Source organism: Pongo abelii, chromosome 23 (genome assembly GCF_028885655.2).
Source record: "Pongo abelii isolate AG06213 chromosome 23, NHGRI_mPonAbe1-v2.0_pri, whole genome shotgun sequence".
In the NCBI taxonomy this organism is placed as follows: Eukaryota; Metazoa; Chordata; class Mammalia; order Primates; family Hominidae; genus Pongo; species Pongo abelii.
In genome coordinates this window covers 33,240,661-33,312,749 of record NC_085929.1, presented here as the reverse complement: position 1 = coordinate 33,312,749, position 72,089 = coordinate 33,240,661, and the positions used below count along the sequence as shown (strand labels likewise).

The window sequence follows — 72,089 nt, the reverse complement described above, 5'->3', positions numbered from 1 at the left end:
AGAAGTATATTCTTGATCTAATGAGGTTATTCAGCAGAATAAGCAGAAAGAGAAATGTTAATATTACAACCACTCCAAGAATTCAAGTTCAAGTCTGTGCCAAATCCTGTGGCAGCCCCCTGCTAGCTGAGTGACATTAGGTACTTTACTTCACTTCTTTGAATCTCAGTTTTCTTTTCTTTAAAATGGATATATTAACTCAAAAGATGATTGTGAGGTCGGCAGAAAAATCAATCAACAAACTATGATGTTTCCATACAATGAAATACTACGCCGCAATGAAATCAATTATTGATATGTTCAGCAATATACAAGAATCACAAAATCACTGTGCAAAATGAAAGAAGGCAAATATAAAAGACTGCAAACTGTGTGATTCCATTATATGACATTCTGGGAGAGGCAAAATTATAAGGACAGAAATCGAATTAAGCCTTGTCCGACATGAGATTGGGAGTAGAACAATGAATTCAATGTGGTATGAGGGAATTTTTGGAGGAGGTGAAAATGTTCTATATTTTCATAGTGTTGGTGTTTATACTGTAGTACACATTCGTCAAAGCTCATCAAACTGTACACTTGAAAAAGGGTAAATGTTATATAAATCATACCTCAATAAACTTGACTCTTTTTTTAAAAAAAAATGTGAGGATTCTATAAGTATTCAATGCATGACAATTAACTTACTTAGCACATTGTAGCCACTCAATAAGTGTTTATTTCTTCCACCTCTCAAAGGTGATAAAATAGATAGAGCTGGGTTGCTATAACCAGTTTAACCAATAGTTGTCGCTAACAGACTCCTGGCCATCTTTGTTTGACAGTCCCATTTATTCATATCTTAAGCATTGGATAAAACAAGTCTTGGCTAAAATTGTAATTTTAAAACATCCTGTTGAAAGCAAAGGCTATTTTATGTGTCTAAAAAACTGACTAGGTGGTAAGTTTGGCCCTCTCCACCATCCAGATGAATGATATAATGGACTTGGCCCCACTCCACACACCAAGCAGTGGAGGTGTGACCCACTACATCACTGGGTTGCGTGTGACATCTAAAGTCCTTTTGTAGCTACCTGCACTAGGCATGGCTGGGACATTTCTTGAAATCTTCCTGCCCATGGAAGAACGCATGATATGCTGAGGTCTTACCAGGGCCAGGCCCATGGGCAGCAGCAAACTTTGAGCTTAGGTGGACACACTCCTCCCTAAACCCTCACAGCTGTGCCTATTCCAATAACAATATTTTCTCTGCTCCCTCTGAAGAGAAAGTCATGTGTTAAATGGAAGATTTGCTTGAGTGAGTCACTGGGAACCTAAGCGAAATCATATTAAGGAAGTAATATTTATTATATCCATAAAGCAACCCACACAGGTGAAGTGCAGGGGCCAGATGGGAGGCCCAGATGTGCAGGGAGCCAAATCAAGCCTGTCAAAAGGGGGACCTGGGCCTGTGAATTAAAGTCCTTTAGCCAGGGAGGAATTGGAGATGGATTTGGGCAGTGGCAGGGTTCTTTGGCAGCCTCAGAGGTGCAGGCTCTCAGGGCAAGAAAAACAAAGGGCAAGGGTTGCCTGCAGTAACAGAGGCTGCTGAAATGGTCCTGGGTAATGCAGGGTACAGGTTAGCTGGATGGCCAAAGATGAAAGGGGACATATTTTTAGGACATGCATAATAACTGGGAGGAATGGAGGAGGATGAGGGGAGGAAAAAACGAAAGGAAAAGGGATAAGGAAGGAAGAGGACTGCAGGGTACAGTTGTCTGACTCATTGCTTGTTCAAGATGTCCAGTCAATAGGGCAGGTAGGGGCTGAAAACCAATTCATGCTGTACTTTGAAGCTATATATCCTGGACAAGATTGGGTTCTTTCCAGAAGAGGAGCCTACCACCAATTTTCACACAGGTGCCAAATGGGCTAGCCACAGTCCTAGATAAAAGGATGAAAAGAAGATAGAGAAAGGGAATGGAGGGGAAGAAAATAACCAGCATCTTTGATCCTTCTTCTCCACACATTGCTAGACTGCCCACTTTATCCCATAGTTAATATATTCTTCCTTTCAAATGCATTCCCCGTGGTCCATGCCAATCTCACCTATACTTCCAAGCCCAGATCAATCATCACCAACTCCAGGAAGCCTTCCCAATTGCCCACATCCCCCAAGGGAGCTCCTGGTTCTGTTGAGCAATCTGAAGCTTAATCTACAAGCCACCCCCTGCCCTGGACACAGCTATGATGTCTTCCCTGCCATTGGTCAGTGACCCTTTTGATGGCATTCCTCTCCCCATCCACACCTCTCTGTGCTCAGAGCTCTCAGTTACGCTGAATCCTCTTTTATAGTCACGAATGCAAGCAACTGATAGTCCTCCTTTTATTACCCTTTAAATTCTTGTTGATGAAGACCACAATGCTGGCAATTCTGACCCTGTTCCAGACAAGTGGGCAGGGTCATTGTAAGCAGAGACCCAGACAATGTACAGTAAACATTTGTTGTGCTTGCCACTCAGCATCTATTTCCCCATCTTCTGGGAACAGGGTGCTTCTATTCCTTTAGAGACCCTTCTTTCATCCTCAGTCCACGGGACTCTTGGTGCACTAATCCTTGCCCCTGGCTCCACAGGCAAGTCCTATTCCTCTAGATCACTGTGATTGGTCCACAGCCCAAGCCATTCAATGAGAGCCCAAGCCATTCAGTGAGACTCCCTTTCTGCTGGCAATGAGGGACGAACAATTCCAATAGAGTTGCCACTGCTAGTGGCCATATTAACACAGTGAAGAGAAATTCTTGCCCCAAGAATGGAGCCAGCTCAGAGAAAAGCAGAGCCAAAGATGGAAAGACAAATATTCCTGATGACATGGTTTGAGCATCTGGAGCTAGCTAGCCATACCTGAAGCTGTCACCCATTTCACTCACATAAACCAATACACTCCCTGTCTAAGCAAGGACAATTTCATTTGGGCTTCTGGTATTTGTCACTGAAAGGGACCTAATCAATAAGTAAAACTGTCAAAAAGTCTAGTTATTTTAAAATCATTAAAATGCAGGACAAAAAAAATGGAACTGAGAGTTAAAAGACATGAGATTTTACTCTAGTTCATAGATTAAGCAGGTAGGTGAGCCTAGGATACTCATTCCCTCTCACCAGGCCTGCTTTTCTATTATGTAAAATAAAGATTGCCTTTGGTTTGGCTAAGTTTTTATTTTTATTTTTAAAATAAAATGTTCTGGCTGGGCACAGTGGCTCACGCCTGTAATCCCAGCACTTTGGGAGGTTGAGGTGGGCAGATCACCTGAGGTTAGGAGTTCCAGACCAGTCTCGCCAACGTGGTGAAACCCCATCTCTACTAAAAATACAAAAATTAGCTGTGTGTGGTGGTGCGTGCCTGTAATCCCAGCTACTTGGGAGGGTGAGGCAGAAGAATCACTTGAACCCGGGAGGTGGAATTTGCAGTGAGCTGAGATCGTGGTAAGACCTCAGCATATCATGCGTTCTTCCATGGGAAGGAAGAGTTCAAGAAATGTCCCAGCCATGCCTAGTGCAGGTAGCTACACAAGGACTTTTATTAAATAAATAAAATTAAAAATAAAATAAAATCTTCTTGTCAAATTTTTGTGAGAACCGTGACTTCTTTGGTTAGTGAGGACTGCTTTGTCATGGACACATCTCTTCAGCCACTCCCTGTCTTCCCTGGATTACCTGCAGTTGTGGGCACTGCAGTCTTCCCTGTCTTGTCAAAGGAAAGGCTTCAAGAGACAGGCGTCCACAGTTACCAAAAGCTCCCACACTTTGGCACCAGGCAGACTCTGGCTCATATCCCAGGGGACCTGCTCACTGGCATGAGAACCTTGACAAGTCCCATCACTTCTCTGAATGTGTTTCCTTACTGTAGGATGAGGATCATTATCTTTCATCTTCACAGCCAGAGACTTCACTAAATGCTTTCTGTGCATCACCACCTTTAATCTTCACAACAGCCTTATGAGTTAGGTCCTGTTATTATCCCCATTGTGCAGAAAAGGAAACCCAGGCTCTGAGAGGCTAAGCTTTGTACCTAAAGTCAAGTCCTGAGCTAGGATTAGAAACCAAGTCTGTGTGATTCCAGAGCTCAAGCATGTTCCAGCACTACATACACAAATATCTAAGTCATGACCCAAAACACAATTGTATCTACTCAAGAGTAGATACAAACATAGTACTCTGCAGTAGAATTTTTCTCTATTAATGATGGAATATTTTAGAGCTGTGCTGTTCAATACAATAGATCACACATGGTTTAATGATGGAGGATCTGATTTTAAATTTTATCTGATTTTAATTAATTTACATTTAAAAAATCATATGTAGCTGGTGGTTAGTATATTGGCCGATGTGAAACTAGACACTCTGCTCCCTAAAGGAAAGATAGAAGATGTTTGTAAAATACATATAACGAGAGTCAGGCTGACCTACATTCAAATCCCAGTTGGCTATTTCCTAGCATTTGGCCTTAGAAAGCAATTTCAACAATGTGGCAAAAGCCTCTGCTTCACAGGGTAGTCACAATACTCATTCATACATTGATTTAACAATGTTGAGCACCTCCTGCATCCAGGGCTTTGTGTTAGATTTTGGGAATATGGGGAATAGGAAAGAAAAGAACTCAGCCCTCAAGAAATGTCCAGCAATGAGATGCTTGTCTGTAAATGTAAATACTGCACATGAGGTAGGGAACACAGAGCCTGGCACGTAACACATGCTCGCAAAATGGAAGCTTATTTCAAGAAGCAGACGTCTTCTGGAAGAGACTTGGCAATGTCTCCAGAGCATTTTGTATTAACTCGAGAAAGTTGGGAGGGTTATGCAAATGGGCCTGTTGAATAAAGAATATTCCTAGTAAAATCATTATGCAGAACGGTTTCCCCTCTGCATAAGGTGGCAAAAATTATCTCCCCGGTGCCAATTATGTGCTTGTTAGCACTGACATTCTCAGAGTCATTACACCGAATGGGTGCCATTTATGTAAGATCTACACTGGGTTCCATTGTAATTTTTTCTCTGTTTACAACCTGATGTAATCAAATGTCATTTTTTCAAATGTTAAGGTATTTGGTATTTAATCTATCATTAAGGCTTGGAATATGTTTGCCCCTAAAAGACACTCGCTCCCATCCAAACACCTCAGGTGTCATGGAATGGAACAAATATTCAGGGCTGCTTGATGAGGATGGGGGTCAGGAGACAGGAATTCCATTTCTAACATGATGTCCTTGACCGGCGAGCTTTCCTCCCTGAGACTAATCATGCCGTGTGTGATGCAACGGGATCAGATCAGGTAATTTCTAACGTGCCTTTGTAGACGTGATTTCCGATAAGCCCATTGAGAGGCTCAGCTTTTGCAGTTGTTTATTTAAACCATATTAATAGCGTATTTTAAAAACAGACAAGTGGAGCAAAATGGTGATAGATTAGATAGATAGATAGATAGATACATAGATAGATAAATTGATATAAGATAGATAAATAAATGATAGAAGAATGATAGATAACAGGTAAATAGGTAGATGATAGATAGATGATAGATAGATACATATATACATACATACATATGTACATACATAGAGCATCACAAATCTCAAAGAGTGAGGAAATGATGGATTATTCAATAAAGTGTATTGAAAAATTAAATCACTCTTTGTGGAACAATCAGGTGGATTCCAACCTCACACCACACACAAAAATAAACTCCAGATATATTAAATACCCAAACATGAAAAGTGAAAGCAAAATGGAGGAGAATACTTTTGTGATCTGGAATGGGAAGAGTAAGAACTTCTTGAAAATATTCAAATAGCAGAGGTCATGGAAGTCGTAAAAGGACACATGTAGTTACATCAAAATTAAAGAGATCTGACCCGTGGACACCAGAGACAAAGCTAGCATGAGGCTAATAGAGTGGAACAAGAGATTTGCAAAGAATAGCTATCTAGAAAATACAGAGATATACAAATCTGGTGGCAAAAAAAACACTTTAAAAACCTGGTAATGAAGTGAACAAAATATATAAGTAAACAATTCACAGCAAGTGAAAGAAAATTACTAATAAGTATATTAAAGATTTGTTCAAAATTACTAGTGGTGAGTGACAATAACTTAAAATCACCATGAAGTAGCATATTATTCCCCATTTGACTAGCAAAAGTCAGAGAGAAAGGCAGTATCGTATCTTGACAAAAAATGTGGTGAAAGAGGAATTCACACGTACAGCTGGAGAGAGTGTGAACAATGCAGCCATCTGAGATCTGAGTCTGGCTAGACTCAGTGAAATTAAGTGTACAGATACCAAGAGCCAGTAATCCCATCTTTGGTGACAGAGCTTGAAGAAATCCTTTCCTGGGGCCACAAGAAGATATGCACAAGGATGTTCGTTGCATCCCAGTTCTATTGACACAAAGTTGGACTCCCCCTTCATCAGAGCAGCCACGAGGAATCTGTGGTGGGAGGCACACTAGGAACATACTCTGTAACTATCAGAAGAAACTAGCCAGATCTAAATGCAGCAACACAGGCAGATCTCAAAACCATGCTGAGCAAGTAGAGTGAGAGCCAGGAGGACTGGAAACCATGTCTGTACTTTGCAGAAGCACACACACACACACACACCATATATATATATACACTTTTCCGGAGTGAAAATAGATACCAATGGCCAGTCAGTGGGCTGGAGGAAACATAAACCAGGATGGTGCCCAGGGTGGGAAGAGGAGAGGTATTAGGATGGAAAGATGAAGCCCAGGTGCAGTGGCTCCCACCTGTAATTCCAGCACTTTGGAAGGCCCAGAAAGATCACTTGAGCCCAGGAGTTCGAGACCAGCCTGGGCAACATACTGAGACCATGTCTCTACAAAAAAATTAAAAATTAAGGCCAGGTGTGGTGGCTCATGCCTGTAATCCCAGCACTTTGGGAGGCCGAGGCAGGTGGGTCACTTGAGGTCAGGAGCTCCAGACCAGCCTGGCCAACATGGTGAAACCCCATCTCTACTAATAATACAAAAATTAGCCAGGCGTGATGGCGCATGCCTGTAGTCCCAGCTACTCAGGAGGCTGAGGCAGGAGAATCACGTGAACCCAGGAGGCGGGGAGTGGGCTGGGATCGCGCCATTGCACTCCAGTCTGGGTGAAAAGAGTGAAACTCTGTCTCAAAAAATAAAAAATAAAAATTGTCCAGGTGTGATGACACATGCCTATAGTCCCTGCTACTCAGGAAGCCGAGGCAGGAGGATCCCTTGAGCCAGGTTGGAGGCTGCAGTGAGCTATGATCATGCTACTACACTCCAACCTGGGCAATGGAGTGAGACCTTGTCTCTAAAAAACAAAACAAAACAAAACAAAAAAGGATGGAAGATGAAAGACAGGGAGTAACTTAAAACAAAAGAAGAACCTTTGCAGAGGGTGTCTACTCAACTCTGTGCACCTGAGTCCCCCTTCCAAAAAAATAGATACTATCCTTTTTTGGTTGTTCCCAGGCACTATGCTAAGGGACATACAGATTATATATAGATTGAATTAGATATATGTGGATATATCGTTATCTAATCTATATTTAATATAGATCATTTAATCTGCACAATAAATCAAGACTATAGGCATCACTATTAGAGTTTACAAATGAGGAAATTGAGTCTGAGTTAAACAAAATCATTGTTCAAGCTCACCAAGCTCAAATGTGGCTGAGCTGGGACTTGAACCCAGGTTTTCCCACGCCAAAGGCAATGCAGTAAAACCACTCTACTCTGTTAGGGCCTGTTCAAGTAGCTCCCGTCTTGCTCTTTCCCTATAGGCACCTTCAGCATCATTTGGAACGGAGCACAATTGCCTGTCTCAGGCCAGACCAAGCCTGTGTCGCCAGGGTGGGGACCACATCTGGTGCACCACTGTGCACCCAACCCCTAGCAGATGGCAATCACGTGTGGTCAAGGAAAGGATGTTCACCTGTTGTGCTGAAGCACAAAGCATGCTGTGAACTCATCTACTATTAAAAAAAAAGAGGTGTTTGTCTCACAAGCATTAGGATGGCTAGTATAAAAATGTAAGAAAAAGAGAAAGTAACAAGTGCGGGAAAGGGGGTGGAGAAATTGGAACCCTTGTGCACTGTTGGTGGGAATGTAAAATGGTGCAGCTGCTTTGCAAAAATGTATGGCGATTCCTCAAAAAGCTACAAATATAACAATCAGATCACTCAGAAATTCCGTATTTCATATCTGGGACTATATCCTGTGGAATGGGAAAAAAGGGAGCTTGAACAGATATTTGTAAACCCAAGTTCAAAGCAGCACTATTCACAATAGCCATGAGCATTGTGAAGCCAACCTGAGTGTCCATCAGTGGATCAATGGATAAGCAAAATATGGCATATACATATGGTAGAATATTATTTAGCCTCTAAAAAGAAGGAAATTCTGACTCATGCTACAACATGGATGAATCTTGAGGACATTATACTAAGTGAAATAAGCCAATCACAGAAAGTCAAACACTGAATGTTTCCACTTATAAGAGACATCTATAGTAGTTACATTCATAGAGACAGAAAGTAGAATGGTGGCTGCCAGAGGCTGGGGGAAGGAGCCAAGGGGGAGCTGTTTAATGGGTAAATAATTTCAGTTTTGCACCATAAAAAACTTCTAGACTTGGTTTTATAACAATTTGAATACACTTAACATTACTGAACTGTACATTTTTTAAATGGTTAAGACGGAACATTTTATATGTATTTTAACACAATTAAATATATATATATACATATATATAAAATCCATATATATATGTTAGAAATCGATAGAACTGACATTCCAGAAAAAAACTCCCATGCTGAAACAGCATATTCAAAGTGAATGTGATGGGGATGGGGGTGGAAATGATGCCTTAGAAAAGAAATAGTTCTTCCTAGATAGATTCTCTTTCTAAAAAAGATTTGCTGTCAAACTTCCCAGTTTAGCCAATATCGTATATATCTCAAGAGTAGTATTCTTCCTATACTTTTCTAAAAATTAGTTCCAAATGGTCATAAGAGTTTGTAGTTGAAAGAGTTCTGGATTGTTTTAGCATTGTATGCATATTTGACCATATTTTCTGTAAAACCTCCCAAGCCCTCAAAGCAAGGGATCATGTCTGGGTTTGCTGTTGTTGTTGTTGTTGTTGTTGTTGTTTAGAGACAGGGTCTCACTCTGTTGTCCAGGTTGAAGTGCAGTGACATGATCATAGCTCACTGTAGTCTCAAATCCCTGGGCTCAAACGATCTTCCCACCTCAGCCTCCTGAGTAGCTGGAACTACTGGCACATCCACTGAGTCTGGCTAATTTTTTTTTTGTAGAGATGGGGTCTTGCTATGTTGCCCAGGCTGGTCTTGAACCCCTGTCCTCAAGCAATCCTCCCTCTTGGGCCTCACAAAGTGTTGATACTACAGGCATGAGCCACCAAAGTTGGCCTGTTCTTACTCATGAATTTATCCCTAGCTTCTAGCACATAAAAAGGGCTCAATAAACATTAGCTGAATGATATAAAAAATAAGCATATCACACTTTGCATTCTTATCTTTAAAAAAAAAGAGATTAAAGCAGAAACAAAGAAGGGGGGGGGATGTCCTGACTCTTGACATCAGTAATAAAAGGGACCTCCTTCATTCCTCTCTCTTCTCCTCCTTTAACATCACTACCCAAGTCAGAATCTATCAAGATAAATCCCCCTCAGGACCATCTTATTATTTACAGCTGTGCTCTGGGAAAAACCTTCGCCTAGAAGTTGGGATCATTCTTAACTTACCGTGTGACCTTGGGCTTTTTGAATGTGTTTCTTTATGCCCTTCGCCATGAGCCCAGAGCTTGCTAAGTGCTAGGAACTGTGCTAAGTAAAGTTAAATCTCTTGCCCAAGGTCCCAGAGTTTCAATCTACAGATTCAGCATTTGAATCCAGCCCAGGAAATCAATTCAAAGCCTGTGATCCAATACAAAGACTGCTTGTCCACAGCCTCCAAGCACACAATAAGATCCAGACATTGCAAACCCCATTCCTCAGAGTCCCTGACTTTTCCCTGGAATCACAGGGAGCCTGGGATCTTCTGGAGCTCTTGGATTGCTCCTGCCCCAGAGAAGAGTGCAAGGAATGTTTTGCCAAACTTGCTGCTGGCAGGCGACACTATGCCACAATAAACCCCATGACAGATCTGGACATGCAAGCGGCCAACTGTCCCCAGCCTGGCTCATGATGGCTGTCCTCAGGTCAGAACAAAGTGCCTCCAATAGCCAAGTTATTAATCTTGAATCACTCTCTCCCCAGCCTCTCCCATGTGCCACGTCTCTGGCCAAGAACAGGCTGGCCCCATAACACCTCTCTATCGGGCACTCCTGCGGCAATCCTGGTAGATCCCACAGCCCAAGTGTGCCACAATCATTTGTGAAATGGGAGCTTGCTCATTTCGGGTTTCCTCTCAATCAGAGAAACATTCATGTTTTAAGGGGATTCAGAAAATAGCCACCTGGCAATATTGGTGTGCGTACCCCCAATTTCAAACAAGTAAACTGAGGCTCAGGGAATTATGGATGAATCGAGCTGAGATCCTAAGATTTTTATTTTTAGCTGTTCAGGGACAGAAAAACCAATATAGTCAATAAGGCTCAGCTTTATTTTCCAGGCAAAAAAAAAAAAAGTAAAACCACTAAGGTTTCTGAGGAATGAGGCATGATATAATTCGTATATTTTCTGTGCCTTGGGCTGTTGGCATCAGGGTGTGGACAACGGCTTCAACACTACTTGATTCTTCCATCCAGTAGTTATTCATCCCATGCCAAATTTGAGCTGAGCCCCAAACTAAATTATGGGGAACAGAAGATAGTTGGCACAGACTCTTCCCCAAAAAGACCAGACCCAGAAACTTCATGATCTCATGATGCCATATCTGATGGCTTCAGAGGTCAGAGGGGAGAATCCTTCCAGCTCAGGAAGGTAGATGGCCCATGACATCTTCATGCAAGGGGCTGCACTTGAGGTTTGACTTTCAAGGATGGGATAGAAGTGGGGAAGAATCTCAGCAAAGAATTCTTCATTCTTCTTGAATCCAACTTCTCCCCATCCCCCACAGTCACTTCCCATGTCCTCACAAATCTGGACAGGCCAACATCATCTCGCAACCTGCAATGCCTGTTGTAGCTTCTTCACTGGTTGTTTCCACACTTCCCTCTCAAATCCTCCTGATACATTTGAATTCTAAAATTCAAATCTGGTCTTGTCACTCCCCTGCTCCAAACCTTCCCATGGCCCCCTATTGCCTTAAAAACAAAGGCCACTCACCTTACCATGCCCTGCAACATCCTGCACAATCTGGTCCCTGCCACCCTCCCCTGGAATATGCTGAGTGTAAAATTCTCCCATGAAGTTTACACTCAGCATATTACCAAGGTCCTCAGGGTGCCTGGGACACACCGTGCTGGGTTTGCCTACATGTCTCTGTGTATAGCATCACCTCTGCCCAGAATGTCTTTCCCACCACATCCTCAACAGTGTCCCTGGCTAATTCCTACTCATCTGTCCCCTGCCTTGGTACCACCTCCTGAAGGAAGCTTTTTAATGCCCACCACCACCCCTCCTTACTCCTGGCTGGGGCATGAGCACTGACATTCAGTCTTCATGGTAACCCATGGACTAGGATTCAAGCCAAGGTCTGTGTGACCCTGGGGCTCCAACTCTCAAAGAAGATGTCCTGCTGCTGCAGTGAACTGGGATTGGGACACAGGAGACAGTGGAGGGATGATGCTTCCACTCAATTTCATCCTGGTCTTTAAGAGCAGGAAGAGGAGAGAACGGGAGGAAGCACTCCCACACAGATGTGGGATGCAGGGCAGTGGGCAATGGAGTTGACTGGGTACTGTCAGCAGGAAGATCAGTGGTTCCTACACTTCACACAGTACCAGTGTTAGTGTGGATCACAGCTCCAGAGTGGACCCAAATGTTTCCCCAGCTCAGCTCCCCCAGTGATTCTGCAGTGAGGCCATTTGAAGGGCCCCTTGCCCAGAAGGGAACAGACATTGAGCCAGGAGGTGGGTGCCAGAGACAAGACAAGGGCCCAGAAAGAAACAGACTCTGACATTCCCTGAGGGGGAACCCATGTTCTCGATCCAAATGTTTGCTTTTCATTTCACCTTTTGTGGATGAAGAAGAGAGACCTCAAAGGCTGGGCCAGAGAAAAAGCCAAGCCACAAAAGGGGAGACTATTAAGGTATGCAAAGGCCACTCGTTAAAGGTCCAGTAGGTTTAACTCTCGGGTCTGACTCAGCCACTAGTCAGTTGTGTGACTGTGGGTAGGGCAGATGTCCTCTCTGGGCTTCAACCTCCAACTCCATAAAATGAACAGGGGGTGGGCAGACAGTTTATTTATTCATTAATTCAACAAGTATTCATTGAGTGCTCTGCTAAACCCCAGAGACCAAGTATTGACCAAGACAAGGCTGCTGCTCTCAAGGAGCTTACAACATGGAAGGACAGATGTCAACTAGCAAAACACATATGCAGGCGGAGTGAGCAATAGGGAAAGGGGAAGGAGAAGACACTGGAGGGCAACACAGAGCCAGAACTTGGAGGAATTTGCTCCTAAAGTCTGTGAACCCCTGCCACTTGTCACTCCTAAACCTCCTTTGTTCCTGCATGAATGAAGGAAGCATCATTCAATGGTCATACCCCTAGGTTCCGGGGCCAGGTGCTGCCCTGCCCAGTGCTTTGCATTCAAGATGGCAGCTCCATTCCATCAAGCCTTCCAGCCCAAACAGCCCCCTCCATCCCTTCCCCCACTCTGCTGTATCCTCATCCCCTAGATTTCCACTTTCCCCCATTTTTCTCTGTGCACTTCTCGCCTTTCATTTCTGACCAAACTTCAGATGACGGGAACACTGATAAATTAATGATTGTAATTAATAAAAATTGACTCTGTGCTAATAAATTATTATGAAATGGCCTGTCAGGTTTTTTAATGAAATGCAAAAAGCTGCAGTAATGAAATGAGTGTGTGCACTTTCCCAGCCAAGACGTGAGAAAATACATCCATGGGGTGCTCAGGGGTCTACAAAGAAAGAATCTGGGAGAAGAAAAACAGGATTGGATCAATGCGTTGGGAGGAGTTACTGCTGTGTGAGTACCTACTATGTTAGACACTTAGCCGGTGTTATTTTATATTATCTGATCAACCCATGAGGTAGAGGCTATTATTACCTCTCGATTTTACAGATAAAGAAACTGAGGCCCAGAAAGGGTAAAAAACAACCCTAGGTCCAAAGTAATTATGCTGTAGATGTGTGATCAAACCAGATATTTTGAACTCCAGACCCCCCTCCCACTTAGTTAACCACTTAATTATATAGCATTGATTCAATGCTGTTTTGTAGATCCAACCTTGTTTTGTAGACCTGTGATCAAACCAGATATTTGGACTCCAGACCCCTCTCCCACTTAGTTAACCACTTAATCATACAGCCTTTTAAAAACTTGGGACTTGAGGCCAGGCACGGTGGCTCACGCCTGTAATCTCAGCACTTTGGGAGGCCGAGGCAGGCAGATCACCTGAGGTCAGGCGTTTGAGACCAGACTGGCCAACATGGTGAAACCCCATCTCTACTAAAAATAGGAAAAACTTAGCCAGGCATCGTGGTGCATGCCTATAATCCCAGCTACTTGAGAGGCTGAGGAGAACTGTTTGAACCCGGGAGACAGAGGTTGCAGTGAGCCAAGATTGCACCACTGCACTCCAGCCTGGGCAACAGAGTGAGACTGTCTCAAAAACAAAAACAAGAAAAAAAGAAAGAAAAAAGAAAAACTTGGGACTTGGAAGAAAGAGGCATGAGTTCAAAGTCTGATTCAGTCATTTGACATTGTGATTTGGGTCAGTTTGCTTAACCTCTCTAACCCTCAATTTACTCACCTACACAATGGAGATAGCAATACCTCTTTCCCATGCTTTTGTGCATGGACATGTGAGAATGAAGCAAGATGACGTGTGTGAACACATGAGGCCCTAACAGCATCCTTCCTCTCCTTTTCCAAGTGTTTGGCATAAGAAATTCTGTCTGTGAGAAGGTGAAGCATTGCAAAGAAAAGGGTTCAATGTCATGGAGAGGAGGCATGGTGGTACCCTCATTTACACCCCATCCCAGCTCTATGGAGTGTTTAATATTACAAGGTTGTCCCAGTTCTTTGTAAACTATAGCCATGAATGTAAAACAACCAATTTTTACAACAGAATTGTTTAACCCCGCACCAATTAAAAGTACCTGTTATTAAAAAAGGTAATTATGCTGTAATTAGTTTGACACAAGACATTAAGCAGATTATTATCAAAGCCAGGGAAATAGTAACTTCAAAGCAATTTCCTCTCTTGAAGGAGGCATTTACATGCCGCCATCAGAACATGATCCTTACTCCAGGCACTTTTGAATGCAGGGAAATGTGATGCCTAACTCTTCCAAGCAGCTTGGAGCTTTATGGCAGGGAATGCCCGCATTGCAAATGAACTTGGGTGGCTGGGCTGCAGAAATTCTTCCCAGGAAACCCACATTCTGGGTCAGAGACTGGCTACACATTATCAGCATGGCCTGAGCAAATATAGGCAGAGGCTACTGACAAGACCAGGAGAAGGGCTAAAGGACACGTACTCAACACCCACATGCACGAGCACCAGGCTTGGATTTTTGAATATTCTTTCCTGGACTCCCCAAAACCAATCTGTAAGGCAGGAATAATGAGACACTATTTGCAAGAGACAGAAAACAGGTATCCAACCACTAGTGTGGCAAGAAGGGGGAAAACTGAATGTCCCTCTTCCAACTAACGAGAAGAAAACCACTTTCCCTAGCAACAGTGTTGCTCAAAATATATATCAAATCAAGTCCCCTTTTTCCCCCAGAGCAATCGTTCAGGAGCTGGATCCTTCTAGAAGACTCTGATTCTCTCTCTCACTGTCTCTCTGCATCCCACCTTCCATGCCCTTTCCCTACTTTATCTTCTCTCACTTTTCAGATTTCTGGGGGAGGCAGGATGGGCATCATCATTGGAGAACCAGCATTCCAAAGAGCAGCTCAGCCCCAGTGCCCACTGATGTTTCAGGACCAAGGTCAGCGGCACAGGTGCTCTCCTTCCCATCCCCATCCTCAACAATAAAGTCCACCAGTGACTGAGGTCCCGTCTCTGCCCCTTACCAGCCCTGTGTGACCTTGGATGACTTATACAACCTCTCTGAGCCTCAGTTTTCTCTCCTGCAAAATGGGATAACAAGAGCATTTAACTTTAAGAGCTACTGTACATCAAATAGTTGTAATATCAAATGGGCAACCGGAAGCCTGGCACATTGCAAGTTCTCAATAAATGAGAACTATTATTATTTTTAACCTATGTTTTCTGACTGCTGACCAGTGTGCTCCCATGAGCACATAGAGCTCTGTTCTCTAAAAGACAGAAAGAAAAATATATACATATAAAAATGTAAGGCAGGAAAAGGGGTGAAAACAGATGGTTCAAGAAGTAAACTAGATCCCTCTTCTCCCAAAGCTATACAAACACTGTCTATTTTATTTAGCCATCAAGATACAAATTTTTCTTTCTCTGGGTAGGCTTGTAATATTAATTATTATATATGACATTTATGCTTTGCCAAGCATGCACTAAGCATGTTACATAAATTACATCATTCAAAATCTCAACCACTCTGTGAGGAAGGTAATACATAACATCAACTTTACTCATTCTGCAGATGAGGAAACTGAGGCCCAGAGAGGGGAGATCACGTGCACTGCCATCCTGAGGATAAGTGGCAGAGTCAGTATTTGGACTCAGATGTCTCTACATCTAGCCTCACCCAAGATGCCTCCCTGCTCTGGCAGATCACATAGTCTGGTGAAGAGACGTGTTATTAAAAGCTAGCAATAAGTACCAGCTACATAGTAGGTACTCAGGAAATGTGTTCTCTCCACACTCCCCCTTAGTGCTCAGTTCCCCATGACTCAATTGAGGGGTTTGGACAGGTCTTCTCTAAGGTCCCATGGATTCAGTAGATGTTGTCAGAAGGGCATCCCAGGTCCCGGTGCCTGCTCTCTCACTGGCTGTCACCCTGAGGCCCCACCTGTTTTTCTCAGGGCCCCTATCTGAGCTTCTTGCCTACCCTCAAAGGCTCTAGAATCTGAGAAGAACTACAGGAGCTGATCCCAGCAGTGGGGCCTCTAGTCCATCCTGGTGTTGCCATGACAACAATGCCAGTATCAATCTTCTTCAAGCCCTCTTCCCAGTTCTGCCTCTCCCTGTCTCCTGTCATGTCTGTCTCTGCTGGCTGCCCCAGCAGTAGAATGCAGGGTGAGGGGCCAGAACCAAGAGTGAATGCAGCGATGAGGCATGAGGAATAAGCAGGAAGAGAAGAAGAGTGAGGACTGGGGTGGATTAGGTTCAGTAGGGGGCAAGGAGGGATCCTAGGTCCCCCACTAACCTCAGAGAACCCAATTTCTTCCTCTCTCCCTTTTAATTTCTGAGCACACAATTCACATCAGGCATTGTGCTAAACTTTTTACATCCATTTCACCCACTGAAGTTCAGCTCAAGTATAACCTCCTATGGGAATTTTTCTGTAATTATTGTGCCCTCCTTCACCTACTAGCGAGGTAATACTTCCCACACTTCTTCATTCCTCCTGCATCATAACAAGTATCTTAGTCCATCTTGTGTTGTTATAAAGGCTGGGTAATTTATAAAGAAAAGAGTTATTTGGATCACAATTCTGAGAGCTGAGAAGTTCAAGATTGGGCATGTGATGAGGGCCTCAGGCTGCTTCCACTCATGATGGAAGGCAAAGGGAAGCTGGTGTGTATACAGATCACATGGAGACAGAAAACAAAAGAGGCAGAGGGAGATACCCGGCTTTTTTCAACAAGCAGCCCTTGCAGGAGCTAGTAGAGTAAGAACTCACTCACTCCCGAGGGAAGGTATTGACCTATTCATGACGGATCTTCCCCATGACCCAAACACTTCTCATGAGGCCCAACCTCCAACATTGGGGACTAAATTTCAACATGAGTCTTGGAGGAGACAATCATCCAAATGATAGCACCATTTTACTTGAACTAACATCTCAATTCTCGTAATAGCCTTATGAGTTAGGCTGTACGGTTATCTAATGTTGACTGTTAGTATCTTCATTTATCAGGTGGATAAACCAAGGCTTATGCAGGCTAACCATTTTGCTCACAAGCAAGTGGCTTAGCCACCATTTATTATTTACTTATTTATTTATTTATTTATTTATTTACTGAGATGGAATCTCACTCTGTCACCCAGGCTGGGGTGCAGTGGCGCTATCTTGGCTCACTGCAACCTCTGCCTCCCAGGTTCAAGCAATTCTCCTGCCTCAGCCTCCCAGGTAGCTGGGATTACCACATCCAGCTAATTTTTGTATTTTTAGTAGAGACGAGATTTCACCATGTTGTCCAGGCTGCTCTAGAACTCCTGACCTCAGGTGATCCACCCGCCTATGACTCCCAAAGTGCTGAGATTACAGGCGTGAGCCGCTTAGCCACCATTTAAACCTCACTCTATTTGGCTGCAAAACTCAAATCTTTCCACTGCACCAGGAGGACTCAGGGATCCACTTAGCTGAGAGAAATAAAAAATATCAACATGTTTAGCTGTTGATTTGCATCATGAGTTTGAAGAGGAGCTGATGTGGCCAACAACGCGGACTGGATGTCAGCAGGGACCAGTCAACTGGATCTGTGGTCTCTGAATGCTCCCTTAGTTCCAGCCAACTTCTCAGGAATGCATGAGCATTCCCTGGAGAAAGAAGCAAGTGGGTCAGGGGTGAATACCCTCAGCTCTGAAGCCTGAGAAAATCTCTTCCCAAGGAGTTGGTGCAAGGTACCACGTTTACAGAAAACCTCTCTGAGGGCCTTGAGTGGGCTACAAAAGCCCACCCACTCTGAATCCTCACAGGAGGCTCACTGCTGGTAGATGTGATAGATCATCCCTCCCACACCCACAATATAGACTGGAAAACTTCTTCCAGGGTAGAAACAAGCCCAAGGCCATTAGAAAGAGGCAGAGCCAGGACTTGAACCCAGGTCTGTCAGATTCCTAATTTAGGTCTCTTTCTTCTAGTCCTACATTAAAGCAGCCAGAGGACTAAGCCAGGAGGACCAGTGGTCATTCCACCTGTGGCATCAATAAAAAAGGTACCATTGTCCAGGGGCTGTGCTAAATACTTGGTGTAGTACATTAATTCAATTTTCAATACACTACAAAATGAAATGGTTATTAAACCCATTTATTAGATTAAAGAACTAAGGGCCTATATTGCTTTTCTATTGCTGCTTACACAAATCAGCATATATTAAGTGACTTAAAAATATTAGGAGCTTATTATATTACAGTTCTGAGGGTCAGAGGTCTGAAATGGGTCTCACTGGGCTGGAGTGAAGGTGTCAGCAAGGCTGTTCTTCCTCTGGAGAACAGGGGAAAATCAGTTCCCTTGCCTTTTCCAGCTTCTACAAGCTGCCCTCATTCCTTAGCTCTTGGCCCCCTTCTCCATCTTCAAAGCCAGCATTTTCAGGCTGAGTCCTCCTCAAGCTGCCATCTCTATAGTTCTCTCTCTCTTCTGCCTCCCTCTTCCACTTTTGAGGACTCTTGTGGTTCCACTGGGCTTATCCATATAATCCAGGATAATCTCCCCCATTTTAAGGTCAACTGCTGTGCAGACTTAATTTCACCTGCAATCTTAATACTCCTTTGCCACAAAACCTAACATAGTCACAGGTCCACACAGGGCATCCAGGGTGAGCGTCTGATGGTAATGAGTTTTCTGTCCTCCATGGAGTCAGTGAAGATGGAGCTCAGGAAGACAGGCATCCAAGCCAGTCCTTGGAGACAGGGTGGGTTGGGGGTTAAAGCCTGCCTCCATTGGTTGTCAGGGAAAAAGCAAACTGTAGGATAAGTGTGTCCTAACCTTCCCCAACTAATCACATCTCTTGACCTCCCCATGCCATATACTTCTTGCTCCCACCACTTGGAAATTTTCCTGGACCCCCAGAACAGCTGGGTATTTTATGCTCTGTGGCTTTTCATGTGCTGTTCCAGTCTCCATGACTTTCCCATTATTTCACACTAGGGAGCATTGGTGGTTCAACGGCAGAATTCTCACCACCCATTATTTCAGACTGATTAGCTCCATCTTATCTTCCAGGTCTCCTCTGCCATGCAAGTGGGATTTGGCTCCTTCTAGCCCCATTTTTCCCTTCCCTCTCACTTCCGAGGTTGCTGGTTATTAACACAGATATTTTAACACACACACAGAGTTCCACTTGGGTTAAGAAATGCTGTCGTTACACTAGAAATTTCTGGTGTGATTCTAAAAAAGGTAACTTTCTTTAAACATAATCTTTTAGCTAGTATCCACTTTAGACTCAGAAAATGTAAGTTACCTACAGCCTGACAAAGACTAGTACAACTTATTCCTGTCTCAAAATGTTTCTAAAATTAGAGTGAACATTGTGTTATCTGCCACAGTTAAAATCAAAATGATGGATTTCTCTTCTGAAATCAATCCTAAAATGCTTCCTCTCCTGGCAGTCAGAAAACTCATTCACCATTCGTACTATTATGATCCTTGTAATCACTTTTCAAAATGGCATTGTGACTACCCTTCACTCCATAAAGATTATGGTGGCCTTGGAGAAAAGAGGAGAAATGCTGACCTCACACAGAGTCACTTCCTGCCTCGGCTCTAAGACCTTTAGATGCTTCCTGTAAGGTGTGAGCCAATCAGAGCCGAGCTGGGCTGAAACCTCCCAATTAAAGGAAGACTTTGTTAGCAGAGGGATGATGATAGCTCTGATCAATCAACATAGAAAATGTCTAATGTTTTCAGTCATAGGAATGCCAAAGAGACACATACAACTGGTGGATGCTTCCATTCAGAGCTGTTCAATAATTCTGAGCACTGGAATGCTGCAAAAAAAAAAAGAGTGCCTCTCATTTAACAGCTGAGAAATTTAAAATATTAATCCATTTATAATGCTCTTCCCCCACCCTGATTTTGAGATCAGGGCACCTCCCCTTGATAACAGATGCATGACTTTAGGCAAATTGCTTCCTTTGTCTAGGCCTCAGCATTCTCCTCCCCAGAAGGGGGAATCATAGGCATTGCTGCCCCAGGACATTGGGACTATTCAAGGAGATAATATAAGTGCAAGACTTGGCACAAAGAAAGCAGCCATGAATGTTTCCTTCTTGGCCAGGGCATTCATGTCCCACTCCCATCCCCACTGTGCTCAGCCAGCACTTGGCTGTCTAAGGGATAGGAGGAAACATGTCAGAGTGGGCCAGTCACTAGAAGTTAGTGATTGTCCTGAGTTTTGCTTTAATCTGTGCTGCCAACCAACTGTGTGAGCTTCAGAAAATTGTTTAAAACTCTCTGAACATCATTTTTCTATAAAACGTGCAAAGAAATCCACCTCACCTAGGAGAGCTGTGAGGAGCAAATGATTTAGCATGTCAAAACATCTTGAGACCCAGCACTGTCTCCACCCAGAAGAGGTCATCAGGGACCAAAAGCAATGTCATGATCTGCCTTCCAGAAGAACTTAAAAGAGGACAACTCAAAACACAGCACTCTGAACTTTCTGCAAGAACTCATATCTAATGGTGAGGTTTGGGTTGTATACCAAGGTGGGGGAAGGGGAATATTTAAGAGTAGGGCCAGGTGCGGTGGCTTACGCCTGTAATTCCAGCACTTTGGGAGGCCGAGGAGGGCAGATCACAAGGTCAAGAAATCAAAACCATCCTGGCCAACATGGTGAAGCCTCATCTCTACTAAAAAAATAAAATCAGCTGGGTGTGGCGGCACACGCCCGAAGTCCCAGCTACTTGGGAGACTGAGGCAGGAGAATCACTTGAAACCGGGAGGCAGAGGGTTGCAGTGAGCCGAGATTGCACCACTGCACTCCAGCCTGGTGACGGAGCGAGACTCCATCTCAAAAATAAATAAATAAATACATAAATACACAAATAAAGAGAGTAGGAATTCAGCACCTCTCTTATCATGTGAGGTCTTTGCCCACAGCCTCTTCTGTGTAGTCATTCTAGACCCAACCCCAAGTCAGCTCCAGCCCCTTCTAAAGTTCTCCTTGGATGTCAGCATCATCCACATTAGCAGTGAGGTTGGTCTTAGCCAAATGCTATATATAGGCAGCTGGGGGCAGGGAACTTAATGTGAAACACCAAAGCTTAATTTCTATTCTGCCCCCAGATTCTTAAATTAGGCTGGGGCAGTTGTTCTCAACTGGGGGTGATTTTTGCCCTGCAGGGGACATTGAGCAATGTCTGGAGACATTTTTGGTTGTCATGTGACTGGGACATGGCTCCTGGCATCTTCAGGATAGAATCTAAGGGTGCTATTCAACATCAACAATGCACACAACAGTTCCACTCCCCACTACCTGCCCCAACAAAAATTATCCAGCCCAATACGTCAGTAGTGTCAAGGCAGAGAAACCCTAGTTAGGGGTGAGGCTCAGTCATTGGTATGTTTAGAAAGCTCTTCAGGTGATTCTAGTGAGAGCCACTGGGTTAATCAAACGCTCAACAATTAGCCTTGGGGAATTAGAGTCTTTTAGATGAAGCCTCCATAATCAGCCAGCTGTTATTAAATCATCAATAGCTGTAGCCAAATTAAACCCAGAGTTAAGAGTGCTTCAAGCATTGACTTGTCCATTCCTGCAAGGGCAATCAACCATCCAGTTTTTCCAGGACTAACGGAGTTCCCAGGATGTAGGACTTTCCTGTTTTAAGAATGGAGCAGGTCTGAGAAAACTGGTACAGGTTAGTCATCCTTGCTTCTGCCTCTCTCATTTTCCTCCTCCACTCTCCATCTGTCGTTGGTTTATTGTGTTTACACGATGTGCCATGTCTATGCACACACTTTACCCATATTAGCTCAGGGAATGCTCAGAGCCCTAAAAGGTGGGTATTAAGATCTCCAATTCCCAAGAACCCAAGGCTTCAATTACTTGGCCACAGAGGCTGCTCAGATAGTTAAGTGTTTGAGTTAGAACTCAAACCCAGGGCTGCCAACTCCATGGTCCTTACCACTAGATCACACTGCCTATTTCCTTCAGTAACATGATTCACAGCACTCTATGATGGGGTGATTCAGGGATGCTAAACCCCTATGGGCAGGAATGCCACATCCCAGTTCTGCAGAATCTCCCCTGTTTCCATTGATCCCATTCCACTGCCTTTGAGTTTGGGGCCCAGACAATTACAAAGAAAAGAATGGGGGCTCTGTAGATGACCTTCAGCCAAAACTAATTAACAAAGTCATCTCAGCATACTGCAATGCTGAAAACTCACAGGTAAATGAGAGAGAAATGAAAGGAGGCTGCGTGCGGTGGCTCATGCCTGTAATCCCAGCACTTTGGGAGGCCAAGGTGGGCAGATCACCTGAGGTCAGGTGTTCAAGACCAGACTGGCCAACATGGTGGAACCCCATCTCTACTAAAAATACAAAAATTAGCCAGGCATGGTGGTGCACCTGTAGTTCCAGCTACTCAGGAGGCTGAGGCAGAAGAATTGTTTGAACCCAGGAGGCAGAGGTTGCAGTGAGCCAAGATCTTGCCACTGCACTCCAGCCTGGGCGACACAGCAAGACTCCACCTCAAAAAAAGAAAAAAAAAGCAAACTTACTGCTCCATTCTAGTCCCTCTGCATATCACATCTGTATTCCATAAAGTACAGATGATCATCTCCATGGTACAGAGAAGGAAATCAAGGCCAGGGAGGTGAATGCCAAGGACATCTACCCAGTAGGTAGCAAATCTGGTGTTAGAAGCCATGTCCATTTACTCCAATGCCCATGCTTTTAGCATTTCATTCCATGCCGTGGACTGACTTCTTGTTGATTTAACAGCCCAATGTGGGTAAAGCGCCCCTAACAAATCCCAGAAGATTGTCTCGAGGAGGTGTTCATGTAGCGCAAACAGCATTACACGTGTCCTGGGCTTTGTAGCACCGTTTCAAATATTGACAAGGCCCATTAAAGAATTCTGAGAGAACAGGCTGCCTTAAGTGAAGCGGGTACTGAGTTCAGAATGCCTGGTGCAGTAATAAACGGCATGGCGCCCTGCCATTCCAGGCAGAGGCCACGTGGAAGTCTGCCTGCACGCCCGTGCACACACACCCCCACCCTCGGCAGACCTCCACCACCCACCCCTCTCCACGTGTGCCCACTGAGTATGAACCCCACAGTGCCCTGTGCATTTCTACAAAATGATATTTTATTAAATAAACAAACTGGAGCCGTTCCCATAGATTTATGAACAGTTCCTCAAGTCTCACTTGTTCGACCCACGGCGGATTTACGGCCCTGCATTAACCTCGTGAGCGCTCATAACGTTTACTAAGATAATGTTGGCAGGAGGGAGAAGGGATTTTTATAGCCGAGTAATAATTAGGAAATGCAGGGAGGACTGGGGAACCTGTTTATTGGTTATGCTGGGTGCATGGACAACGATGGGATTGTACATTCTGCGCAGGTTTCTCTGGCGGAAATCAATTCCTTCCCTCTCGAGCTGGTTTTACCTCCGTGGCTTGTCTGAAACCTGGTTTCTACTTCTAGAGAATGTGTTATCAGTGTGGTCAGGCCTCAATCTTAAAAAGAGAAGGGGGGCAGCTGCCCAGGTGACCCCTGGTGCAAACTTGCCCCAGGTGCACTATTCAGATAGCGGGACCCAAAGTGCACCATTAGAACCTGGAGGGAGGTGACAACCCCTGGAAACAGGTCAGTTCCCAGGGGTGAAGCATTCCTTCCTCCTCTGAGTGGGAGCAATTGGTTCTTCAGCCTCTTTCTTGACAACGGGTTTGCTCGGGGAAAAGAGAGAAAGCATTGTGGCATTGACGTTTAAGAGGAGTTGAAGAAAAGGAAGCTTGCAAAATGGTCATAAAATATGAGGGGGGCCAGGCACGGTGGCTTACACCTGTAATCCCAGCACTTTGGGAGCCCAAGGTGGGCATATCACTTGAACTCAGGAGTTCAAGTTTGGCCTGGGCAACACAGCAAGATCTCGTCTCTACATTCTTTTTTTAATTAGCCAGGCATGGTGGCATGTGCCTGTGGTCCCAGCTACTGGGGAGGCTGAGGTGGGAGAATCACTTGAGTGCACCACTGCACTCCAGCCTGGGCAACAGAGTGAGCCCCATCTCGAAAAAGAAAAAAGAAACTATGAGGGGCATAAACAATAAAGACATATTAGTAACAAGAACTACAAAAATCTGGCTGCATATAGGGGCCATGGTGGCAGGTGTCAGGAGGAGAATTAAAAAGTACAAGTGCCTTGACCTAACCAATTAAAGCAGACCCTAGGAGGATGGGGAAGGGCATCGTGTTTTTACAAACTCCCCAGTAATGCTGATGCACAGAGAGGCTTAGATCAGCAAGTGGTGGCTATAAAGTGCTTTCCTATCTGTATGGCCCCGCTGCTCACAGGGTGGGCTGCAAGCCAGCAACATGGGCCTCACCTGGGAGCTGGTTGGAATGCAGAATCTCAGGCCCTGCCCCAGCCTTACTGAATCAGCACCAGTATCCCAACAAGCTCCTCTGGGATTCACCTGAGCGTTCAAACTTGAGAAGCATGGCAATGCGGCATTTGACTCTCAGAAATGCTACCTCTCCCCAGAGAAGGTAGAGGAGCCACTCCTTCTGCTTTCCCATTTTACAAGGGGAACAAAAAAATCAAGGTTCAGGGAGGTTTAGTCACTTGCCCGAGATCACACAGAGCCAGGACCGCCCAGATACCACGTCTTCCTCTGCATCTCACACTCACACAGCCACTGCTGGGGGAAATCTGGGCACCGTGGCAGGTGCAAGGGAGGTGCTTGTGGGCCAGAGCTAAAAATGAGAGATGGAAGAGGGGCGCCCTAGGGAAGGGGATCAGTGAGTAGTTGTCAATTAGTCACCTGGCCTTCCGCAGCTGGCAGAGTGGGGCCCTGTCTAGGCTGCCACCCCCGCCTCCCGCCGCCTCTGCCCTCTCTGCCTTCCCCTTCCAGAGCCTCCTTGAGATCTGAAACTCAAACAAGAGGGCATGAATAATGTAGCGCGATTGCTCCTCTCGTCTCTCCTCAATCCTCAGAGGGTGAGCGAGGCTCCTTGTCTGCCTCATTAGTGGCCGTTCAACCATTTGATTTCAGTAACAGTGTGCCTTCCTCGGAATTTTCATACTTATTTGCGTCACCGGAGTCAACACTGAATTTTTGAATCCACATGAAATTTTAATGGGGTGATCTGCATACAGCATGGTCTCGGCTGGGGCTCCAACGACTGGCTAGGAGAGGGACAGCCTGATCTGAAGAAGGGCTGATCACAGAGACATGGGTGGGAGCCTAGTCCACTCCCAGTTTGGAGCCCAGACTGGGGCAAGGGGTGATAGGGAGGTCCCCAAGGACTGAGAGGGTCCTGCCAGCTAAACTCCCTGCAGCCAAGATTAGTAGCTTCCAATTTCAGGTGAAGGGTTAAGGACTCCACTCTGGAGCCTGTAAGCCCTGAAGTCAGAATCCAGCTTTACCACTTCCTGGCTGTGTGACCTAGGGTAAATTGCTTTACCACTCTGAGCCTGTTTGCTTATCTGTGAAATGAGGATTATAACAGGGTTGTTGTTGCAGAGCTTAAATGAGGTAATCCATGTAAATCTCTTAGCCCAGTGTTTGGCATGTGATAAGCAGTTAATGCTTAGTAGATATGATGATGATATCTAATGTTTAATAGATATGACAATGTGATGATGATGATGATGATGTTTTCCTCCATCTTTCACCCTACACACAACTAGAACTATGTAGTTTGCAAAACTTATTCACATCTGATTTTTTGTTTTTTTCATCTGTACTTTGGATTTGGTAGCAGACTGATCTCAGTTGATTCCAGCTTTACCTCTTACACACTATAGGAGTTAGAAGAAGTAACTTCATCTCCTTGATCCTCAGTTTTCTCGCCTATGTAACAGGGAGACTACACCCTACCCTGTAGGACTCTTCATCGGGATTCAGTAGGAAAACGTCTGTAAAATGCTTCGCCTTGTGCCTCACATGGGGCAGGCACCGTATACAGGATGATGTTCTTAATTCTAAGCACACGTTTCGTTCACATTTTGCATCTCTGAATTCAGGGTCCATCTGCCATTGTGAGAGCATCTTAAATCCTTGAGCTATAATAATATTATTTCCATCCAGGGTATTTATTTATCCAGTGCTTGTTCGTGTTCCAGGCATGTGCTAAAAGCTGCACAAGAGCTGTAATAGTTCACGCAGTTCTTGCAACAACACAGAAAGTAGGTGTTTTTTCTAAATATGCTTTGAGAATAGGGAAATTGTGCCTCCAAGAGATGGTGGGTCCTCCCCTGGGTTCCACAGCTGGTTTGCATTACAGAATTCCTTGTTCTTAGGTGTACTCTGGCAGGTCTGTCCCATCCCCCCAATCCCATGTGAACAGCTAAGGAGAGGAGGGTCAGAAAGATGGGGCAATTTGCCCAGAGTGGCATGGCCAGTAAGTGGCAGAGCTGGGAGTGGACCCCAAGTCCATAGGATCACAAATGTTGGGCTCTTTCTAGAGCCCACCATGGCTGGCAGGTGGATGGGCAGCATGATCCTTTTATTATAGGATCATTATAGCATCACCTTTATTATATATTATACCGTGACTCTGGTACAGTCCAGGACAACCTTGCCCGAGCCTGGAGACCGGCTCTCATTCCCAGGTGTCTTGCAAGTATCTCTGAGCCTCACTTGCTTCTCCTGTAACATGAAGGAGGTGACAATGCCAACCTCTCAGAAATGTTGTGAAGATTAAACTGAGCAATGCACAGAAATAGGTTCTGCCAGCCATGGAAGCCCCTCATATGTGAGCGATTGTTGAGGAAAGAGAAAGGCAGGGGCCCTGGGAACTGGGAGGAGCTGCAGCACAGGACCTTGAAGCTGAAAAGAGCCACCAAGGGGTCTCCATCCCTTCCCAGCACTGGCCTTCCTCCTGTGGGATACTCAGTGTGGAGATTCCTCCCTCCCCACCTGACACAAAGATGGGAGTGAAATGAAACACAGCCCCTACCCCACCCCCTGCTGCCCAGGATTTCTCACCCAGTGTAATGAAATGGAAGGAACTTCTGCTGAGAATGGTGATTACTAACCTGCCAAGATGAGTGAGAAAAATCAATTCAGAGAATGCAGGAGAGAAGCGACTCTACTGAATGGAGAGGAAAGGGTGGGAGGGACAGAAAGAGAGTGACCTGGGAGAAAAGAGAGAAAGAGGGGAAAAAAAAGAGAGAGAGGGAGAGGGAGAAGGTGAGCCACACATCTATTCATCGAGGACGAACTTCAGGGAGATTTAGCCTCAATCCCTCTCTTACAGTTTCTCTCTTCAGTGATTAGACAAGGACAGCAGGAAAGTGGGCTGCAAGGGCAAACACATGCCATACAGCAGAGATTCAGTAGGTCTGGGTTTGGGGTTGCCAACAATTCTGTATTTCCAACCAGCTCCTGGGGATGCTAAGCCACTGGTCTGGGAACTTGACTGGGAGTATCAAGGCTGAAGACGGAAACCATCACCTTGCCCATTGGTGAATTGATATCACAAATGTTTCCCAAGTGTGCACTATGTGTTTTAAACTGGAGAACCAAACACTTACTAGACACACAGAAGGCTTTGTTGAATGTTACTGGAGAGAAGTCTTTAGTCATTCATTGTTTGACTGAGGTGAAATTCACATTACATAAAATTAACAACTTTCAAGTATCCAATTCAATAGCATTAGTTCATTCAGTGTTGTGCAACCATAGCTCTGTCTAGCTCCAAAACATTGTCATTACCTCCAAAGAACACCTCATACCGTCAGTAGCCATTCCCTTTTCTTTCTTTCATTTTTTTTTTTTTTAAGACAGAGTCTCGCTCTGTTGCCAGGCTGGAGTGCAGTGGCGCGATCTTGGCTCACTGCAAGCTCCGCCTCCTGGGTTCAAGCAATTCTTCTGCCTCAGCCTCTTGAGTAGCTGGGACTACAGGCATACACAACCACGCCCAGCTAAGTTTTGTATTTTTCAGTAGAGATGGGGTTTCATCATGTTGGCCAGGATGGTCCCGATCTCCTGACCTTGTGATCCCCCTGCCTCGGCCTCCCAAAGTGCTGGGATTACAGGCGTGAGCCACTGCGCCTGGCCGCCATTCCCTTTTCACTCTTTCTCCCAGCTCCAGCAACCAACCACTAATCTACTTTCTGTCTCTATGGATTTACCTATTCTGGATATTTCATACAAATAGAATCGTATACAGTATGTGACCTTTTGTGTTGAGCTTCTTTCACTTAGAGTCAGACATGTACCTGCACATGAATGTTCACAGCAGCATTGTTCACAATAGCCAAAAAGTGAAAACAACTCAAATGCCCATTAGCAGATGGATAAGCAAAATGTGGTATACAATGGAATATTATTCAGCCATAAAGAATGAAGAAGTACTCATCCACGCTGTGGCATGGAATAGCTCTGAAAATGTCACACTAAGTAAATACTCTTTAAAATGCTGTTTCTTGCCCTCGTGGCTGACTACCTCAACTCAAATGTGGTCACCTTTCATTCCAAACAAATGTCAGCTGAGCAGCCACCACGGGCAGGATGCCGGACGCTCCAGGAATGTAGGTCAGTTAGACCACGACTGCCACCTTGCGTCCTTACTGACTTGCTCCATGGCCTTAGGCGAGTCCCTTCCCCTCTCTAAACCTCAGATTTCTAATCTGTGGAATGGGAGTCCAGATTTCTCACCAGGTTGGCACAAGCGTTAGGTCAAGGTGAGGTCTCTGAGTAAGCCACTGAACTGGACAAGTGTCAGTCACTGCTATGGACTGAATGTGTTCTCCCAAAAATCATATATTGAAATCCTTACCCCAATCATGATGCTGTTAGGAGGTGGGACCTGTGGGAGTGATTAGGTCATGAGTGTGGAGCCCTCATGAATAGAATTAGTGCCCTCATTAAAGAAACTGCATGGGGCTCCCCAGCACCCTTTCCACCATGTGAGGATACAGCAAGAAGTTGGTAGTCTGTGAACTGGAAGAAAACCCCCATCAGAATCAATTCTGCTGGCCCTGATGTAGGACTTTCAGCCTCCAGAACTGTGAGAAATAAATTCCTGTTGTTTATGAGCCACCCAGTCCATGCTCCTTTGTTATAAGCAGCCCGAACAGGCTGAGACAGTTACTGTCACTGTGAGTTGTACAAGATGGGAGGGACCTCAGAACCTGCCGTCGTCCTCAGAGTTTGGGAGTCAGAACCTGAATGTGTGGAAAGAGAATCAGCAGTCCAAGGAGTGCACTGGCTGGAGAAGGGATCCCAGAGAGTGACTGCTGTTATGTAAAATCCATGCCCATGGTCCACCAGGCACCTCTAATCCAGCGCTGACCCCCTCGCAGACTTTGGCTGGACCCTAGAACTCATCCAGCCCAACTTCCTCATGCCGCAGCTGAAGAATCAGAGACCGTAAGAAGAGAAGTGACTTGCCCACAGTCTATCAGATAAATTTCCTTTCATTTGTTACTGACTTCCAGGGAAGATGGTGGATTGAACACACTCCTCTAATGTATTTCCTTCCCTAAAAGACAATACTATTATAATAAAGGATTTGTTTTAAAGGCATAAACTCATAAGGACAAGGAGAATGGAGGAAAAGGTAACAGTTATGAGGTTTGGAAATGGGGAAGTGAGTAGGCAATGGTGGTAATTGACTTAGCAGATCCAACATGGCTAAGAAGTGGAGATGGTGAGGGAGCAATCCAGTTTGCATCCATTCATTATGTCATTCAATTATCTTTCATTTGTCAGTTTCTCTGTTCAGGCCCAGATGAAGATGAATGGGACTCTCCAGACCATGCCGCCCAGTGGTGCATGATCTTCTGGTGGCAACAGGGAAGCAAATGAGGCAACATGTGGAGCCCTGTAATGCAGACATACAGTTGGCCCTCCATATTCTTGGATTCTGCATTTGTGGATTCAACCAACAACACATTGAAAATAATCAGGGGGATAAAAGGATGGTTGCAGGCCAGGTGCAGTAGATCATGCCTGTAATCCCAGCACTTTGGGAGGCTGGATGGGGAGGATCACTTGAGGCCAGGAGTTGGAGACCAACCTGGCCTAACATAGTGAGACACCACCTCCGTTAAAAAAAAAATTTTTTTTTAAATATACTTGAGAGCTTATTGGAAGAGTCAAAAAGCAATTCACCTGAATCTTGAAAGGCAACACAATCCATAGGCCCTTAGTTTTCTGTTTCTCTGTTATATTTAAGGATTCTCACTCACTTACCCACTCAATGTAACATAAGAAGACATAACATAATAAGTATTTTCAGCCAGGCACAGTGGCTCACACCTATAATCCCAGCACTTTGGGAGGCTGAGGCAGGAGAATTGCTCGAGCTCAGGAATTTGAGATCAGCCTAGGCAACAAAGCAAGATCCTGCCTCTCCAAAAAAATCAAAAAATAAGCTGGGTATGGTGGTGCATGCCTACAGTTCTAGCAACTCAGGAGGCTGAGTGGGAGAACCCCTTGAGCCCAGGAGGTGGAGGCGCAATGAGCTATAATGGAGCCACTGAACCCCAGACTGAGTGACAGAGACAGACGCTGTCTCAAAAAAAAAAAGAATGGTTGTACTGAACATGTACAGACTTCTTTTCTTGTCATTATTCCCTAAACAATAGAGTATAACAAGTATTTACATAGCATTTACATTATATTAGGTATTATAAGTAATCTAGATATGATTTAAAGCATACAAGTGGATTGTGTAGGTTATATGCAAATACTATGTCATTTTGTATCAGTGACTTGAGGATTCGTGGATTTTGGTATCCACAGGGGGTCCTGGAACTAATCCTTCATGGGCACCCAGGGATGACTGTATATAAGGTACCAACAGGAAACACCAAACTCTCATTGGAGGGATAAAAGGTAAAGGGTGCAAGGACAGAGGAGTTTGAGTTTGAGCTGGTTACTGAAGAAGGGCCAAGAAAGAGGAGGGAGGACTCCCAAGAACAGGAGGAGCTCATGGGAAGGCAAGGAACAAAGATATGAAACTTTCAGAGCATTCCAAGTCCCTTAGAGACACCCTCAGGTGCAGATGTTGAAGGACCCTGTAAGTCAGAAAACAGAGGTACTAGGGAGCCATTGAAAGGTTTTGAGCAGTTAAGTGACAAGGTCCGGAAAGATCACTCTGACGGGGGTTGAACAGAAGAGTCTTTAGAATTCCCACTTATGTCTCTTGCCCTTTCTCCATCCCTTCTTCCAGAAGCTTTAACTGAGTGCCTACCATGTGCATAGCCCCATACTAGGTGCCTGAGACCAGAAGCCAGGTATCCACACATAAGTGAATGGCGTGATCAGCCGTAAGCAGCAGTAATTGGACCCTGTCTGCATCTGCTGTCTCCTGTTGCTTGGAAAACACTTCCTTCCCACTGAGCTTCAAATGTGCACCTGCTGGCCCTCACACTCGCATAAAAGTCTCTGAAAAAAAAATTGATTATATTCATTCTCTTAACCTCACCCCAACCCGAACATAAATCGTCTCTGTTTATAACACTTCTGGCATTTTGTGCATTTTGCCGAGTGACATAAAATGACAATAAATTTAGGCCCCACCAGCAGAAAAGTACCTAAAATGCCACATGTCACTAATATTGACAGGTTCTAAAAGTAAAACTTGGAAATGGTTCAGGCGACATAAATTAAAATAAAAATATATACTTTGTCCTTGAGAGAGAATCAGCTAAAATTAAACCTCGGTGTGGGTGGGATGTCCAGGAATATGAGGGAAGGAAACATCAGGGATGCGTGGTTCAGAGCAGAGTCCCAGAAGGGGAGGCCGAGAAGGACCCAGAGAAAATCGAAGCCAGGACCTTGATGGAAAAAAGAAGGACTGCTCTTAAAGCTGCACCGTCCAATACTGTAGCCGCTACCTTTATGTGAGCATTTCAATATAAATCTAAGTACAATACAAATTCAGCTTCTCAGTTGCGCTAACCACTTTTCAAGTGCTCAGTAGCTACCCGAGGCTACTGAGCACTTGAGTTGGAGTGCAGATTAGAGATTACAGAAAGTTCTATTGGACAGCTCTGTCTAGGAGCAGGAGCATCCCTGCCGCCCTGCAGGGTGACTGACACCTGAGTCTCCTCTCCTTCCTCCCAGCCTTCTCTCCTCCACTTCCCCCTCTCTTCCTCTCTCTCCTCTTCTCTCTTTCCCTCACTCCTCTTTTCTCTCTCCCTCCCTCTCCCTTCTCTTCCTTCTCCCTTCTCTTCTTTCTCTCCCCTCCCCTCTCTCACTTTCTCGCTCTCCTCTCTTTCTCCTCTTTCTTCTCTCCCCTCTCTTCTCTCTCTCTTTTGCCTTCCCCTCTTGTCTCTCTTTTTTTTTTAAGTTTTACTCTAAGTTCAGGGGTACATGTGCAGTTTTACTATATAGGTATACCTGTGTCATAGGGATTTGTTGTACAGATTATTTTATCACCCGGGTATGAAGCCCACTACCCATTAGTTATTTTTTGTGATCCACTCCCTCCTCCCATCCTCAACCCTCCGATAACCTCCAGTGCGTGTTGTTCCCCTCTGTGTGTCCATGTATTCTTGTCATTCAGCTCCCACTTATAAATGAGAATATGCAGTATTTAGTTTTCCATTCCTGTGTTAGTTTGCTAAGGATAATGGCCTCCAGCTCCATCCACGTTCCTGCAAAGGACATGATCTTTTCTTTTTCTCTCTTTCTTCTCCTTTCTTTCTTTTTCCTTTGTCTTCTCTCTTTCCTTCTTCTCTCTCCTCTGTTTTTCCTTTCTCTTCTCTCTTTCCCTCTTCTCTCTCCTCTCTTTATCTCTTTCTTCTCTCTCCTCTTTTCTCTCCCTTTCTTCCCCCGTCTTTCTCCTCTCTTCTCTATCTTCCTTTTTCTCTCTCTCTTTCTAAATGACTGCTTGCCTCCCCCAAACTGTCTTTCTCTTTGCCTCTTTCTCTCTTCTATTTCCTTTCCATTTTATATGCTTTTCTAAAACATAAATACATTGAATTCAGAAGGCAGCGCGGGATTTGGAAACCAGGGGTCCAAAGCCCTGCTTGACCATTTTGCAGCTGTGAGGTTTCAGGCAAGTGACTCCAGCAGGCTCGTCATCCTCCACACTGGTAATTATGGAGAGAATAATCCCTACTGTTCTTGGCCATTGAATTACATCACCTGTTCAGTGGCACGCAGTAGGTGCTCAGTGGATGTAACTTTCTTCTTTCTTCTCCTTGATCACAAAGCTTCAGGGGCTCACAAAAATCTACAAGAACTTTTTCAGCCTCTTAAGCTCAGAATAGGAGCCTCGCCATATTTTCCATCTTTCATCTCTGGCTTTAACCCACTCAATCCTCTTCCACGTTCCAAACATTACATGCACTTTCTGGCCACCAGGCCTTTGCACATGCTGTGTGCCCAGCCTGGGTTGCCCTTTCCCCTTTTGCCTGCCTTAGCCTGCTTCCCTCAGTGGAGAATTCGGCTCAGAGGTCACCACAGCTTCTTCATCCTCTGCAGCTACTAACACAGGACAGGCTGAGGAACCCAATAAGGAAAGAAAGTGTAGACAGAACCCCAGAGAAATCAGAGAGCTGGTCAGGCTCATTTCAGGCAGACTGAAACCTGGTCTCAATCTCTGGCTGAGATGACATATTTCATTCATTCAATCAACAGTTTTGGGCATCTACTGTTTGCATACTCCTGCCCCAGCTGGATGCAGAGATGCATCGGGCAAGTTCCTTTCTGGAGGAGTCAGAGCCCAGTGGGGAAAGAGACCCTCCTCAGTGCAGTTACTATACAGCGTGGTAAGTTCTGGAATACAGGTGGGTGAAGGTTCCCTGGTCGCACAAAAGGGGGCTAGCAGTCCACTTGAGGAAGTTATGGGGACTTCAGAAAATGGCCCAAGAGCAGAGTATTTGGTGCAGCAGGAGGTGAGGTTGCCACAAAGAAGCTAGCTGTTGTGGTAGGGACATTCCAGGACAGGTGACAAGCCAGGAGCGGAGGAGGCTTGTGAGAGCCAAAGGAGTCCAGGGACATGAGCTTTTCAGTGGGACTGAGCTTAGCTGGGAAGAGGGGACTAGAAGGAAGCCAGGTCAGGAGGGTGAAAGGAGCAAGACCACCACGAGAAGTCACATAGGTTGGCTAGGGAGCCGGGACTTGACCCTGAGTGCAGCCAGGAGTCCCGGACAGGGTTAAAGCAAGGGAGACCCGTGACCACAGAGGCAGTTTAGAAATCTGACTGCTCTGGACCGGCCCTATGGTGGAGGGCAGTGTGGGGTCCGGCCAGAATGGAGGTGAGGGCCGAGATAGGAAGGGGTGGCCCTGGTGCAGACAGAGCAGGGGAGAGGTGAAGTGGTGAAGAAGGAGCGGGTCCCATCTCGGGCCTCGCCCTTCCTCCTTTGGCGGCGGCTGCCTCGGGCGTCTAACCACCTCCCCCTCCCCAGCCCTTTCCCTCCCCACCCCCTCCCTGCCTTCTGGTTGCACAATTTGTGAAGAACATTATGTAAATAGGCTTTATGCAAATCCAGCCTCTCCCCCTGCTCGCTCGCTGGACTCCTGAACCCTAATTAACTTGCCAAAGCCTAATGTTGCCGTCCCCTTTACACCGGCCCAGCCCCCCAGTCCGCTCCCCCTACCAAGAAATCCGTCTTCAGAAGCAAGCGCGGTCTAATCGCTCCCTCATTTGAATGTGCGGGCTGTCGCCCACACCGTTAGCCCGCAGGAGAAGGCGGCCTTTCAGCCCCTGACACTTGTGCTTCCGATACGGCTCCAAAATAAATGCCTCTTTTTCTTCCCCCCGCCCCCTCCCGCCTTATTTTTGCCTGCTTCTAGACCCAGAAAGAGCCTGGGTAAAGTTGATGCGATTTCTCATGATCTTCAAGTCTTTCGTCCACCACTTAGCATCACCCTCCCCTCCCCGACCTCAAGGTCAGGGATCTAATACCCTCTCCCCTCCATCGCTCTCAAAATAGCCGCTCAGGAAAGGAGCAAGGGCCGCCGCGGTGGCTCATGCGTGCAATCCCAGCACTTTGGGAGGCCGAGGGAGGCAGATCACCTGAGGTTAGGAGTTCAGACCAGCCTGGCCAACAAGGTGCAACCCTATCTTTATTAAAACAAACAAACAGGAGGCTAAGGCAGGAGAGTTGCTGGAACCGGGGAGGAGGAGGTTGTGGTGAGCCGAGATCACGCCCACTGCACTCCAGCCTAGGTGGAAAAGGAAAGAAAGAAGGAAAGAAGGAAAGAAAGAAAGGGAGGGAGGGAGGGAGAGAGAGAGAGAAAGAGAGAGAGAAAGAAAGAAAGAAAGAAAGAAAGAAAGAAAGAAAGAAAGAAAGAGAAAGAAAGAAAGAAAGAAAGAAAGAAAGAAAGAAAGAAAGAAAGAAAGAAAGAAAGAAAGAAAGAAAGAAAGAAAGAAAGAGAAAGAAAGAAAGAGAAAAGAGAGGGAAGGAGAGAAAGGAGGGAGGGAGAGAAAGGGAGGGAGAGAAAGGAGGGAGGGAGAGAACGGGAGGGAGAGAGAGAGGAGAAAGGAAGGAAGGAAGGAAAGAGAAAGACAGTAAGGAAGGAGAGTGAGAGAGGAAGGAAGGGAGGGAGCGAGGGAGGAGGGAGGGAGGGATTGGTGTTTTTTGAAATCAGAACAGCAAGGATGTATTCAGCTCCTGCTCCCTGCAAGGCACTGTTTGTGTGCCTACCACCTAAATGAAGGTATGTTGTTGACCTAGAAAAGACTCCAGGAGCATCTCTTCCAGCCTGCTTGTTTTTTTTAAAGACAGGGTCTTGCTCTGTCACCCAGGCTAGGGTGCAGTGGTATAATCACAGTTCACTGCAGCCTTGAATTCCTGGGCTCAAACAATCCTCCAGCCTCAGCCTCCTGAGTACTATAGGTGCACATGTGCCACCATGCCCAGCTAATATTTTTAAAATATTTTTTGTAGAGAGCTTTGTTTCCCAGGCTGGTATCAAATTCCTGGCTTCAGGTAATCCTCCTGCTTTGGCATCCTGAGTAGCTGGGACTACAGGCATGCACCACCATGCCTGGCTAATTTTTTTTAAAAAATTTTATAGACAGAGGTCTCACTATGTTGCTGAGGCTGGTCTCAAACTCCTGGCCTCAAGCGATCCTCCTTGTCTGGGCCTCTCAAAGTGTTGGGATTATAGGCATGACCCACCATGCCAAGCCTTTTTTTTTTTTTTTTTTTGTCGTGGTTGAGACAGGCTGTCACTCTGTTGCCCAGGCTGGAATGCAGTGGTGCAATCTCACCAGCCCTTGATTTTTTTTTTTTTTTTTTTGAGACAGAGTCTCGCGCTATTGCCCAGTGGCACAATCTCGGCTCACTACCACCTCTGCCTCCCTGATTCACGTGATTCTCCTGCCTTCACCTCCCGAATAGCTGGGACTACAGGCATGCACCACCATGCCCAGCTAATTTTTGTATTTTCGGTAGAGGCAGGGTTTCACCATGTTGGCCAAGCTGGACTTGACCTCCCAACCTCAGGTGATCCGCCCGCCTCCGCCTCCCAAAGTCCTGGGATTCCAGGCGTGAGCCACCGCGCCGGCCCAGCCTTGATTTTAAAGACAGTTGAACCTACGTTCCTCCACCAATGATGCATCCAAGGTCAAGCAACAGGGATGGGCTGGAAGGCAGCCTCCCAGTCCCCCATCAGCCTGGGCCTTTCTGCTTAACATCCCTCGTTCCAAACAGCACAGCCTAAAGTAGCTGAGCTGTTCTGGCAGCCTTGTGCATGCTCCCTTCAAGTGCAGAACAAAGCAAAATAAAGGCTTTCCCTGGAAACAGGAAGAATTGTGTTGTCAGCCGGTTCCTGCTGCTGCAGCAAATCTCCTGGATGCGGCTCCCCAAACAGAGATGGGAGAGAGGCTGGAATCTGGGGGCAGAGCAGGCAAGGCCTCTAGGGCTTGGCGTCGTAAATGGGTTTTTGAAAGATGCAAGATGTCGGACATTTGCTGGGGTGATAACAAGCAGGGCTGTCATTCATTTGTTCATTCACTTATTCAACCATCATTTATTCAGGAAATATTTATTGTCCATAGTGCCTGGGCCAGAGTGAATCCCAAAATATATTTCTGCCCGCAGAACCTGGTAACCCACTTGTCACTGGCTACAAGAAACCAAGATCACCATATGCAAACAGCCGTCTGACACCAAGTCTTTCCTGATGGCCAAATCTCCTCCCTCCTCCCCCAGCAACCTGGCATCTGAATAAAGGACCTACATTTGGAAATCCCCATCATCATCTTGTTCCTTCATTTTCATTTCTGCAAAGAAGTAATATACGCCTGCACTTAGTCCTGAGAAGGACAGTTCATCCTGAAAGGCAGTTTATCCTGGAGAAGAGGATCTGGAGTCATGCACGGGTTCAAATCTATAAGTTTTGGCAAGGCACCACTTTCAAAGCCTTTTTATTCTCATCTGTAAAAGGGGTATCACAACCATGCCTAGCTCTCAGATTGAAGGGGGATTAAATGGGGAAATGGGAAAATGTAGAAAATATCACCCTCTTTCTGAGATAAAAGCCTGTTGACAGAATCTCTACTGCAGCCATCAATTTCTCATTGAGGTTTCAAAAACGAGGATAGGAAGCCATAATTCTTGTAAGTTTTTGGTGAGGATTTTGTTATAGTGGAGATATCTCTGAAGATGGTTTTTGAAAGCACTTTGAACTGGTCACTCTCTGAGCCTCAATTTTCTCAGTGCTAAAATGGGAACAATAAAATTAGCCACCTCAAAGGGTTATAGGAAGGAATTAATTAGGGAGGTCTTAGTACTGTGTGAGTCACATAGTTATGGCTCTGTGAATCTCGAAGAACATAGACATAGATACACTCAATTACACTAGGCAACAGGGAATTTTTTGAACATCAATTAATTAATTAAAAGTTAGTTTCCCAGTTTCTCTATTAAGGTTTTTTTTTTCTTTTTTCCCAGACATGTGAAGGGTGATTTAAACAGAAATGTTAGATTATGTCTTTATTTCTATTTGGAAAGAAAAAACAAAAAACAATACATTTTAGTGATCATGGAAATTACATGAGTTTGCTTATTCCAATAGAAGGCAAATCATTATCTCTGAGATTTAGCATTCAGTGAGCCTGTATATCCTGAGGTCCTAAACGCTCAGCTTAAGTAAACACAAAGTATGGTCTGACCATACCCTCTATGGACATACTTAAGGATATATTCATATATCCAATGGCAAATGCTAGGATATACATGGTATACTTTATAATTTTATATAATTATTATAGAGCCTTCCCACAATGCCTTTCCATCCCCTCTGCTTTGAAATGCAATCATGTGGACAATAGAATGCCAGCCACTACAGATGGTACTAGGGTTCTAGTTCATCAGCAACAATCAATCTCACATGGAAATGTTACTTAGTCCCATAGTACAAACAGGCCTCCTTTAGCATGCCAACTCCCATTAACCGGTAGCCGTGGCCTGAGGTACGGTGTTAAGAAGGATTCTGATGTCTTGTTTAAGCCCAGTGCCAAAGAGTGCCTAACTGATGAGTGATGTCCGCTATGGAACTAGGTGATGGTCAGTGCATGGGCGCCTCTTGTTTGCTAATCCCAAGCTAGTATAATCCCTGTGTGTGATAATGGAAGTAGCTGAGATTCAGAGAGGGGACTAGATTTGCCAGGGTCACCCAGCTATTTAGGGACAGAGCCAGAACTAGAATAAATACCTCCTGGCTCCACACCCAGGTCTCTTTTCTCCCCATCAGGATGCATGCGGGTTCTTAATCAAGGCTCAGGGGTATCTACGTAACAGTCATAACATTTGGCATTTGTCACACTATTTACCCCCATTTGGTTCCAAAGAAATTTACAGTGATTACACACCAGAAATACACACGTTAGAGAGAAAAGTGCACATTACAAGAGGATTAAAATAAAATAGAGAAGGTAACCAGGGCAAAGGGAAAATGAGAATAAAAAATAGGATGGAACCAAGAATGAGTTTGGCACACAAAATACACTGTCTGGATGCAGTTGCTAAGCAACTGGTGGCCAAAGCAAAGAAGGGAATAGGAATCTATGTGTTTAAAGATGGAAAATATAGTCAGTTATTCAAAAGAAGCAGATTTCCTTGATATTCCCCTGGAAGCAATACCTCCTAGGTGCTCATACCAAGGCAGTTGTCATGCAGTAGAGGATGCTCTTCAAAAACAGGTCTCCAAGAAATTAAGCAATTTTGACACTATTGATTCTTGAAATGTCCTGCAGGGAGGTTGATGAAAAAATCTCAAAGTGCAGTCCAAGAATTCAGAACTTTTGATGTCCAGGTGGCCGAAGACCATCATGTTTCCAAAGCCAGTATTCAAGAGTCCATTGTTCATCTTACTTGATCTCTCATATTTGATACCACTGATGACTTCAACTTTGTGGGTTGGGTTTATGTTCTCTCCAAGGACACCACGTGCTCTTGGGTTTCCTCCAATGTCAGTGAAATCTCCTTCTGGATGTCCACTATTGGGTGCTTCTCCTTTCCCCCAATGCCTAAATGTTGCAGGCTTGAGGACTCAGCTGCAGATGTTCCCTTGTACTTATCTGTCCTCAGTTCTTGGTGACCTCATGGCTTAAACCCATCCTTAGGCTGATGCCTTCATATTTTCTCACTCCAGCCTGACCTCTCTCCCAAAAGAGGTCAGACTCACATAGTCACCTGCTCCCTTGACCTCTCCATTTGGAAACTAACGGCATCTCAAGCTTCACAACCCCTCGCCAAAATCTATATCCTATGCCACTCTTTCTCTAACCTGGTATCACCTCCAGTCCTCATTTCAGGAACAGGCACCATCATGCAAATAGGTGCTCCGACCTAAAACAACTCAACCTTCACTCAAACGACCCAACCTTTATTCCTCCCTCCTTGTCACATCCAATGTCCAATTCATCAACAAGTCCTGGCAGCTCCACTCCAAAAATGACTTCAAGTGCACTCATCTCTCCCTCTCTCTACCTCTTGGTCTTGGCCACCTTCCTTTCCCACCTGGATAGCAGGAATGCCTCCGATCTTGCTCCTGGCCCTACAGTCATTTGTCCAGACAGTATCCAAAACAATTATTTTTGAAATGTCTGAGTAGGTCACCACCTGGTTCAACCCTCCCCTATGGCCTCCCCATCACCAGAAATCCAAGGTCTTGGCAGCGCATGGCCTGAGCCCTGACTCCACTCCCCGATCCCCCCATCACTCACTCTTCGCAGTCACACTGGGCTCTTCCCTGTTACTTATGTGTGCTGGGATGCTGTCTTCTCACAGCCTCTGCATTTACTGATCTCTCCTCCTCAGAAAGAGATCTACCAATGCTCTTTCCCCAGACAGACCCTGGCTCACTCCTCCACCCCTAAAACAAAGGAAACACCATCTCCTCCAGGGGGCCTTCCTTGACAACTTTATTTTAAATGGACTCTACATCCTCCCTCCCACCCCTTACCAGCCTCCCCTGTATCCCTGTAACTTCCCCCTCACCTCCCACCAACCTCCCTTCCCACTATCCACCAGCCTAGCTTCTCTCCCACTTCCTACCAGCTTCCCTCTCACCGATTACCCGCATCTCTCCAACCTCCCACCTACATTGGCCTCCGCCGCCTTACCTCCTATGTGTAGAGGATGAGGTCTCTTCTCCACAACGCTATGAGAGCAGGGATATTTGCTTCATTAGTTGACCACTGTATCCCCAGGACCTTGCACATAGTAGGTGCTCAATAAACCCATGTTGCACAAGTGACACTCTAATGGTCTGATTTGTTCCAAGAAACTTCTTCAGCTGAAAACTCCAAGGAGATCGGCCCGTGGGAAGAGCAGGGTGGACTCTGAGCCCCTCAGTGGTGGCTGACATGCCTAGAGAGAACCACACTGAGGGTTTTGCCTTTGATGATGACACACGGAGTCAGGCCTGGCAGTCCCCTTGGCTGATGCCACCAGGGACACCCCGGTAGTTCTGTAGCTTTCCCTTAATCATAAATATCTCCCCTTGGTGTCAGCAGACCCCGTGGAAATCACCAGAGGAAATACTGTCATTAAACCCCAATAAATTCCTAAATGCCCAAGCCGACCGCACCAATTTACAGCAGGTTTTGACTTTAATAATGTTTTGTCTTAGATTTGGCCCTAATTATAAATCATTTGCAACTGTGGTTTAAACCATAAGCAAATCTTACACGGCATTCTTATTATCTACTTAATATCGCAAAGAGAAAGATTTATGGAATCACATTCTGGGAATTAAGCAAACGAGGAAACTTTTAGGTGAGGGTGAAACACGTGAAAATTATAGTTTTGTCATAAAACGTTGATTGATCAATGATTATTGTAAAACGGTGGTAACTGTGCTGGCGTCAACATAAATCTGTAATTGGCTGGATTTATTCTTTTTCAAAATACTATATTTCCTACAGTTTTGACCATCGTGTTAATATAAATGTCAGATTTACTGTGGTTTTAACTTAATTAACTCCATTTAGCTTATGTATATATGTGTGTGTGCGTGCGTGTAGGATGTATGTGTGTGAGTGTATATATGTATATATATATACACAGATTTATATATGTTATACATATCCTTAAAATGCATTGTCCACAGTCACTTTTACTTTTTACATAATGGTTTGTGGTTTTCTTCAAATATAATTTTTTACACATTTGGGAAAAACCCATTTTGTGTATGAAGCCAACTCTTGCTGCAGAAATGGGTTCAAAGCACTGTTTGAGTTTTTCACCTGTGGGGTGACCACATCAGGTAATAATATTGCATCTTAGGAGACAGGGAAGACGCAAAAAGATCCTGAGTCAGGCTCAAATCTTGACTCTGCCATTGAGTGGCTGTATCACCCTAAAGAACCTATTCTACCTGTCTTTGCCTGTCTCATGTGTAAAATGGGAATAGATTAATTGTCCCTACTTCAGAGGCTACTGTGAGGCTTAACAAAGTGACGAATGTTATGTGGTTGGCATGAGGCTTGCCATGCAGTGGATGCTGAGTGCATGTTGTAGATGGCCCTTCCTTCTGCTTCCCAGCCAGGGAGTGGACTTGTGATGTTTGGGGTAGCATGCCTCAAGGAGTGAGGTCAACGGAGAATCCTAACCCTCAGAGGAACCATCTTAGGAAGGGCCAGTCCCAGTGCCAGAGGGAACCGGCCCAAACACCAGAATCATCTTCTAACCCAATAGGACTAGGGAGATGGTGGGTTCAGATCAAAGCCATACAGGGACAGATAACCATACACTAAATCAAATTTAAAATAATAATAATAAAACAGTAGCTCCCACTTACCCAGAAATACTTGCTTTGCATCAGGTCCTATGCATTTTTTTAGTGGAGAGTAAAGGTCTCACTCTGCCACCCAGGTTGGAGTGCAATGGTTCAGTCAGAGCTCACTGCAGCCTCCAACTCCTAAGCTCAAGAGATCTTCCCCCTCAGTCTCCCAAGTATCTGGCACTACAGGTGCTTGTCACCATACCCAGCTAGTTTTTCTAGTTTTTGTAGAGATGGGAGTCTCACTACTTGCCCAGGCTGGTTTCAAACTCCTGGCCTCAAGCGATCCTCCCAAAGTGTAGCATTACAGGTGTGAGCCACAGTGCCTGGCCCATAATTCTTTATAGACTTGCTTTTGTTAAAGCTCAGCAAAGCCTGCTAGCACATCAACCTTGAGACGAGAAAATTATGATTTCAGAAATGTGACTTGCCCAAGGTCACACAGCTAATAAGTAGTGGAGCTGAGACTCCAGGCCCACATTCTGAGGCACGGAGTTTTACTACCTCTGACTGTTATTGAGCCACACATCCCTCCAGCAGCTGCCCTCTCTCCTGGCAGCATGCATTCTGAGCCGATAATTCCTTCCAAGTCTAAGCCAAGGAAAAAGGAGGCCCAATTCAGCCACTGCAGTCTCTTCCTGTCTAATTGCTAAGGACAGAGCTGAGAAGTCATTGCTTTGAAGCTGAAACTCTTCTCTTTCTGTGGAGTTTCACATTTGTATTTAATCGTGCTTTATTATTCTTGATTCACACTGTGGAGCCAGTCAAAAATATTTTCTGAGGGCCTATTCTGAGTCATTGATTCGTGGTGTCTGTTCTGAAGTTACCCAGGGTCAAGTGAGTCAGCTGTGGGTAAATGAACCCAGACATTGGATTTCACCAAAAAGTAAACACTCCAAGCAATGGAAAAAAAAAATGTTGGTCTCATATATAACTTTCACATGCAACCTTCCCTCCAGTCTTCCCCTTCTTCCTCCATTTCTCCCCCATCTCTTTCTCCCTCTCCCTCCTTTCCTTCCTTTCCACATCGATTTTTCCCTTTTCTCATCTCTTTCTCCCTCTTTATTTTCTCCAGTCTTCTCTCTCCTTCTTTCAAACTTTTTTCTCCCGTTCCCTTTTCTCTCTTATTTCTCTCTCCGTCTCCCTCTCTTCTTTCTTTTCTTTCATTTTTCTCTTCCTTCTTCTATTCTCTTGTTTCCTATATTCTTTTCTATTTTGCACACAGGATTTTGTTTTTATTTAGGTGAGACCCACACAGCAGGAAGATGACTGCTACTGAAAAGATAATTTATTACTCACAGTTCCCAAGAGGAGGGGGCGTAACACATTACACAGGGCAGAAGAAGCCAGGGGAAAGCACAGGCCAGGGCCTTTATCATGGATTTTGTTTTCTCAGTTGATGGTGGCCAAAATAAAATAATAATAATAATAATAGGCTGGGCATGGTGGCTCACGCCTATAATCCCAGCACTTTGGGAGGCCGAGGCAGGCAGGTCTCTTGAGCCCAGGAGTTTGAGACTAGCCTGGGCAACATGGTGAAACCCAGCCTCTACAAGAAGTACAAAAAATTTAGCCTGGCACGGTGGTGCACGCTGTCCTCCCAGCTATTTGGGAGGCTGAAGTGGGAGGATCTTTTCAGCCTGGGAGGCAGAGGTTTCAGTGAGCCAAGATTGTGCCACTGTACTCCAGCCTGGGAAACAGAGTGAGACCTTGTCTGAAAAACAGTAATACTACTAATGATAACAATATCATGGATTTTGCTGGAAAGAACAGGTGAGCCAAGGTAGGCAGACTTAGCACTGGCCATTTTGAATAATTTCGGCTGACTCTGGGCTATAGGGGCAGTCCCTAGTTGTCTGGTTCCTGGTCCTGGGGTGATTTGGAACAGGGTGATAGTGTCCTGGAGGGCAGGAGGTTGAAAAAAAGACTCAGGATTGGTTGGTTTGCATACCAAAGGCTTGCTCAGAAGGGAAGTGGTTTGCTATCTCTAGGAATTACCTAACCCTGGGAGGGGCACTCCCTCCCTGGATCCTCAAGACCTCCACAATTCCCAAGCATCATCAAAGACAGAAAGTGAAAAACATGATTTCTACACCTTTTTTCATTCCTCTCTTTTATTCCTTCCCCTCTCCTCTTCTCTGTTCTCCCTTCTCGTTCTCTCCTCCTTTCTGCCTCCCCAAGGCCTGGGAAGAACTCATCGCAAAGGTTCAGGAAAGCAGTAATAAAAGCCTAGGTTGAGTGGGTGACAAGAAGCCAAGTGAGGAACAGGCAGCGTCACGAACTACTTGGGAGGTAGAACGCTCATTTTCAGTGACTGGATGTGGCTCCGACAGCCCTGCTCAGCTCTGCCTGCTGGCCCGAGCTCCGCACCACCACTTCTGGGAAAGCCGCCCCTTCCTTGCTCCAATGATGGCGGCTGCTGTGTCCTCACCCTGCCACTATCCTGTGGGTTGGTTGTTTTGCCCAGGCCTGGAATTACCCAAATCCCCTTAAATACACGACTGCAAATGAGGACCCTGGAAAAAAAGGCAATAATTGTGACAGTAACTCACGGGGCCAGGCCTGACACGTCTCTAATTGCCTGCTAAAATTGTCGCTGTCTCCTAAAGTGCAAATTATCACCCGAAATGACAAGAATAATGAATGAGTAACTCTGATGTAATGCAACAATTAGTCCTCAAAGACACTGTCTAATATGGTAATTCAGAACACCCACTCCTTGTTATTAAGTGCCTGATAATTATTTAATTATCTAGCTGCCAGCATGATTTACTTGGTTTATTTAGCTGCAGATGTGGGCAGGAGCGTTCGGGTTTAAGGTCAGAGTGAGCTGGCCCCTCCGCTGGCTGCTACATCGGTTTGCTTGGGTGCTGGAGGCTGCCGCCCGTCTGACTTCCCTAATTGGCTTTGGCAGTCCTGACCCAAAGTCGGAAAATTGCCTCTTCTCCACCCCCGGCTCCGGTTCAGGGTCACTCAGGGGCTGAGGGTCTTAAAGACCAGGACTGAGAGTGCCTGCCTTCCCCTGCCCCTTCAGACCCTCCGACAGGTGATCAGAATATTTGGGGGCAGCAGCTGCCCCCACTGAGTTTGATGCGAGTGTTTACTGTGCTGGGCACGGCGCCAAGTCCTACACAAGTGTTAGCTCGTTTAATCTTCATAATAGTGCCAGGAGGTAGAGACAACTGGTGTCGGCATGTGACAGAGGAGGAAACTGGGACTTGGAGAAGTGAGGTCATTCGCCCAAGGTCCCACAGTGAACGAATGGTGGGCCGAGACGAGCCTCCCTGTCCCCAGAGCCACTCTACTCTCCTGGACCCTGACAGTTGCAATGTGAGGCTGGCCTCAAAGCTGTGAGTCACAGCTCATCCCAGGCCAGTGCATGCCCAGAAGGGTCTGGGCAGGGACTCAGGAGGATCAGTGTCCTGCTCTCCAAATTGTAAAATCACTGATAGGGAAAGCAGAAAGAGTGGATCTAATCTCTGTTGGCTCAAGGAATTAACCCAGAGCCAAGGAGTAGAAGGTATTACAGAGAGACAGAGGGGATCTACAGAAAGGGCCGCTTGCCAGCTGAATGCACTTGGGCAAGTTCCTTACCCTCTCAAAGCCTCGGTTTCCTCACCTGTAAAGTGGGGATGGTCAGAATTTGCCTATGATCACCTGTTGAAAGTACCCTCATCATCAGATACTCTCCACCTTGCACCCTGTTGGGTTTCCTTTACACTAAATGTACCTGAATCTCTGATTATCTTGTTCATTTATTTACTTATCCCCCCTCCTACCTGCCCCCACCCCCACCCCCACACACACATATAATATAAACTCCAAGGGAGCAAGGACCCTGTCTGTTTTATTCCTCCTTCACATTCCCCGCATTGAGCACAATGCTTGGCACATCATAATCTCAATAATCTCAATAAATATCTGTAGAATGAATGAACAAATGAAAGAATAATCAGAATGGTCCCTAGCCAGCTACCCCCTTGCCCAAGTGATTCCCCAGCATCTCCATGCACACAGCTCCCTACTCCCCATCTGTCCTGGCCATTAATGCTGATGACACCTTACCTTTATGCCCGTACATTTTCACCACACAAAAGGCCATGATGACCACTCCAGCCACAGCTGTCATTTCCTTGCTCTGGTCCTCAGCTGACCTGAGACTCCAAGCTTCCACCAGCTTCCTCATTCCACATTTCTGGGGGATAAGTCTGATTGGTCCAGGCCACCTGGAACAGATGATCTTGGCATCCCACACACCCACATTTCCATAATGCTCCCCACTTCCAAGCACATCTGCCCAATCTCTACCTTCCAGCACATGACTCTGTCTGCTGCTGGAGCTCTCTGTGGCTACACACAGGCCACACTGAGAATTAACCTCCCCGGGAGTCACTTTCAGTAAGGGCTGCCAGGAGTTGGTGGGTAAATAGCCCAGCTCCCTCATCCCTCAAATTGAGATCACACAGAAGTGTGAATTCTAGATTGCCTCCCCCACTTTCCCAGTAGGATAAAGCCCCGTCTCTCACATAGTAGATGCCATTGGCGCCCCACTCAGATCCCATTTGAAAGGTCAATGCATCCAACCTCCTTGATTGTACATTAAATGTGCATTAAACTGGTGTTGTATATTAAATGTATATTAAACTGGTAATGTACATTGGTAAGTCCAGCCCCCCGCTGTGGTGAATGTTTGCTGCTAACACAGCAGCATCCCACAGCTAACATTGCCCTCCACTGACAGGAGCTGCCTTACCTGGAAATCCTGGGGAGGGTGCACCATCCCCTCTGCACCAGTTGGCTACATTGCTGTCATGTAGCCAATAATTGACTAATACAAGGGTACAAAAGGCCAGCCTCTTTACTCCAAGGCGGGACAACTCTAGGGTGCAAGTCACACTCCAGAGCTCCTCGTGGAATCAACTGCAAGCGCAAGATGTTACCTGAAACCATGTCTTTTACTAGCTCAGGAAAGGCAGGGCCAAATCTCTCTTGCTCACTGCTGCATCTCCTGCACATAGCATAGTATTTGTTGAGTTAGTAAATGAGTGAACAAATGAATTCATTCATTCATTAACTGATATGGGTGAATGAATGCATATACATGTATAAACAGATGTATGTACGTATGCACATCAATGAACACATTCAAGCCATATAATTCCCAAAGCGGGACCTAAGCACCTATTTTCTAAATTATTAGCATGTGCATTTAAGTGGCTAAAGATCAGCAAAAGGAGAGGTCTGGGCTGGAAGTCAGATGGACGACCTCAGTTTTCATCCTTGACTCACTGGGTGACATCTGTTAAATCAGAAAAGCACATTTATTTTTCTCCATGTTTTTTTCCCCAACTTAAACACTGTATAAGTTTATGTTGTGTGTGTGTGTTTTTTAAACTTTTTAATTTTGATATTATTTTAGACTCCCAGAAAAACTTTAAAATAGTGTTTCTGGCCCGGTGCAGTGGCTCATGCCTGTAATCCCAGTACTTTGGGAGGCTGAGGTTGGCAGATCGCTTGAGCCCAGTTCAAGACCAGCCTGGGCAACACAGCAAAACCCTGTCTCTACAAAAATACAAAAATTAGCCGGGCACAGTGGCATGCAACTGTAGTTGCAGCTACTTGGGAGGCTGAGGCAGGAGAATTGCTTGAGCCCAGGAGACAGAGGTTGCAGTGAGCCGAGACCATGCCATTGCACTCCAGTCTGGGTGACAGGAGTGAAACCCTTTCTCAAAAAAACAAAAATAAAAACAGAGTGATTTCATCTGCGTTTCCCCCAGCTTGCCCTAATGTTCATGGTTTGTGGGAGTGAGAGGTGAACAGAGCCGTAGAAAGGAAGTCAGTTTCAGGAAACACAGAATGAAAATTCACCTGGCTTAGCAGCCTTCAAAAATGAGGCGGCAGCAGGCAGACAACATTCCTGCCCCTCTCCGTCTCACTCCATGCGTGGTGCATCTGCGGTTTTCTTTTATTTGTGGTCTATCACCTCCTATGCCATGGCAAACAAGAGACTTTATAAATATTTCAAACACTAATAATTTGTGCTGTCCCTACTTAGACTTTTAAATGAATCTAAGAGCATTTCTCTTTGAGGAACCTGCCAAACTGCAGGCGGGTGAAAGAAATACCACCGCCCCCTGTCTGAGCTGGGTACTTGATGTAGACATGGGACCAGAGGCTATGACTGCGGGTGTGGGATGCCCCTGTCTCTCCCACACACCTCCCTTACCCCAGCATCTGCTCTGGTGAAGCTCTGCCTAGCAGGACAATGGCCAACCTCATCTCTGGATCCACAGAGTGGGGAGATTCTCTCTGCTCCCACAAATGGAGAAATTGAGGGCTGCTAAATTCATGGTTGCTGTTTTAAGAGCTTTGGATTATTTTTTTTTAGATGGTGTTTCACTCTGTCGCCAGGCTGGAGTGCAGTGGCACGATCTCAGCTCACTGAAACCTCCACCTGCCGGGTTCAAGCGATTCTCCTTCCTCAGCCTCCCGAGTAGCTGGGACTACAGGCGTGCACCACCACACCTAGCTAATTTTTTGTATTTTTAGTAGAGGCAGAGTTTCACCATGTTGGCCAGGATGGTCTTGATCTCTTGACCTCGTGATCCACCCACCTCGGCATCTTAAAGTGCTAGGATTACAGGCATGATAGGCCCAGCTTTGGCTTTTAAGTCAGACATTCTTGGTTTAAATCCCAGCTCATTCACTGTGTAGCCTTGCGCAAGTCACCTCTGTGAATCTTTGTTTCCTTATCCATGAAGTAATTATTTTCAGATTAAATGAAATAGTGTGTATAAAGTGTGCAAGGCCTAACATAGGCCAAGAGCTCAATGCACAGTAGCTAGTATTTTCCCTTTGAATATTTCCTAGTCATTTATAATGGCTCAAACATAATAGAAGTTAATTTATTATTCACATAAACTACCCAATGAAGCTCCAGCTTTGAAGCCATGGGAGATCCTCCATAAATTTGTTCCTACCTAACACTCAGCAAGCAGGAAGGAGAAGGACATGCAGCATCGTCCAGAAGAGGTTCCTTCTGTCCCTCACAAAGCTCACAGTCTAGGGAGAGAACTATGGAAACGACAACCCATAATATGCAAGGTGGATCCTCAAGAGAGCAGGCACCAAAAACACTTTGGGAGAACAGAGAAGGGGGAAGTTGTTTTGAAAAGTAGAGAATATGCTGGCACACCCTGTCTGAAACCCTTCAATGGTGAATGGTGTCTCATTATTCTTAAGCAAAATAATGATCTCCTTCTCCAGCCTTCAAGGACTATGTGGTCTAGTCCCTGCCAACCTCTCCAGCATGGCAGTCCTGACACTCCAGGCTTTTTTTTTTTTTTTTTTTTTTGACATGGAGTCTCACTTTGCACCCAGGCTGAAGTGCAATGGCGTGATCTCGGCTCACTGCAACCTCTGCCTCCCAAGTTCAAGCGATTCTCCTGCCTCAGCCTCCTGAGTAACTGGAATTACAGGCATGAACCACCACACCCAGCTAATTTTTGTACTTTTAGTAAACACGGAGTTTCACCATGTTGGTCAGGCTGGTCTCAAACTCTTGACCTCATGATCCACCCACCTCCATCTCTCAATGTGCTGGGATTACAGCCATGAGACACTGTGCCCAGCCAGCTTCTTTTTATTCAGTTAGTCAACCATATAATTTACCTTCCAAACCAGGCCACTTTGGAGAAAGGAAGAGAATGCTATTAATCAATAAGCCAGGACAATAGGGACTGCCTAGGGTAGACCAAGATGGGCAGTCACTGTACACCATCATTCCTGCCACAGAACCTTTGCACATGCTGCCCTCCCTATTCCGCACTCACCTGGCTAACTGGACCTGAAACTTCAGCATCCCTTCTTTAGGGAAGCCCCTTCTAATACACCAATTTAGTCAGATCCCTTGTTAAGCATTCTGCTAGAACTTGTTTCATTAGGGGCACTAATTTAGATTTCTAAATACATACTCAATTGTGTCTGTATTTGATTAACTCTCTGTTTTGAACAGGATATAAACTCCATGAAGTTAGAGACTGTGTCTCTTTTTGTTCACCCTTTATCCCCCACGTCTGGCACATAGTAAGCATTCCACAAATGCAGCACTGGAATGCATGAATAATTGCTGACCTCTCCCTGGAGAGCTCAAAATAGAAACCTTCTGATGTGAGAGGACATTTCAATGTGGTCTAAAGAATAAGTAAAGAATGGGACTCCAGTCCGGCGGCAGCCATCAGGTAAGCCAAGACGGGTGCATACAAGTACATCCAGGAGCTATGGAGAAAGAAGCAGTCTGATGTCATGGGCTTTCTTCTGAGGGTCCACTGCTGGCACTACTGCCAGCTCTCTGCTCTCCACAGGGCTCCCCGCCCCACCCGGCCTGATAAAGCTTGCCGACTGGGCTACAAGGCCAAGCAAGGTTACGTTATATATTGGATTCGTGTTCGCCGTGGTGGCCGAAAACGCCCAGTTCCTACGGGTGCAACTTACGGCAAGCCTGTCCATCATGGTGTTAACCAGCTAAAGTTTGCTCAAAGCCTTCAGTCCGTTGCAGAGGAGTGAGCTGGACGCCACTGTGGGGCTCTGAGAGTCCTGAATTCTTATTGGGTTGGTGAAGATTCCACATACAAATTTTTTGAGGTTCTCTTCATTGATCCATTCCATAAATCTATCAGAAGAAATCCTGACACCCAGTGGATCACCAAACCAGTCCACAAGCACAGGGAGATGCGTGGGCTGACATCTGCAGGCCGAAAGAGCCGTGGCCTTGGAAAGGGCCGTAAGTTCCACCACACTATTGGTGGTTCTCGCTGGGCAGCTTAGAGAAGGCACAGTACTCTCCAGCTCCACCTTTACCACTAATATAAGTGAAGTTTGTAAAATTCATACCTAACAAACAATTTAGGTCAAAAAAAAAAAAAAAGAATGGGACTCCATGGAGAAGCAGATGAACAGCTTTCAAGGTGGAGGGAATTGCAGTGAGCAAAAGGAAATGTTGGGCCACAGCAAAAGCAGGAGTTGAATAACTGGAGCACCAAAGTGTGGGAGTGAGCTGGAGGGGGCAGGTCAGCTTGGAGAAGCCTTGAGTGCCCAGCGAAGGCCTGACTCTCAACAAGCAACAGGGAGCCATGGAGGACACTTACCATTGGGTGCCTTTGAGGGACACGGTGCTGGAGGCAGAATATAATCCCCACCTCCTCCAGGTAAACCTAGAGTCTGCTGGCAACAGAAGCTTGTTAAGCTTTTACTTGGAGCACAAATCTATTTTTTATTTTTCTAATTTTTTAGAGATGAGGTCTCACTCTGTCACTCAGGCTGGAGTGCAGTGGTACGACCATAGCTCATTGCAGCCTCAAATTCCTGAGCTCAAACGATCCTCTTGTTTTGCCTTTTGAGTAGCTGAGACTACAGATGTGAGCCACCATCCCTGGTTAATTTTTAAAATATTTTTGTAGAGATGGGATCTCACTACATTGCCCAAGCTGATCTAGAACTTGTGGCCTCAAGCAACCCTTTTACTTCAGCCTCCCAAAGTGCTGAGATGACAGGCATGAGCCACTGCATTCAGCCACAAATCTATTTTTAATGGAGGCTGGGCATGGCGGTGAGCACAGCCACATCTGAGGCACTTCTGATGCCTGAAGTGTAGTTTGAGAAACACAAACACAAACATGGCTATTTTTTAAAGCTCTACCCAGGGCTTTCCCCACCAGCTATGGCCTACAGAAAGCACTTGATGTACTAAGGTCACCCAGCTAGGAATCAAGCCCTGATCCTCAGTCCTGTGTCCTCCCATTGTGCTACTCTGCCTCCTGAGTAGGGCCTGGGAGAAGACACCAGTGGCCCTTCAGAGGGGGTCTTATCTAGCCCTGGAACCGGACAGAGCTATACCTGTCCCGAGTGATGGGCAGCTCTCACCATTCCCATGCACACCAAGGGAGGGGGCGGAGCAATTGTCCTTGATGACCTGGTGTCTCCCAAAAAAATCACACCTCCCATTCCTGGAGCATTTCCTGTGATCCTTATTCCATCTGAAACACACATCAACTCTTGGAGCTGGTCATCATTCTCCTCTTTTATTTTAACGGTAAGGGAACTGAGGCTCAGAGAGGTTGGGTAACTTGCCCAAGGTCATACAGCTTGTGAGTGGCTCAATCCAGATTTGAACACAGATCTGACTCCAGAACTTTTTAACCCTGCACTAACCATTGCCAAAAGAAAAATAAAGAGTGTCCTGGGGAAAGTTACCCTTTCTCTGTGGAGACTTACAAGAAAGAAAAAAGACAGGCATCTTCCAGTCTGAGATGAGCTGAAGAGGGTCCCACCAGACTCAGTGGAAGGACATGATGACTCCAATGGGCCTGCCATCCCTCAGATTCTATTTGCAGGGCTGTCCCTGTCAGGACAGATGAAGCATCATCCAGTTAGGCATGCTGTCCACCTGGCTGTCAGCACAGCATTAGTTATAATGCCTAAGCCATAGCCAGGCTATGATGAAGAATTCAGCCCTGGCTCCTCAGCAGGGAATGCAGTTGACTTTGGAACCAGCTGTCCTGGCAGGCCCAGTACAGCAAATGTGGCTTAGATGTGAGCCCCAGTCTGAGGACTTAGGGTCGGCCACAACTCCTGCCACAGGCAATCTGGCACCCAGAGAGATGGTGGTGGCCAAACTGTTCATACGGGGCCATTTGTGTGTCTGACAGCCGCAAGCGCTTGTCCAGTAGTTCAGATGATGGAATGTGTATTTCTCATAATGGAATGTGGAGTCCAACAAATGTATTCTTCATGACTCAAGACAAAGAAATGCTTTAAGAACTGGTCACTCTCTCACTGAATCTTCACAACAACCAACGAGGATGTCTTCTATGCCCCATGATCCCCACTTTGCAGTTGAAGAAACTGAGTGTCAGAGAGAGAAAAGGCCTGGTTGAAAACTCACCAATGGTGGCCCAGAATAAGCTACCTTCCTACGTGGCAACCCACTGCTCAGCATACGAGGCTGCCGTAGCTGGAGCCTTCAGTCAAAGTTAGCCCCTTCCAGTCTTATTTCTGCATCAGGTTCTCCACTAAACTGGAATTTCTTTGGGGACAGGGATCGCATTGCTTTTAGCTCTCTACCCACCCATCCTGGGAAAACAGTGGGTGTCCAAATGATCGCGATTCTCATAGTGTGTTGTACCCTAATTATTTATATGTATAAATTCATACTTCCACCAGATCAATCATTCGCAGGCTTTTTTGAACTAAGGAACGATAGTAAAATACAAAACAAATGGTGGTTATTTGGCAATTATGTCAATGAAATTATCACAAGAGAGGGTATTATCCTACAAGGGATCCAGAGAGAGTTTTGAAATTTTCTGGTCCACAGAGGCTGCTGTCCCCAAGTCACTAAAAGAAAATGCTGAACAAGAAAACTCAGGGAAAAAAAATATAGTAGATATTTATGCATCCTCAATTATATGTCAGATATGGTGGTAAGTGCTTCACATGTGTCAACTCAATATTTATTCCCAGAACAGCCCTAGAGTCGGTAATACATCCCTCACTTTATGAACAAGGAAACTGAGCCCCAGAAAGGTGGTATGACTTGCCCAGTGGCACATAGATAGTAGGTGGCAAAGCCAGGAGTCAAACCTAGGTCTGCCTGTGGGCCCTCCTGACAATCCTCCTCAGCCAGGTCCCCAAAGGGGATAAAACTCTACTGACCTCCAAAACTGAATAAGCTTCACAAACTTCTTCTCCTAGTCATTCATACATTTAAACTATATTTTCTTAATGCTCATCTAAAGGTACTGAAGGGAGATGAATTTGACATAGTTCCTGCCCCCAAGCACTCACAATCTAGTTCAGATGAGACCAGTAACTCCATAAAATAAAGTGTGATGATTCAGGGGCCAGAGAGGGGAGGCAGCTTTAATTCCTGAGTTTCAGATACCTCATACACTGAGGAGATTTGCAGAGACTATGATTTCAAGAGTTCCATTAAACATTAATGGTAAACAAATAGACATTTTAGAGACATTATTTTGGTCTTCTGTCCAAAGTACCTTACCTTCCTTAGACAAAAGAGTTGTTGAAATAGTTTATTAAATTGCGCTAGATTGAATTTCATTGGGTTGTGGGACTATCCTGTGCTGGGAGTTGTGTTGACTTGGATTGGCTTGTATTGGGTTGACTTAGGTTACAAGGGCTGAGAAGTGGTCTGTTGCATCGTGTTGAAATGTAATTTGTTGGAGTTTGTTGGGTTCAACTGGTTTTTGTTGAATAAGGCCAAGTTGAATGGGGTTGTATTGTGTCGGTGGTGAGGTTGTACTAAGTTGCGTTATGTCGGTTTATTTCAGTTGAATTGATGTGGATTGAGTTGGATTAAGTAGATTTTGTTGGGTTTAGTTGGCTTGGCCTGGCTGGAATGAAACTGATTGGTATCCATCTATTGAGGAGGGTGTAGAGCCATTTCCTGTCCAACAAATAGAACTGCTCTGGCAAGTTCTATATTTAGGGCCAAAGCCCACAATGGATGGAGCCATTTTGCATTTGAGGAAGTGTGACCCAAATAAATGGTCTTTCTATCTCTGCTAAAATCTAGTTTACTGACTGCAGAGATGGCAATGAGGTATTAGGGGGTAGATATTGCAAAGGTCACACGGTTTGTATGCAATTCTGGCATCTCTGTCAGTCCTATTCCATTCATCAGTTTGCAAAGCATCATGGAGCTCTCTACATGTGGGGGATACTGAAGATCAAAGGATGAATAATGCCCCATTCCTGTCCTTAAGGACTTAATGATGCCACACAATTACTGTTTACTATAATATTGTCTCCCTTGGGCAAACTCCTCATCCTCAAATCTGGCTACCAGCAAGACAATTGCCAACACTCTGACCCCAAGACACTGGAACAATAGAGAATATCCACACGCACAAAAAATACTTTTGGTCAAGAGCAGTAGCTCACACCTGTAATCCCAGCACCCTGGGAGGCCGAGGCAGGCTGGTCACTTGAGCTCAGGAGTTCAGTACCAGCCTGGGCAACATGGTGAAACCCCATCTCTATGAAAAGAATACAAAGTTAGCTGGGTGTGGCATGTGCCTGTAGTCCCAGCCACTCAGTTGGCTTCAGCCTGTGAGGCAAAGCTTGCAGTGAGCCGAGATCATGCCACTGCACTCCAGCCTGGGCAGCAGAGCCAGACCTTGTCTCAAAAACAAACAAACAAAACAAAACACACTTTTTAAATAAATTAATAAAAAAGAAAACCTCTAGCAAGTCTGATTAAGAAAAAAATGGAGAAAGGGAGTGAGAAGGGAGAGTTATACAATATAAGTCTTTTAACTACAAAAACAGCAGAGCTTTTACAAATTATTTCAAAAATACTACAAGCAGACCGGGCATGGTGGCTCATGCCTGTAATCCCAGCACTTTGGGAGGCTGAGGCGGGCGGATCATGAGGTCAGGAGATTGAGACCATGCTGGCTAACACAGTGAAACCGCGTCTCTACTAAAAATACAAAAAAATCAGCCAGGTGTGGTGGCGGGCACCTGTAGTCCCAGCTACTGGGGAGGCTGAGGCAGAAGAATGGCGTGAACCTGGGAGGCGGAGCTTGCAGTGAGCCGAGATCGCGCCACTGCACTCCAGCCTGGGTGACAAAGCAACACTCTGTCTCAAAAAAAAAAAAAAAAAACTACAAGCAGCATACTTACCAATACATTTGAAACTTAAATAAAATGATTTGAAAGAAATAAAAATGGCCAAAGTTGGCAGAAGAAGAAAAATGTTAGACTTAAAAGCCTAATACCCATTAAACATTGTACAAAATCTATTATTATCCCCTCTCCTGACCATCGCACCTCATTCCCAGGGAGCTTAACACTTTATAAACCTGTTATGTCAAACCTTTAATGTACAGGTAAATCCAATAGTCTATGCATTAAAGAACAAGAAAGGTGGGGCATAATTCAAAATCATTTGAGGCTAATAAGACCTTTATACCAAAATCCACTAAGAATAATACAAGTAAAGAAATCTATAGAAAAATAGACATGAAAGAGTAAAATGGAAAACTAGGAAGTCAGGTTCAGTAATATTTTAGAAAATACATTACGAAAGGATAGGGTGAATCTAAGAAATGCAAGGATGGTTCCATATCAGAAAAACTTTTTGTATAATACATCACATTAAATGAGAAATTTGCATAATTCGCTAAATATTCTGAAAAAATTTTGAAAAAATTCAATCCTCATTTATAATTCAAATTGTCATTAAAAGAGGGATTGAAGGGAACTTTCCAGGAGAATTTATAGATAAGGTTTTAGGACTAACAACACTCAGTGAGATTCCAAAATATAAGATCAGCATTCAAGAACCAGTAGTGCCTTCTGTGTTTCCGAGAAAGATATAATAGGTCACGGTAAGACAGCATCTGTACTGACAGCTAGAAAACACTTAACACAGAAATAGTATTTTTAAGGGAATCCAGAACTGTGAAAGCAAAGAAAAAAAGTATAAGGACTACAGTTCCAGAATAGTAAGAACCGTTCAGAAATGGGCAGACAATTGGCTACTGCTGTTTCAGCCTGGAACACTGTTGATATTGGGCTCAGGCTGAGAATCTTCACTTGCCCAGACAGAGGGTAACTGCCCGGGGAAACCAAAACAGTGGAGTCCAAGGACAGGAAGTGGGAGTGGTCTGCCCCCGATGCAGCCAACAGAGGCGTGCAGAGACTGTAGAGAACATAAAAGCAATGGGCCGGCGCGGTGGCTCACACCTGTAAACCCAGCACTTTGGGAGGCTGAGGCAGGTGGATCACCGAGGTTGGGAGTTCAAGACCAGCCGGACCAACATGGAGAAACCTCTCTCTACTAAAAATACAAAAATAACCAGGAGTGGTGGCGCATGCCTGTAATCCCAGCTACTCAGGAGGCTGAGGCAGGAGAATCTCTTGAACCCCGGAGGCAGAGGTTGCAGTGAGCCGAGATCACGCCATTGCACTCCACCCTGGGCAACAAGAGCAAAACTCCGTCTCAAAAAAAAAAAAAAAAAAGATTAAACATCAATCTGCTTTTCGTTATCACCGTGAGTTAGTAATTCTAAACAATTTCAGAGATGAAATACTCCCCCCCAATTATTTTTTATAAGTTCTAAACAATTGCTATACTTAGTGTTAAGGTTTAGTCATAAATGTAAACTTCAAATTAGCACATTTTTAAACTTATCTTTTAATAAATATCGTATTATGCGTGGAAGCTAATTCAGAAAACTCAATTGTGTAGTCAGCTTTGACTATACACAAATTTAACTAAAGACATTCATTCAAAATTAAGTTCATAATGACTTAGAGTCATCTGCACTTATTTAGGGTGAACTTTGTGTCTCTCACCTCTATACTACTCCATATTCCTTCACTTAAATAATAGATTTCAAATAAGCCACGATAGTAAAGAACTTGAGTTACTTAAATTCCATCATTCTATATGAGACCACTTGGAGTTTTTACTTATGTTAAATTTTAAAACAGTTAAATTTAAAAATAGAGCATAGGCCGAGAGCGGTGGCTCACCCCTGTAATCCCAGCACTCCGGGAGGCTGAGGTGGGCGGATCTCCTGAAGTCAGGAGTTCAAGACCCTTCTGGCCAACATGGTAAAACCCCGTCTCTACTAAAAATACAAAAATTGTCAGGCATGGTGGTGCACACCTGTAATCCCAGCTACTCGGGAGGCTGGGAGAGAAGAATCACTTGAACCTGGGAGGTGGAGGTTGCAATGAGCCAAGATCACGCCACTGCACTCCAGCCTGGGAGACATAGGGAGACTCTGTCTCAAAATAAAATAAAATAAAAATAGAGCATTAACTATGAGAAGTAATAGTTTTGTTTAATAAGTACAAAGTTTAGTTCACACAGAAAATATTAGTATTTTAAAAATGGAAAAACTTAATTAACAATTAAATTTAAAAAATTATTTATTGTAAGACCAAAATAATGATTATTCCTGATTGTTACATGGTTATTATTCAAATTAATGTTATCATATGAAAAAAGGAGGCGGTGTTAATAAATTATTCACTCTTGGTGGCCAATATGCAAGGTGTAGCACTGGAGAAACAAGCAAAGCTTTTGGCAGTTGTGGGGCTATGGTGATAAAATTTGAAATTTGAAAGGCCAGTTTACTCTACCCACAGTGTGTTTCGTAATGACTTCCACTGCTTCCTGGGAGGCCAAAGAGCAAGCCCAAAAGCTTCTGAAAAGCAGAGTGAAATTTCCCACAGGATCGCAATACAGTCATCCCTCGGTATCCATGGAGCATTGGCTCTAGGACCCACCTCCCGCCGCCCATGGATACCAAAATCTGAGGAAGCTCCAGTCCCTTACATAACCTACATACACACGTCTTCCGGTATACTTTAAATCATCTCTAGATTAAGTATAATACCTAATACAACGGAAATACCATGTAAATCGTTATGGCTGTCTTGTCTTTTATTTGTGTTTTTAAAATTGTTGTATTATTTTTTATTGTTTTTCTTGTCTAAGTATTTGTATCCAGGGCTTGTTGAGTCTGCAAATGTGGAAGCTGCAGATCTCAAGGGCTTGCTATACTTAAGAAAAAAGACCCTCCAGGAAAAGGGGGATGGTAAACTATAAACATGAGAACCAGAGAGGAAAGTACCAAAATGAATGGGGCATCGACGTGACAGTGCCCAATTCCGCCTGGTTTGCCTGGGGCTATTTCAGTTTTAAAGGAAAAAGTCCTGTGTGTCAAGAATCCACTAGGTCCCAGGCAAATTAGCATGGATGGTCACCTCCATGATCACAGAGGAGCAAGGGCTCTTTCCCCTGGGAGCATCTGCTTATTCAGGAATAGCTGGCAGCTGAGATCTCGGGACTGGATCCTAGGAGAAGAAAACTGTTGGGGAAGTGAGGAATCAGCAGAGATGTAGACATTCAATCAAAACAGCTGTAAGCAATTGGAGACCGAAGGGTCACAAGCACATGGATAGATACCCCTTAAGACACATGTTAAAATTGAAGTTGTGTGGGTATAAGACTAAAGAGCTATACGGAAAACCTCTGAAGGGCAGAACAGAATCTTCCTGAGGCTGGCAAAACTGAGGATAAAAATATCTGCTAGACTTTCAGTTAAAAACATTAGAGGGCCATGCCCCAGAAACAGGGCAAATCAAAAGTAGACTAGATCTTATCAAACCTGCAGCCTCACAACTGCAAATACAAGTGCCTGTTGGATTGAGGTGATGAGCACTCCACCCTATCTAACAGAGTAAAGGCCATCGTGTTATCTTCTGGCAGACGATAACTTAATTTAGAACCTCTAACATTCTATCATTTACGATTGCCAACATAAAATGTAAAAGTACTAGACATGTGAATATGCAAGATGCTATGAAATAAAAAACAGACACTAGAAGAAGAACTACAGTTGGTAAAGTTATTATAATTAGCAGACAAGGACTTTTAATAACTACAATTTTTAACAAAATAGATTAGAAAATAAAGAATTTCACCAAAAAAAAGGAGCCTATTTTTTAAAAGAATCAAATGTACATTCTAGAACTGAAAATAAAACATTTAAAATTACGAACTCAATGGATGCAGACTTTTTTAAATGACAGAGGAATGAATCCTCCTACAGATAACAAATATAAACACTAGATAAAATAAAATAAAATCTATTTAAAGACACTAGAGATGAATTTGATCCTGAAAAATGCAATTAAAAGTGATAGAAATTGCAGTTTGTGACTTTCTAACTTGAGGATACTCCCCAAACCTCAGAGCTGTATATATAATATATATATGCATATATAACACACATATATTATACATATAATACACATATATTTTATATATATATAATTTGACTAATACAAATATCTAGGAGTTGAACGACCACTCATGTGCTCATTCATATATCTTTTCATGTGCTTATTTGCTATTTACTATATCTTCTTTGGACACTTGGAAAGATAGTCAACATCCTTAGTCATTAGGGAAATACAATTAATATCACAATAATATGCCACTGAACATGAAAATGACTAAACTTTGAAAACAAAACTGACCATACTAAGTGTTGGTAAAGACATGGAGCAAGGGGAACTCTAATACACTGTTGGTGGGAATGTAAATGGAACAACTTTGGAAAAGAGTTGAGCGACTTCCAGAAATTTAAACATACACCTACCATATGACACAGTCATTCCATTCCTGGATATTTGAATTAGTCAGGGTTTGCCAGAGAAACAGACCAATATATTTCCAAATTTATATTTATACACACATACACAGAGATTTATTATAAGGAGTTGGCTCACATGTTTATGGAGGCTGAGAAGTCCCAAATCCACAGTCAAGAAGGTGGAGACTCAGGAGAGCGAACGTATGGTTTCATTTCAGGTCCTAAGAGAGCAGATGTTTCAGTCTGAGTCCAAACACCGGTAAAAACCAATGGTCCAGCTCAAGCATTCAGGTAAGAGGAGTTCCCTCTTAGTCTTTTTGTTCTATTCTCATCTTCAATGGGTTGGATGAGATCAACCCACATAATGGAGGGTGTTATGGTTAGGATATTTGTCCCACCCAAATCTCAAGGTGGGACCTAGTGGGAGGTGTTTGGGTCATGGGGGCAGATCTCTTGTGAATCGCAGGTGCCATCCCTACAGTAATGAGTTCACACGAGATCTGGTTATTTAAAAGAGCCTGGAACCTCCACCTCTCTCTTGCTTCCTATCCCACTATGTGACCACCTGCTGCCCCTTTGCCTTCTGCCATGATTGTGAGATTCCTGAAGCCCTCATCAGAAGTAGATGCTAGCACTGTGCTTCTTGTACAGCCTGCCGAATCCTAAGCCAAAATAAACCTCTTTTCTTTATAAATTACCCAGTCTCAAGTATTCCTTTATAGCAACACAAATGGACTAACAGGAAAATCTGCTTTACTCAGTCTACCAATACAAATGTTAACATCATCCAGAAACACCCTCAGATACACCCAGAATAATGTCTGGCTAAATGTCTAGGCAAACTGTGGCCCATTAAAAAACTGATACATAAATTAACCATCACAGTATTTACCCAAGAAACAAAGCATACGTATCTACATGGACTTGTATGTAAATGTTCGTAGCAGCTTCATTAGTTATAGCTCAAAACTGAAAACAACCCAAATGTCCATCAACATATGAAAAGATAAAATATTGCGGTATATCTATACAATGAAATACTATTCAGCAAAAAAAAAAAAAAACAGAGAAACTAACTGTTGATACATAAAACATATGGACAAATCTCAAAATAATTCTGCTATGTGAAAGAAGTCAGAAAATAAAAAGAGTACATACCATATGAGTACCGTACACACTGTATTTATATAATCCATAGTGACATAAAGGAAATCTGTGATTGCCTAGAGTTGGAGAGTTGGGGTGGAAAGACAGGAGAGAAAAACTAAAAAGAAGCAAGAGAAAAACTAAAAAGGAGCATAGGGAAAATTTGGAAATGATGAATATGTTCATTACCTTAACTGTGGTGATGATTTCACAGGTAAATATATATGTCAAAATATATCAAACTGTGCTCCTTAAAAATCAGTAATATATTGTATGTCTGTTGTAACTCAGTAAAGTTATTAAATAAGTACAATGTATTACAATATGTGGCATATTGGTAAAATAGTGGTTAGAGGGAAATTTATAGATTTAAATGTTCATATTAGAGAGAGTTTAAACACAATAATCTAATCTCTCACATTAGAATGCTACAAAAAGGAGGACAAATTAAATATAAAGTAGGAAGGACAATAATGATTAATAAAATGCAATTTAAAAAGTAAAAAAAGAAATACAAAACAGATGAACACCAAAGAAAATCATGAGACCAAAAGCTCATTCTTTGAAAACATTAAGAAAGCTGGTAAACTTGAAGTCAAACTGTGTGGGGAAAAAAGAAGGATGGTACAAGTTACCAATATGGAGAACATAAGTGGAAATATCACAACAGATCCTACAGACATCCTAAAGACTCAACTTGCCAAACTTGGCATTAGGAAAAAAAAATAGAAAATCTAAATAATCTTACATGTAGAAAAGAAATTGGATTTGTAATTTAAAACCTTCCCACAAAGAAAACTCCAGGAAAAGACTGCAAAACTGATTAATTCGATCATACATTTAAGAAAGAAATAATACCAGTTCTACATAAACTCTTTCAGAAAATGAAGGTTAGAAGAAACAAATAGAACATCATTTTATGAGGTCAGTATTACCCTGATATCAAAAGTAGATGAAAAAAATACAGAAAGAGAATATTGCATGCCATTATTCATTATGAACATAGGTGCAAAGATTCTGAACAAAATATTATAACAATGAATGCAGCAACACATGAGAAGATAATACATCATAACCAAGTGAGGATTAACCCAGGAATGCAAAGTGACTTAATGTCTGAAAATTAAACAACACAATTCATGATTTTATGAGAATAAAGGAAAAAACTTCATATGATTGTCTCAACTGATACGGAAAATTATTTTCAAATTTAGCAGCCATTTGTGATAAAAACTTCCAACAAACTGTAGATAGAAAAAAGCTTTCTCAAATTTACAAAGAGCATGTAAAAAAATCCACAACTAACAAAAGTAATGCCAGAATAGTTATCATTTTCTCTAAGATTGGAAAAAAGACAAGATTACCACTTTGTAATTTAACATTGTCCTAGCTATCACAGCCACTGAAATAAGACAAGAAAAAGAAATAAAAGGCATAGAAGCTGGAAAGGGAAAAGAAAAGCTGTTTTTATTTGCTGTCCTTATAATAAGTGAATTTAGCAAAAATCAATAGTATTTTTACACACTATCACTGAACAACTAGAAAATAAATTTTAAAAATGCAATTTTATTTACCATATTACATAAATATGTAAAATATTTAAGAATAAATGTAATAAGTCTATGTAAAACTTATACTCTAAAATCATATAACATTAATATATAAACTATAAAAGTAAAACTTTATGAACTTTATAAAATTATATAATTTATTTCAAACATTTATAGTTTAAACATTTATAGTATAAATGTAAAGGAAATATTTCAAATAGAAGGCAAAGATTGTTAGGCTCAATTAAAAAGAAAAGTATATGCTGCTTATAAGAGACATATTTTAAACATAATCATATAGAAAGATTGAAAATACAGAAATGTAAAAAGATGTGCTATGCAAACATTAACCAAAAAGGAAGCTGGTTCAGCCTTTCTAACATAAAGGTAGATATTAAAGGCAGAAAGTGTATTGAAAATATGGAAGAGTAATTCCAAGAGGAAGATGAGTATGTCACAATCCTAAATTGGTATGCATCTGGTAACATAGCTTAAGATATTATAATGTAAAAATTGAGTTAAGAGAGACATAGACAAATGCATAATAATGTGGAAAGAACTTAACACATCCTTCACAATAACTGATAGACCAATAAAATAAAAGCTCAGCAATGACAAAGATCAGAATAACACAGTTAACTTTGACTGGATTGACAAATAGAGAACATTACACCCAACAATAATACATTCTTTTTATATCCACGTGTAACATTTATATACCACGTGACCAAATGCTGGTTCAAAATTTGGGGTATTTTCTCTGAGCCCAAAAGAAATAGGAATTAAATTAATACCAAATGGATTACCAAGAAATCCCCAATTGCTTAGAAATTAAGCCATATACTCCAATCTCTAAGTCAAAAATCAAAAAGAAAAATTAAAATTATTTTAATTAATGATACTGAAGCTATGGCATATCAAAACATGAGATCCAGGCAAAGCAGAGAATACAGGGATCCCCTATCCTCAAAATGCATATATTGTTAAAAAAAAAAAGACAAAAATTAATAATATATTCTTCCATCTCAAAAAGCTAGAACAAGACTAAGTCAAATGCAAGGAAAGCAGAAGAAAGGAAATAATAAAGATAGCAGAAATTAAATAAAAGTGTTCAAAACAAAACAGTAATAATACCAGAAGTTAGTTTATAAACTTGTTAATGTTAATAAACTTGACAAATTTCAGGCAAGAGCAATTAAGAAAAAAGGAGAGAGAAACCTGTCAATACCACAAGAAGTAATAAGAGACGCATCACTTCAGACTCTATAGATGTCTAAAAGATAATAAGATGTTGTAAAGAGTTTAAGCCAATAAATTTGACAACCTGAATTGCAATGGACAAATTCCTCAAAAAAAATCCACCTTTGCAATGCTAACAAAAGAATAAATTGAAAATCTGAACAGTCCAAAATCTATCAAAAAATTGAACATATCATTTAAAACTTCTCATAAGAAAACCTCAATCTAGATAAATTCACCGTCAACTCTTCTTTATATTTAAGAAAGAAATAACACTGATTTTCCACAAACTATTCCAGATAATATTTTTAACAACACTTCCCAATATTGTTCATGGGGCCAGAATAACTCTGATGTTGAAACCAGAAAAGAACAAAAAAGAAAAATTACAAACCAGGCTTTCTCATGAACTTACAGGCAAAAAGCTTAAACATAATTTTGCGAATCAAGTCAGTGGTAAATAAAAACTATGATACATCATGACTAATTGATATTTATCCTAGAAATACAGTGATCATGTAGTGTAATTTTCCACTTCAACAAGAGAGAGAACAATCATATAATCACCTCAGTAGATGCAGAATATCATTTGACAAAGTTCAATGGACATTCATGGTAAAAGCTTTTAAGTAGAAATAGTGGGGAATAATCTTTAATTTGGTTAAAAAAATGAAATAAAGATCAAACATTATTATTATTTTTTGAGATGGAGTCTTACTCTGTTGCCCAGGCTGGAGTGCAGTGGCACGATCTTGGCTCATTGCAACCTCCACCTCCCGGGTTCAAGCAATTCTCCTGCCTCAGCCTCCTGAGTAGCTGGGATTACAGGAGCCCGCGACTATGCCCAGATAATTTTTAGTATTTTTAGTAGAGACAGGGTTTCACCATGTTGGCCAGGCTGGTCTCGAACTCCTGACCTCGTGATTCACCCACCTCGGCCTCTTAAAGTGCTGGGATTACAGGTGTGAGCTACCACGCCCAGCCACAAATATTATTCTTAATGGTGAAACACTGAAACATTTCCCCACAAAATAGGAAACTAGACAAGAATGCCTGCTATCACCAAGCATTATCTTCTTCTATTCAGCACATACTGAGTATTCTAGCCAAAACAGCAGGAAACAATAAGAAATTGAAGGCTTAAGAACTGAGAGTGAAGAAAAAAAATTGTCTTTATTCACTGGTAATATGATTGCATATGCAGAAGATCCAAAAATATCTATAAACTATTAGCATTACTAGTTCAATTTAGTTCAATTTAACACTGTTACTGGATACAGGATCAATATACAAAGATCAATTTTATTTCTATATATCAGCAATAAACAAATTGAAAATAAAATTTTAAGAAAATCATAAAACTGTAATAGCATCAAAAATATCAAATACCTAGAAATAAACCTAATGAACCACATCCAAGTTAACTACACTAAAATCTACAAAACATTATTGAAAGTGAGAGATGAAAAGAGGGACTGTTCCTTAAATAGTACTGGGACAACTGGATGCATATATGAAAAATTAATAAATTAGATCCCTACCTCACACATTACACAAAAACAAGTTGATTGTTAATCTCGGTTGATTAACAACCCAACAGACAAAAAACTAAAACCTTTACATTGTACAGTAAATTATATAAATTTTCTATAATAAATTATAGAAAGATATAGCCTCAGGATGGACTGTTAAACCAGACACAGAAGCACAAATCATACAATAAAAGATTAATAAATGTGACTAGATTAAATTTTAAAACTTTTACACAGCCAAAGACATCTCACACAATATTGAAAGACAAAGAATGTACTGGCAGAGAAAAACTTCATTTTATATAATCATAAAGAATTAGTAACCAGAATATATTTTTAGAATTGATTTACAAAAAGATAAACAACACTGTAGGGGGAAAGTGGCATAAGAAATAAATAGGTGATTCTTAAAAGAGAAAAATAAACGACCAAGGAACATAAATAAAGATACAATCTCACTAGTAACCAGGGAAATGCAAATTAAACCCACAAAGAGATACCATTTTACAGATATCATTTGGAAAATATTAAACCATCTGACAGTATCAATTGTTGGCAAGAACTCTCATCTACTGCCGGTGGGAGGGTAAATTTGTACAATCATTTTGGGGAGCAATTTGGCAAAATCTAGCAAAGATTAGTACATGCATATCCTTTCACCTAGAAATTCTACTTCTAAGTATATATCCTAAAAACTGCTGCATATGTGTACCAGAAAACGTGTACAAAAATTGGAAACAGCCTACATGTCCATCAATGAAAAAAGAATAAATTAGTGTTAATATATTTATACAATGGAACACCATATAGAAATTAAAATGAATGAACTAGAATTACATATATCAACATGTATAAACCTTTCAAAAAAACGTAAAATGTATTTAAAAATAAAAGTTGTGGAATGATTTATATCCATATCATGGATATAAATCTAAGAATATGCAAAACAATACCATGTATTATTTATGGACACATATGTAGTAAAAATATTTTTAAAACATGATAAACACCAAGTTTGGGATAGGACTGTATTTCTGGAACAGAAAGCAAATGAATGGGATTATAGAGGGTAATACAGATGGGACCAACTGCCTTTGTATTATTTTAACTTTAAAATAAAAGTTCTAAAACAAATATAGCAATATGTCAAGATGTCAAAGCTAGAAGATAGGTGGTGGGTACACAAGTGTTTGTTATATCATTAATATTAGTCTGGTGGTATGCTGGTAATTTTTTTTTTTTTTTTTGAGATGGAGTTTCGCTCTTGTTGCCCAGGCTGGAGTGCAATGGTGCAATCTCGGCTCACCAGAACCTCTGCCTCCCCGGTTCAAGTGATTCTCCTGCCTCAGCCTCCCAAATAGCTGGGACTACAGGCATGCGCCACCATGCCCAGCTAATTTTGTATTTTTAGTAAAGACAGGGTTTCTCCACGTTGGGCAGGCTGGTCTCAAACTCCCAACCTCAGGTCATCTGCCCAACTCGGCCTCCCAAAGTGCTGGGATTACAGGTGTGAGCCACCGCACCTGGCCAGTAAATGTTTAACAACTGGCTTTTCTAGGAGAAAACCCTGATTTGTAGTGTTGGCCAATTTTCATGATGTAAATACTCCCACTACAGCCAATTCCAAGCTATCGATTTGATTTCACTGATTACAGAGTAGGGGAAAAGCTGCACACAGTAGGTTCTTTTTTTTTTAATTTTATTATTATTATACTTTAAGTTTTAGGGTACATGTGCACAACGTGCAGGTTTGTTACATATGTATACATGTGCCATGTTGGTGTGCTGCACCCAGTAACTCATCACTTAGCATTAGGTATATCTCCTAATGCTATCCCTCCCCGCTCCCCCCCACCCCACAACAGTCCCCAGTGTGTGATGTTCCCCTTCCTGTGTCCATGTGTTCTCATTGTTCAATTCCCACCTATGAGTGAGAACATGCGGTGTCTGGTTTTCTGTCCTTGCGATAGTTTGCTGAGAATGATAGTTTCCAATTTCATCCATGTCCCTACAGACGACATGAACTCATCAATTTTTATGGCTGCATAGTATTCCATGGTGTATATGTGCCACATTTTCTTAATCCAGTCTATCCTTGTTGGACATTTAGGTTGGTTCCAAGTCTTTGCTATTGTGAATAGTGCCGCTATAAACATATGTGTGCATGTGTCTTTATAGCAGCATGATTTATAATCCTTTGGGTATATATCCAGTAATGGGATGGCTGAGTCAAAAGGTATTTCTAGTTCTAGATCCCTGAGGAATCGCCACACTGACTTCCACAATGGTTGAACTAGTTTACAGTCCCACCAACAGTGTAAAAGTGTTCCTATTTCTCCACATCCTCTCCAGCACAATAGGTTCTTGTGAGCCAGAATGAACCAGCTTCAGCATTCCTCTGTATTAGTCTCTACCACTTTCTGTGTGAAATAGAGGAAAATAAAACACTAATTTTAAAAGCAAAACTAATTTTAAAAGCTCAGTTCCATATGGAAGGAAATCAGAGTGCAAGCGCTCTGTCAAAGCAGGGATGGTGGGCCCCCACCCTTCCTCTTCCTTCCATGAAAGCTACCAAGACACCAACATGTGAACGACTAGCCCAGACAATCTCTGATGTGCTATGATTTGCCAAAATGTTCTCACCTCCTTTGTTGAGAGTGGCACTTCCTCACTCAGCAAGAAAGCAAAGAGGCATCTAGAAACGTGGCAACATAGGGACCTGAGAGTCCACGCACAGGACTTGAGGCACAGGAGGGTTTGTGAACTGGGGGGAATTGTAGAGCCATATTCCAAAGCAGATATAAAATAAATGGCCAAGACCACTTTACCCGCTTAGCACTGAAATGCACAAGTCAGAGATCATTTGGTTATCTCTTTTTAAACTGTACTTTATGGAACACTGGTGCTCACTGAAAGTGCCTCGGGGACCAGAGTGGGGCGAGGGAATGGGATCAACACCCCTACTCCCTCTCCATCCATAGCCACTCCTCTTGTATCTGACTTAAGTGTAAGGCTTTCTGATAATGATTTCATTAGAGTAGCTGGTTCCACTGCTTCAAAACAGAAGCAGTATAGAAGAGCCACTGAGATGTTCATCTAATGCATATATTTTTGCAGTTATTGAACCTAGTGTTTACAAAGAGAAAGGGATGTTCCCAAACTAATACAGATGACAAGGCCACAACTCAAGCCCCTGTGTTCTGACTCCTGGCCCAACTGTTCCCACCCTCCCATACCCTCAATCCAGAAGAAACTCCTGCCCTTCCCTCTTACTGCCTCATTAAGAAAGGAAGCCCATGAAGATCAGCAAGAAGAGAGAAACAAGCAGAAGGCAGTGCATAAAATCCAAGCACCTCACTAGAGTCATCCAAGAAACATTGCTCCTTACCAGCACCTGACACAGACAGACAATGTCTCTACCTCCCTGACCAAGGTCCAAAAATAAGACAATGGTCAGCCAGGGGACTTCTCCCAGATATTCTTCATTGAGCTTCTGGAGGAGGACACGGAGAAGAGAAAGACATCACTCTCCCTTTTTGACACTGCAGGAAAGTGGACAAACACAGGCTTCCCACTACTGTCAGGATGATTAACTTCTCTGAGATTCGGTCTCATCATTTGCAGAATGGAGTATTCATTGGCTCAGAGAATGTTCATGAAGGCCAAGTGATGTCACAAACAGAAAACCTTCAACACAGACACTGATCCCATAGTAAATGCTCATAATATATTGATCCTTGGCTCAACATATGCAAATCCATAAATGTGATATGGCATATTAAGAGGAGGATAAAAATCATGTTGTCATCTTCATGAATGCAGAAATACATTTGATAAAATTCAGCATCCTTTTTTAGGAATAGGAGGAATGTACTGCAACACAACAAGGCCCATAGATGAAAAACCCACCAATAACATAATATACAATGGTGAAAAGTTGAAAACTTTTCCTCTAAGATCAGGAACAAGACAAGAATGCCCACTCTCAACACTTCTAGTCAACATAACACTGGATGTTCTAGCCAGAGCAATCAGACAAGAAAAAGAAATGAGGCAACCAAATAGGAAAGGAAGAAGGGAAATAGTCTCTGTTTGCTAATGACATGATCTTAGATGCAGAAAACTCCAAAGACCTCATGAAAAAAAACTGTTAGAGATGACAAACAAACTCAGTAAATTTGCAGGGTACAAAATCAATACACAAAAATCAGTAGCATTTCTTTACACTAACAATCAACTATCTGAAAAAGAAATTAAGAAATCTAACGCACTCACAATAGTCCCAAAAAGAAAAGCTAAAATACTTAGGAGTAGCTGGGCACGATGGCTCATGCCTGTAATACCAGCACTTTGGGAGGCCCAGGTGGGTAGATTGCTGGAGCCCAGGAGTTCGAGACCAGCCTGGGAAATATGACAAAATCATATATCTACAAAAAATATATATATATATAAAAACTAGCTAGGCATGGTGATGTGTGCCTGTAGTCCCAGCTACTTGGGAGGTTGACGTGGGAGGATCACTTGAGCTCAGGAGGTCAAGGCTGCAGTGCGCTATGAACCCACCACTGCACTCCAGCCTGGGTGACAGACTGAGACCCTGCCTCAAACAAACAAACAAATGTAGGAGTAAATTTTACCAAGAAGGTGAAAGATCTGTATACAACAAACCATAAGACATTGATGAGAGAAAATGTAGAAGACACAAATATAGTCATGTGTTACTTAATGATGGGAGTATGTTCTAAGAACTGTGTGGTTAGGCAATTTTGTTTCTGTGCAAACATCATAGAGTATATTTGTACAAATCCAGCTGGAATAGCCTACCACACCCCTAGGCTGCATAGTAGAGCCTACTGCTCCTAGGCTACCAACCCATCCAGTACATAACTGTAGTAAATACCATAGCCAATTTTAACACGATGGTATTTGTGTATCTAAACATAGAAAAGGTACAACACAAATACAGCATAAAAGATAAAAAATGGTACAACTGTATAGGGCCCTTAGCAGGAATGGAACTTGTAGACTAGAAGTTGCTCTGGGTGAGTCAGTGAGTGAGTGCTGAATGAATGTGAAGGCCTAGAACATTACTGTACACTACTGCAGACTTTATAAACACTGAACACTTAGGCTGCCCTAAATTTAGGTTAAAACATTTTTTCTTCAATAATAAATTAACCTTAGGTTATGGCAGCATTTTTACTTCATAAAATTTTTAATTTTATTAACTTTTTGACCCTTTAGTGATAATAGTGTAAAATACACAATATACAGGGTACAAAAATATTTTCTTTCTTTATATACTTATTCTTTAAGCTTTTTCTAGTCTTTTTTTTTTACTTTTTAAACTTTTTTCTTAAAAACTAGAAGACACACACACATTAACCTAGTTCTACACAGGGTCAGGATCATCAAGATGTCATCAGGAAATAGGGATTTTTCCGCTCCATTATAATCTTAGGAGACCACTTTTGTCAATGCAGTCCATTGTCGACTAACTGAAATGTCATTATGGAGTGCATGACTGGAAATGGAAATGCTTTTGTGTTCATGGATTAGGATTTAATATTGTTAAAATGTCCATACTACCCAAAGTGATGTACAGATTCAATGCAATCCCTATCAAAATTTCAAAGTCATTTTTCACAGCAAAGAAAAAACAATCCTAAAACTTGTATAGAACCACAAAAGACCTCAAATAACCAAAGGAATCTTGGGCAAAAAGAACAAAGCTGGAGGCATTGCACTACCCGACGTCAAAATCTATTACATAGCTATAGTAATCAAAACAGCATGGCATTGGCATATAAACAGACAAATTGACCAACAGAACAGAACAGAGTTCAGAAGTGAACCCACATATTTATGGTCTACTGAGTTTTGACAAAAGCACCAAGAACACACAATGGGGAAAAGTTAGCCTCTTCAATTAATGGTGTTGGGAAAACTGGATATCAACAAGCAGAAGAGTGAAATTGTACCCTACCTCACACCATATACAAAAATCAACTCAAGATGGATTAAAGACTTAAACATGAGACCTGAGTC

The 72,089-nt window shown here is 43.3% G+C and overlaps 1 long non-coding RNA gene and 1 pseudogene across 1 annotated transcript; one reads left to right on the top strand and one right to left on the bottom strand.

Moving 5' to 3' along the window:
- Nucleotides 1-17,587: 17,587 nt before the first annotated feature.
- On the bottom strand, nt 17,588-34,878 carry LOC112130660 (uncharacterized). Its single transcript, XR_002912896.1, has 3 exons — nt 34,739-34,878; nt 31,381-31,574; nt 17,588-17,822 (listed from the first exon to the last, which is right to left on the bottom strand). It is a non-coding gene; the product is annotated as an uncharacterized LOC112130660 (long non-coding RNA).
- Nucleotides 34,879-47,027: 12,149 nt separating this feature from the next.
- Nucleotides 47,028-51,242, top strand: LOC100939221 (large ribosomal subunit protein eL15-like; annotated as a pseudogene).
- The last annotated feature ends 20,847 nt before the right edge of the window (nt 51,243-72,089 follow it).